Below are 72089 nucleotides of genomic sequence, written 5' to 3' on the forward strand. Positions count from 1 at the left end.
GACTTAAATGGCAATCAACTGTGGCGGCGGCCATTTACAAATCATAATAATCCTCAACCAGAATCAAAGTTTTCAATTTTTTAGAAGTTTTTAATTTTCCAAAAAACGTCGGAAGGTATTTTCCCCTATATTTTTGATTTGGAGGACCTCCTATATCCGTACATACCCATTTTAACCACGAAATCGGGGGATGCTATTTTAAAATTTACCGAAGGTATACATCTAGAAAGTCTCATAACAATGCACGGCAAAGACGTTGGACAAAGGTCATAGAATTTTCGCACTTTTTTCTGCAAGGAGCCTAAAATTATTCTTGGCCAAATCCACACCTACTCTATTCGATTGGGGTAGGTACTTGGAGTTGAAATGTTTGTTCTGGGCATTGCAGGGGTCGAATCGTTACATCCGTGAATGTATCACTCGTCACGTAAAAGTCTGTGTATTTCGTATTATGAAATAAATGATCGTAGCGCTTATATACGTGATTGTAACGCTTCTATCGTAATCTGGCATGATGACATCCGTGAACGAGTATATAAACGTATCCGTTCGTTCGAATCGTCATTCGAACGCAAATTACCAATCGTAATAGACAAATTTATGGAAATGTGAGCAAATTTTTTTAAATTTTATGTTTTTTATCATTTTTAGTAATAAAGAACACAAATAAGAAACCAATGAATGGAATATCTCATTAAAAATTAAAAAAAAAAAATTATTTATATGAACAAAATTTTTGTATTTTAGTTGACATTAAAAATAAAATTATTTACAAGGTAAAGGACATATACATATTTGAATTAAATTTACTAAAGTATACATTATTTGGTCTCTTATCGTTTGGTCGATTGCGGTGAGGCGGTTCGCTACCCCGGTGCCCATTTCTTGTGTGTGATAAGAATCGCAATTTTGAGGGTCGTAACTTATTGTAAATTTTATGCAGATTTTATGTAATGTCTCACAAACGTTAGTAAATCTTCCACTTTTTCGGGGTGATACCTTTCTCTCTTGCCATATCCTAAACTTCTTCACCCAAGAATGATAGAGAAAGAGATTACGCAATGCGCATGTTTGCTTTCAGTCAGCTGTTGTTGCTGACGTTACGGTTGACTTATTATTCGCCCGCGCTATTGAAAGTGAATTCGAATTGTGTTTTCAAGTGTTATATTATTTGTTAAATTCTATATTTTTAAAATGCGTTGTGCAGTGTTCGGTTGTAATAATAACAATGGTAAAAATACTGCTACGAAGTGGAGATTTTTTCATTTCCCTAAGGATAAAGCCGCATTAAAACAATGGATTCAAATAATGTACTGGAACAGATGACGGAGCTGGTTTCATCAATGAGAGTCATTGGTAAAAATGGTTTGCTTCCATTCCAAAAAGGTAATACTCAAGCTACATATATATTTAGATAAGTTGATTTTCTACAGTTTTTGATTTTACTTATGATTTACAGGTATACTCCAAAGCAATAATGCTTTGAAATTGCTGCTGGATGACTTAAGACAGCAGCACAAAATTGATTACGTTTTGACTTATCGATTGAACCAGGACGTTTTGGAAATTTTTTTTGGCGTAATCAGGTCAAAAGGTGGTCTTCACGATCACCCTGACAGGCAAAAGTTCAAATATAGGCTGCGTTCCTATATACTTGGTCACAACGAAGGAGCGATCACAGAAGAAGGCAATGTTGAAGTCGACAACATACCAGATTTGGAAGGAAATTACTTATCTCTAACCGGTAATTATCAAAATATTACACGTACATAGTATTATAAACCTAAAACTACAGAAAACATTATTATATAAAATTGTATTGATGTTAACAAATGCAAATATGTACTTACATACAATCTAAGTTTTTGCATACTAACCACTGTTTTTTATCCTAATTATACTAATAATAATAACTAACAATTTATTCCATTTATTGATACGCATGTACATATGTATGTTTTTTATATTTTTGCAGGTAATATTTTTCAACGTGTGTCAGTTGATCTGAAGTCCACTGACCCAATCGAAAAAAATGATGACTTGGAGATTCTCAACAACGACGGACTTGAGAATTTGGCAGGGTACATCTGCCACAAACTCGGTAAAGACAACCCCGAAATTTGTGCCAATTCCGAAAATTGTTCGTCCCATACTTGGGTGGATCACCTTTCTGAAGGAGGACTCTCAAAACCAACAGATATGTTGATGGAGCATTTGAGAGCCTTGCAAGCAATATTTGACGACGTCAATGGTAATGATTTGCATATACATAGTTCTTAAAACCAGATGTTTGTAGTTTTCTTTTCATTGTGCTAATGGAAACATCCAAACCAAAACTTTTAATCAACTCCCATGATAAAATTTCAGGGGTTTCAGGAGCTTTTCTCGTACAAGTCGCTCAGCGTGTATAGAAATTTTGGTCTTTGGACCTCCACCGTATTGAGTCTTGCTTCTTCTTTCTACTCTTGGATTATTCAAAAATCTTTCTTCTTCCCTCTCTGTTCGAAATGGAATATTTTTCATAAATTTGTTTGATACGTTTCACCCCTCTTCCCATCTTCTACAATTAAGATCCGATTCTCTTAAATTTTTTTATATTTTTTCTAAGAACAGAACAAAAAAATTTCACCATGACATAAATTCCCTTAATAAATACAAATGAATTAAATATTTAGTAAAATTCAGTTTTACCTTGAAAAAAATGGACCAAAACTAAAATTATACTTTCATTTGACGCGCACTCATGGGCTCACCAGCGAAGACTAATCACTCCCGATACAGTAAATATTTTTTTCGTCTAAATAATAAGTGTAAATATTACTCCATCTATTTATTTACATAACGGTGCTTCTACATAAAATGCTTTATGAATTTATTCTTAAGCAAAAATGTAGGAAGTAAATTAATGATCTGAGGTTGCCAGTATATACTACATTTATACTTTCATTTGACGCCTAGTGTATGTACAAATTATGTCCAGAAACACATAGATTTAAGTGATTTTGTAAATTGTAGCTCGAAAATAAAAGAATTATTTTTCAGAGCTAGAATGTATTTTAGGATTCGTTCCTTAAATAAAAACATAATTGAACATATGTTTAGTAAAAAAAGAAAATTAAATAAAACAATAAATTGATACTTGGTTACAAAATATTCAATCTTTTTATTTACATAAATGTATATGGTTGAAACAAACACAGCAAAGATTGTCTCTTTTTAAATAATACAATGAAAATTCAATTAAATGAATATGTAGGTAAATGTCCACTATAAAATATTCACTTATATTGATATCTTTTATTAATATTCACTTATATTGATGTTAAATTTGATGATATTCATGATTTTGTATGCCTGCAACGTCTTGGGGCGGCAAAATGGTATTTAAAAACTCCAATTTGGGCAAAAATTTCTGCAAATTGTGTCAAAAGCGTACAAGATATAGGACAAAAATGAGTTTTTTCTATGGCTTTTAATAAAATGTCTTGTAAATTTACTATAAATTTCCTCAAAATCCGTATTGTGAGAATTTTTGAACTTCAGAATTTGCGTGGCTTCTAGTTGCTATCAATTTCTTCAAAATCCGTATTGTTAGAATTTTGGAACTTCAGAATTTGCGTGGCTTCTAGTTCCTAAATTTTATATACTTATTATCGAAGGTATTGGCACGATTCCGATTACTTTGGCGGAGGGTACAAATGGGATATGAGCGGATAGGGGAGCTTCTCCAGAGAAGAAATATCCAAAAATAATATAAAAATAACTTTTATTTTTTAAATTATTCAAGATTAAAAGTTCAAAAATTTGCACTCTAATACACATGGTATTTCTGTATGTTTCACTAAATTTTTTCACGTTTTTCACTCTGTATATTTAAATATACACTCTAAACATTGAAATAAGTTCACATTTCACTTTTATTTTGGTATATTTTACCTAAATTTATTAATTTAAAAATCACTTAGCACACTCATCGTTGAAAAGGTAAGATTGTTTACAATTATGAGGAAAACAAGCCTTGCCACATTTTAAACAGCAAATATGTAGGATTTTTAACATTTTTTCTTTGTTTGCTTTTTCGCGTGATTCTTTTTTCTATATTAACTATAATTCCACATATGTATATGTGATTTATGTGACTGAAGTACTTTCGCGTTGTACTCCTTTATGCGTAGGCGGCCTTCGGCCGCGCTTCAAAAAAAAATAACCCTGGTCGAGCGAATACCCGGGGTGACTGTAGTACTTTCGCGTAGTACTCCTTTCTGCGTTGGCGGCCTTCGGCCGCGCTTAAAAAAAATAACCCGGTCGAGCGAATACCTAGGGTGACTGAAGTACTTTCGCGTAGTACTCCTTTCTGCGTTAAAATAAAAAAACATATTGAGATTCGTTATAAAGTGGTTGTATTTTTTCGGTTATCTTGCACTGATATTGAAACAAAATATGAGGTTTCGTTATAAAATGGTTAAATTTTGGTTATTATATCTGTCAGCGGTTTCCATTCATTTTTGATAATACGTTTTTTTTTGTATATTAGGTGACAATATATATATTATTATTATATAATATTACTTATTTCTTTATTAAATTAAATAAAGAACTTATCCACATGAATGGATAGAGGAATTTTTGGCAAAAAAGGCTTTTCAGCGAATTTCCTTATCATCACATGGCAGCGCTCCATTTCGTCGTAATTTTGGCACGATTCCGATTACTTTGGCGGAGGGGTAAAAAAAACGAATTTCCGTATAAATGGGGTATCTACGGATAGGGGAGCTCCTCCAGAGGAGGAATATCCAAAAATAATTTAAAAATTACGAATATTTTTTAAAATATTCACGATTAAAAGTTCAAAAATTTGCACTAAGAAAACATAATATTTCTCTATGTTTCACTAAATTGTTTCACATTTTTTACTTTGTATATTTAAATACACACTCTTAGCTTTGAAATAAGCTCACATTTCACATTTATTTTTCAATTTTGAAGCTAAATTTTGTTATTTAAAAATCACTTAGCACACTCATTGTTGAAAAGGTCAGATTGTTTACAATTATGAGGAAAACGAGCCTTGCCACATCTTAAACAGTAAATATGTAGGATTTTTAACAATTTTTCTTTGTTTGTTTTATCGCGTGATTCTTTTTTCTATATTAACCATAAAAAAAATACTTTCTACCTATGTATATGTGTAATACGTAATTTATGTGACTGAAGTACTTTCGCGAAGTACTCCTTTATGCATTGGCGGCCTTCGGCCGCGCTTTTAAAAAATAACCCTGGTCGAGCGAATACCCGGGGTGACTGAAGTACTTTCACGTAGTACTCCTTTCTGCGTTGGCGGCCTTCGGCCGCGGTCTAAAAAAATAACCCTGGCCGAGCGAATACCCGGGGTGACTGAAGTACTTTCGCGTAGTACTCCTTTCTGTGTTGGCGGCCTTCGGCCGCGCTCTAAAAAAATAACCCTGGCCGAGCGAATACCCGGGGTGACTGAAGTACTATCGCGTAGCACTCCTTTCTGCGTTGGCGGCCTTCGGCCGCGCTCTAAAAAAATAACCCTGGCCGAGCGAATACCCGGGGTGACTGAAGTACTTTCGCGTAGTACTCCTTTCTGCGTTGGCGGCCTTCGGCCGCGCTCTAAAAAAATAACCCTGGCCGAGCGAATACCCGGGGTGACTGAAGTACTATCGCGTAGCACTCCTTTCTGCGTTGGAGGCCTTCGGCCGCGCTCTAAAAAAATAACCCATGCCGAGCGAATACCCGGGATGACTGAAGTACTATCGCGTAGTACTCCTTTCTGCGTTGGCGGCCTTCGGCCGCGCTCTAAAAAAATAACCCTGGCCGAGCGAATACCCGGGGTGACTGTAGTACTTTCGCGTAGTATATCTTTCTGCGTTAAAAATAAAAAACATATTAACTTTTTGCTGACAGATATAATAACCAAAAAATATAACCACTTTATATCCGAAACTCATATTTTAAATATAATAATATGTATATCGTCACCTAAAATACAAACCAATGTATCATAAAAAATAAATGGAAATCGCTGACAGATATAATAAAATAAATGTATATAATATTATTAATACGTGTATATAATATTACTTATTTGCTTAATAAATTTAAAAAAGAAAATATCCATAAGCATGAATGGAGGAATTTTTGCGAAAAAGAGGAATTTCAGCGAATTGCCTTGTCATCACATGGCAGCGCTCCATTTCTTCGTAATTTTTGGTAAACAAATGAGGTTCAAAAGAATGTAAAATGTAATTTTTAAAATAAAGATTTTTTATATAAAAAACCTGCTAGAAGTGTAAAATGTGGATTTATTTAAAAGATTATAGTGTAATTTAATTAATTTGAAGAGAAAAATGTGAGTAAAGTGTGTTTAATGTGGTAAAATAGCTTGTTGAAATGTTCAAATTTTGGGAATTTTCGAACTTTAAGGTCGAATATCTCGTAAACTAGGCGTTTGCGGTACCTATAACCCCATATATTTTTTAATCAGGATGACTTCCTCTTTCCAACGGTACCTTCAAATCGCGGCGCCAAAGAAATCGGAATTGTGCCAAGGTATTTTGTAAAAATTCACTTCGTTCGAACCACCTCATGAAACTTGTAGGTAGGTAGATAAAGGAGGGCGGCAGAACATCCCTGCCCCGGGCGCCCGAAGTTGTAGCTACGCCACTGATCCAAAACAATGTGGAATTTAAAAACTATTGTGAATTGAAAATACATTACGATCCGTTTGCTATCGCATGTGATAATGCCAATCACTGCATACGATTGACGTATCACGTAATTTTCTTTCGTATGTTTGCCGATCCGTGCACGGATGTAACGATTCGACCCCAGGTCAAACTCTCATCTGTTCAGAATAGATCTTGACATACAAAATCTATGTCCTACATACCCAATGAAACCGCCTCACTTAACCATCGGCCGAAACAGCTCGTTTAGTGATTTCGACGACAGCTAAACTCATTACGTTTCCCAAACAGGGTACAAATAATCGCTCCAACGTGTCTCTGAAACACATTTTTGCAATCAATACCCTCTTCCCTATCGCAAGACCATGTCGAAACAGCACGTTCCATTGGTTTTGCGTTAAATGAGTTTGATGTCTTCATCACATGCATATCAAATAATGCGATACGATTTACTTTTAATTTGATTTCTCTTATTCATGTAAGAACTCACACATGCAAGAGTTGTAAACCAAGATTCCTGTATTACCCACAGAAAAATTTGACAAAGTCCAATTTCTTGTATATTGTTTGAACAAACTTGATAGAAATGTTTATTTATCTTCTGGTTTAGAAAATACGAATGTTAATTGGCATTTTCCGCAGTAATGACGATCTTCATGAGCTGCCATGAAAACACCAGCTCCACAGTTCTCACCCGGGCATTCTCGACGTAGGCGATGTATTTTTCCGTTTTCATCGACCTAAATTATTAAGATAGGGTTTAGCTCTTAAAATATATTTCAACGAATTTCACTCATACCTTGTAATATTTTAAAACTGCTAACTTAACCTTCTTTCTTTTGTGTTTAATTTTTTTCGGAGTCGAGTAGTTCTTCTTCTTACGTTTCTTTGCGCCACCTCTAAGACGAAGTACTAAATGCAATGTAGACTCTTTCTGAATATTATAGTCAGCCAATGTGCGACCATCTTCCAATTGCTTTCCGGCAAAAATTAGACGCTGTTGATCAGGCGGAATTCCTTCCTTATCTTGAATTTTGGCCTTAACATGTTCAATAGTATCCGAAGGCTCAACCTCAAGAGTGATGGTCTTACCCGTAAGGGTTTTTACGAATATTTGCATTGCTGAACAATCTTACAAACCTAATAAAAATAAAATAAAAGTAATGATCTAAAGAAAATATTTAACTTCTAAAATAAAATGTGCATTAAATTTAATGAAATCAATTTATCCTCTTGTTTATTAAATTATTGACACAATATAGATATTTTCGACAATTAAATTTATACGAGTAATACGGCATTGATAACACCATCGTTTTCTGGATTGTTTGTCACTTGTGCATATTTTCCCCAAACAACTTTTCCGGTTTGAGTAACAAGTCCTAAATCTGAAATATTTACTTCGATCACGGTTCCTTTTGTAATAACTCCCAATGATGTTAACATAGGTGAGCTAGGATTTTTCTTAACGCCAATTATAGGAAGATAAAATGTGGTCTTGAGTTCTGGATGTGTTACATGAGCTTTATTCATTCTTAAACCCATTGGCCTGATAAATCTTTCAAATTTTGGAGGTTTCCTTGTAAAATTTTCACCAACAAATGTTACTTTTGTTACCATACGTTTCCACGATTTTCTTTTCGTTTTGCCAGTTTTCAACTCTTTAAAAACTTCCGCATCCGATTGGGCCCGAACTTTCGGAAGCGGTACGTCCCATTTACCAGCTTTTTCTTTTCTCTTCTGCTTGATCATATTGGACAGTATTTTGGCATTGGCCTGTTGGCCTCTGTCCAATAAATAATGTGGAAGGGCACCTCCTTCAATCTTTTCATTTTCTTTTTTACTCTTCTTTTCCTGATGCGCTTTTATATTCTTGGAAATTTGAATTTTCTCATTTCGACGTTCTTTATTGAACAGTTTAGCTTTTATTCCACGCAACTTCTGTGCTTTTCGTGCTCTTTCCTTAGGTAGCCGAGCTTCTTTCTTTCTCTTCCGTTCTTCATAATCTAATCGCCTACCATAGAGTTTAAGATGACGTTCCATATATTCATTTTGAGGCATGATGAATTATTTTTGAACCTAAAAATTGAGAATCCGATTTCAAAAGGATGTATCTTTTTTCAGTTTACAGCACGTATATCGTATCGACGTATGCTACGAAAATATACCAAAATTAGTTTTAAGCGCTCCCTTCAAATTTAACGATATTTTTACACAGAATTATAATTCCATATTACACAGATATATACACTACAGCTCAAACACCATAATGTCTTTTTGAAAACTTCCCACCATATTTTTCTAAGGAGTAACTCACCCATATACGCAAAGCCCACGATACAAAAAGGAAGTTTTTGGTTATTAAACAGGAAATGTAAAATTATCTTACAATATTTTATAAACGCATTAATGTTGCGTTCAAGAAAGCGTGTTATACTGTTTTAAACTTAATTGCATTTCATTATCGGATTAAGGCCCATTTACAATCTGGTTAGCATTATTTTAAATCGCATGCTCTTAAACTTGAAGATGTCTTTCACAATCGAAAAGGGGCAATAGAGGAATTATTAGCTGGTACGATGTAAACAGAGACACTGCTAAGAGGAGCAATTGGAAAAATATCAAGGAGTGTCAGAGGTTGAGTTTCTATTGATTTCTAAGACGGCCGCTTTTTGCGCGGAAAATGGTTGCATTTTGTTATTTTCTTAAAATAGATGGACAAGTTGTCCAAAAAAATTTATGGTTATGTGTTAAACCTTGAAGTTTGCTTAAAATAAAAACTCTTGATATTATTATATATTCAGAGAGGAGCGGGAATTTTTCGCAGATACAAGTACTAATTAATTTTCACATTTTCGCTTTTCAAACTGTGGTAAGTTACTAAATATTCACCAAAGAAGAATTTTAAGGGCATATAAGAACCATGTAAGAAACGAGATTGAAAAAATGCAAATGCAAATACAAGTTTTATAGTTCTCGAAATTGAATTTTATAAAAAGTGATCAATATCGAGTAGTTTTGTAAAAAGAAAATTTCGGTCACATAATAATCATCACCATTATCCACATTGAAGATCCTCTAAGTCTAATTTAAGAATATTTAAGTATTTTGCCAGGGCGTAGTAGGGTTGTGTAAGATAATTTCAACTTATTTTTAGTAAAAAATATTACTACCGTATTTTATAATAAGATTTTGCCAATACAAAAAATAATTTATTTAAGAAGTATATATACTATATAGAAAAATTAAGTCATGAACTATATAAAAAATGGTAATTTTTTTATGTAAACAATTGTTAAAAAAATATTCAACACATTTTTATCGTTAAATGCCGAAATACATTGACAGCCATCGTATAAATCGGTTAGCACTCCATTTGGAACGGGTAGGATCTCCAACGTTCAATTTATGTACACTATCGGAATGCTCCAACAGTCATATACATATTTGCATATGTGCGTATGTATAATAGAAAGATCGGTTCTACATATAACTATCTCTTAAAACTTATTGTTCAAACTAATTATGACATATAATACCAAATTTCGTTACAATAATTATATCAGAGAATGTATATGATAGAGAAGGTTCCTAACGCAGTGAACGTGAAAATATTTCTGGCCAACTCGGATAAAATGGTAGAGATTTGCCGCAGCCAACTCAGAAGGTGAAATTTTAACAGTGGCGCTTGAACAGAGCTGAGCATTGAATAAAAATTATTATTAAAGATGTATGTTAGCTTTTTACTTATATTTTTATACGTTTATATATAATCATATGCATTCATATATGTATATTATATTCGTTTTGTGAATATTTTTGAATGCAGGTGCAATGGAATACATTTTAATTTATTATACTTTTTCAATGCAATATTTGTCCAAATAACGTGAAAATAAGGCCTATTTTTTTTAGTTATTTCCTATGGTTGATATATACATACATATATGTATATGTGTATATCCTCTGTGTATATAGTACTTCATTCCATATGCATATAACACATTTTCATAATATACTACCCTACATGTAGGGTGGAGTCTTGCAAGACGTAGGTAACAGATAGCACAAACACATTGAAACATTTCCAGCTGTTCACCAACACTGTTACATTTCGTGCAATTTTCGATTGAATGGAAGAAAGCGTAAGCAGAGAACTTGTATTATAGAGAAGGTCCAACTACAGACAAGCTTGTGAACGGTCAAGAGCCATGAATTTTCTATTAGTGGATTTCACCACTTTTGGCTCGGCAGGAGAAATTTTAACAGAAATGAGCGAACAGAGCTGAGCAGTCAATGAAAATTATGCTCAGAAATATACATTGCTTTTACAGACGCATGTTGGCCTTTTGGCTTATATGTTTATACGTTTATATGCTATCATATCAACTGATATCAATACAATTTTGCGAATTTTTGTGAACTCATGCAAAATTGATAACATTATTATTAAATTATGCAATTCTCTAAGCAATATTTGTAGTTAATGAGCAAATGAGCTACTTTTTAAATATTTCTTATCTTTGAGAATGTAATATAATTTCATATGTATGGATATATAGTATATGCTATATACATATATCTAGTATTATCATAATATTCTAAAAAACTTAATATATTACAACAATAATATATGTATATAAATCACACCTTTTATCGTTTAAAACTTTCATATGCATCTATCCTGCAGATATGTATGTAAGTACAAATCAATCAAATCAAGATATTATCATTTATCAGTAATATAATATGCACACGCTGCTCTATATGTACATACATGCGTATGACATTCCCACACAAATAATGCACATACAAACCTTCATATATATATCTGTATCCGTTGGAAGGTCTTGGCCCGTTGGTAGGTCTTGGATCTTACGGGATCAGGCATCCCAGTTGAGCTCTAAGCTACCGGGGGGGTCGGCAGGTCGCGGATAGCCGGACGGCCTGTAGTAGCAGGTTAGTTGCGAAATAAGTTACAACGAATAAGGGATAAGAGGATGCGGTATAAAAGCCAGCCAATCCGCCGTGTAGAGAGGGTAATATGAATCACTCTGCCGAAGTGTCAGTCACGATGTGAATTAGTAACCAGCCCCTTCGGGCCCTGGTCAGGAAGTGTACACTGGGCGCAAAATTAGTAGACTGCTCCGAGCGAGCGCCGGTTCGTCCGAGTTTTCCGGAACAGATAAAGCATAGGACAGGCCTCAGGGAACTGGGGTAGGGGCATAGTTAAACTGATAAATGGAGACAATTAATGAAAAAACACACAACAACAACAATAGCAGCAACAAATTTAGCGGTGTCACCAGTCAATTTACGATTTCAGGAGTAGACCCCTTTAAAAAACCTTCACGTTTGGCTAGATTGCCAGTGAAGGTGCTCTTCGCACAAAGACCAGTGAGGTCGAAATCGTCACCTCCAACGCTTCAGGAGAACACACCGATATTGAAAGAAGCACAGTCACAACGTGATTATATGTATAAACATGGAGATATGATACAAAAGCTTACGGATATGATGCGTCCGTCACAGCGCTCTATCAACTGCTTAGCGAAATATCGAAGCTCTACACTCGTGCACAAGATGACCATAATAGACAATGGGAAGCTAACATAAGTAGAAGCGTAGCTATGGAACAGATGACTGCTGAAGTCACACCAAAAATACCACGTGATGACAAGCAGATAAAACGACGAACCCCTCCAAAAAGGGCTAAAACAACCCATGACGAACTAATTGTGAAAACAGGAGAAAGCAGAAATCTCGGGGGAGGAGAAAAGGGAAGATACCTGGATCACGATACCAAGCAAAGCTCAAAAAAATAAAAGCAAGAAGAAGGAAAACACCGTACCACGCCTCCGACCAGAAGCAATTGTTATCGCAAAAACCGGAGACATGTCTTACGCAGACATACTTCGGGCAGTTAAACAGAATGAAAATCTGCAAGTGCTTGGCGAAAATGTCCTAAGAATTAAAAAACAGCTAAAGGAGAGATACTGTTAGAGCTAAAGAAAGCGCAGACAGGAAGTACTAAAGAATATAGAGAGGAGATAGTGAAGATACTAGGAGATCAGGCGAAAATAAGATCTCATAAGAAACTACAGTTGAAGTGCGTGACTTGGACGATATAACGACGAAAGAGGATATAGCACAAGCAATTCGTTGAGAATTTGAAGAGCTTCGTCTATTTAGTGAAGAGTGTATTAAAAGCATTAGACCAGCATATGCAGGCACTCAAAAAGCAATTATAAGCCTTCATGCGCAGGAAGCAAAGCACCTACTGGCAGCACAAAAGATTAAAATCGGCTGGACAATCTGCAGAATCCGGGAAAAAGCGCAACTGAAACAAAGTTTCAGATGTCTAGAGTATGGACATGTGGCGAAAGCATGCAGCAATCCAGAAGACAGGAGCAAATGCTGTATTAAATGCGGAGAGGAGGGTCATTTCGCCAAAGATTGTGTTAACAACCCTTCCTGCAAGGCATGTAAACACAGTGGAAGTACAAACATAGACCATCAGACAGGAAGCCGGAAATGGCCCATATATACAGCAGCACTCAAAAAAACCTAGAAGGTGAAAATACTACAAATAAACCTGAACCACTGCGAAGCGGCCCAGGATCTCTTGACGCAAAACATATACGAAAATAAAATAGACGTTGCATTAATCTGTGAACAGTATAAAAATAAAGACTCTGACAAGTGGATTTCCGACACCACAAAAAAGGTTGCAATATGGGCTTGCGGAGATAAGATGATGCAAGACAAACCATTAATTGACAAGGAATACTACACAAGAGCCAAAATATGGGGAATTTATTTCCACAGCTGCTACATACCGCCAAGTATACCACATGCTGAATATGAAAAAATAGTTGACGACTTGGTAAAGGATGCGATGACAACTACACCTAATGTAATTGCAGGTGACTTTAATGCCTGGGCGCTAGAAAGGGGCAGCAAAAATACAAATTTGAGAGGTAGCGCATTACTTAAAGCATTTGCTGTTCTAGACGTAGTACTGCTAAATACAGGGAGACAAAACACCTTCGAGAAGAATGGGCGTGGCTCCATTATCGATATAGCTGGCAAAATATAGACTGGCGGATATGCGACATATATACCCAAAGTGACCATTTGGCTATAATGTTAAGTATCAGCAAGAGTATGCAACAGCGAAATGCTTGCCACCAAAAGGTGCAGTCCAAGGGGTGGAGAATAGAATCTCTAGATGAGGAGCTCTTTAAGTTAATGCTGGATGAAAACATAAACGGAAGTGATGACATTGACCAACAGGCTAAATTGTTGGTACAACACATTAGCAAAGCCTGTGATGCCGCTATGAATAAAAAGAGGACAGCCGCACAGAGAAAGCCTGCTTATTGGTGGAATCGAGAAATCGAATCTCTGAGAAGTGATAGTCACAAAGCGAGGCGTCGTTTCCAACGAAGCATTGTCAGCTTAGATTATGACAGCCTGCGAGAAGCATTCAAAAAGAAACGCAACCACCTAAAAAAGCAATTAAAAAGAGCAAAATGACATGTTTCAAAGAATTATGCGAAAAAGTGGACGAAAATCCATGGGGAGCAGCGTATAGAATTGTAATGTCAAGATTTAAAGGTGGCAAATGTCAAGTGCCTACATGCCCTTCATTACTCAAAAATGTTGTGGAAACCCTTTTCCACAACAAAACCAAGAAGAAGGAAATTTGTATCGCGAAGAAGTCGTAGCTGCGCCAGAAATCACTGAACAGGAAGTTGTTCAAGCTGCTGACCGCTTTGAAAATAGCAAAGCATCAGAAACAGATGGTATTCCGAATAGGGCTCTTAAAATTCCGATCAGCTATCATTCACAGCCATTTTCGGATTTGTACACACGTTGCCTTCGTGAACGAGTGTTTCCAAAAATTTGGAAAGTACAACGGCTGGTACTCCTACAGAAGCCAAAGAGCTCTGTATGATCGATACGATGGGCAAAATCCTGGAGCGAATAATCTGTACCCGTCTAGAAAATCATTTAGAAGGAAATGGTGGTCTCTCTGATAACCAATATGGTTTTCGTAGAAAGCGTTCAACTCTTGATGCAATCACGAAAGTTACAGGTATAGCAGAAGAGGCTACTGTAGGAGACAGGTGGATGTATGGGAAAAAAGAATGCTGTGCGGTAGTCACATTTGATATGAGAAACGCCTTTAACTCGGCCCATTGGCCCCATTTAATGCGTGCATTAGGACTCAAAAAAACACCGAGCTATTTGTTGTACGTCATACAAAGTTATTTGGCCGATAGGATCCTGCTCCACGACACTGACGAAGGACCAAAAAAGTATAGGGTAACGGGTGGTGTGCCACAAGGATCTGTGCTAGGCCCACTCTTTTGAAATACACTATATGATGGAATATTGCGCCTCCCTCTACCGAAAGAGGTGCAAATAATTGGATACGCAGATGATATTGCTGTAACAATATTAGCTAAGGAGCTCCATCAAATAAAAAGTATTTGTAGTGATACTGTACTGAAGATAAAGCAGTGGCTAACGAGTGCAAAACTCGAACTTGCCGGCCACAAAACGGAAGCAGTGCTCATAACTATCAGGAAAAAACTGGAAACCATTTCGCTTGACATAGACGGGCACATCATTACAACACAATCCGCTGTGAAAGACCGTGGTGCAACGATTGATGCGAGGCTCAACTACAAAATGCATGTTGAAAAAGCGTGCGGAAAAGCGGCGCATGTAAACATGGCCTTATCAAGAATAATGGCAAACATAGGAGGGCCGAAACAGAGCAGGAGAGCTCTTCTGGCCAAGGTCAGCCAGTCAATTGTAATATATGCGGCGCCTGTATAGGGATCAGCATTAATACATAAGTGGCACAATTGGTGTTCCGGTTGAGCGCTATCAGAATAATCAGTGCACGGTTTCAAATGAAGCTGTCGGAGTTCTAGCAGGAATTATGCCTCCAGACTCTCGAACTTAAGCGAATATATGATAAAAGTAAAAGCGCTTGCCGGAAACTAACTGTGGCAGAGCGTAGAGTAGAAAGACAAGCCCGTTTAAACGAATGGCAAACACGCTGGTCGGAAATATACAAATCAGTGACTATCTTTGGAAAAGCAAGTATCCAACCGAATAATAACGCCAGAGAATATAGTGACCTATATGTTGCACTCGAGGAATGTGTGGAATTTAGGGGAGAAGATGGCAGCCATGGTACTCCATGACTTGAGAAGAGCAGAACAGCACAGAAGAAGTGAATCACAGGATAAGCTTGCCCTGCGATGAAATGCCTAACGGCGGTCGCACAGGGCCTCAGTAAAGCTACAGGAGACGGAGTTAGGGTTTAGTACGTAGGCGTACCGTTTCGCAAGTCCAGAACAGTAGGTAATACTAACTGGGCGTGGTCCCGAATGAGGTGCACCTATAGCGGGCAGTACGAATCGTGCATATTGCTACAGAAAAGTAGCAGTATCTATGTAAGATTCCCCCTCCGGCACAAAAAAAAAAAAAAATACATGTCTGTATACAAATGTAAATATTGTTTAACAAAAACAACAATCGTCTAAAACAGGCCTGTCCAACATACGGCCCCCGGGCCACCATCCGGCCCGCATAGGCCCTTCATCCGGCCCGCCATCTCTTATAGCCTTTGGGCATCCCAGTTGTATAGGCCTGAAACACGTGATGGATAAAGTAGTGCAGACAGTTAATTTTATACGCGCAAGAGGGCTTAACCACAGACAGTTCCAGGCTTTTCTGGCTGATGTCGGTTCAGATCACGAAGACATTGTATATTTCAGTCGCGTTCGCTGGCTCAGCAGAGCAGCCACACTAAAACGATTCTATTCCCTGCTGGACGACTTAAAGATTTTTCTTGGAAACAAAGACCAAGAAATTACTTTCCTTACTGATGAGGAGTGGTTGGCTGATCTGGCTTTCCTGGTTGATATAACTAAACAAAAGCAGTTGATTCATTGGGAGACCTTATCTACAAAAAAGCAAGATACCCTGGATTTTGACAAGTACGTGTTGATGTTACAAAGAATAAGGAACGTGTTTGACGACAGATTCGCAGACTTCAAATCACAAACTCCCTGCATGAAAGTACATATTTCAAAATCCTTTTGATGTTGAAATTGAAGGCGCTGCGCAGAGTTTACAGCTGGAGTTAATAGAATTGCAAAGCAGCTCTCATCTAAAAACAGCATATAATAATTGTCCTCCAAACTTAATTGAATTTTACAAAAAGTATATTACACCCAGTCAATACCCAAACCTTACTAAGCTAACTATTCAACATATTTCTTTATTTGGTTGTACATATGTTTGCGAGCAGCTGTTTTCTCGCATGAAATTTAACAAATCAAAAACCAGATCATCTTTATTAGATAGTTATCTTAAAGGCATTTTGCGCATAGCCACTTCTAAAACTCCAGCTCACATAGATGCGCTGAGCAAACAGAAAAAATGTCAGACATCTCATTAATTAGATTTTAAGAATAAGAATATCTTTATATGCTAAGGCCATAGTTACATTAATAATAATATATTAAGATTTATGTGATGTTGCTTATTATAAATAAATATACCAAAACTGAAGGTCATTTTATTTTTTTTTTTGGCCCGCTACGGTTATGAAAATGCTAAACCTGGCCCTTCACAAAATTATGTTGGACGGGCCTGGTCTAAAACATCATCACACATAGTTATATACATACGCACACATGTAAATATGTGCGTATGACATTCCCACACAAACAATGCATACACAACATACATACTTATATGCGTTCACATGTAGATATGTCACCCGCAAAAATTACAAATATTGTTTTACAAAAACAACAATCGTCTCAAATAGCATCAGAAATCAATATGGCCGACGTCAAAATTTATAGTAAATTATACAACAACAAAATTTTCATTCATGAACGCAAACGTACTTTCAAAAAGCATATTCGATTCATTCATAAAAGCAGACGCCATTACATCTCCCCGAGCATGCCTTGCCTACAAGCGTCTTTCCGTGACGATTTCAAAAGCTAAAAATCATACGTATATTTAAATATATTAGAATAAAATTGACAACATAGTTTATTTATCGAATTTCAAGTCAAGAAGTTTTTCAAAGAAAATATTAAATATTCTCTGATTTTTGTGTACAGTCAATCCCGTTAATTAGTACTCCGCTTAAATGAAAATCATCCCTCTTAACTGCTTATGTCTTGCTGCATCTCAGGCTTTGTATTTTTAAATACATAGAAATTATTGTTTTAAGTACGACTCGCTTAAGTATCCACACTCGCTTATGTACCATATTATATTTTTATTTTTAACAAACCACAAACATCTGTATCTTTGATTGTGGCACATAACCGGGATTGACTGTATTTGTCAAGGAATGTAAAAAATATTTTGTAAGTTATGTATGCAAGCTCACACACAAACATACATATGTAAGCGATGGCAACTCTGTTGCCCAACAAGTGTCAGATGAAATGAAGCAAGTGGCAGCAACCAAAGGACACAGTCAAAAAGCAACCGTCAGCGAGTGAACAACGTAAAATAGCGAGTACGCAGTGTAGAGAACGTTTCATAAAAAATCCATGAACTGTCATATTTTCATATATTTTAATAAAGTTCTATATTTTAATTGTTCGTCTGTCAGCTAAAACGAGTGTACGCGGTTACGGTGTTCTTATAGTTCAGAAGTGGGATGATAAACTCCTACACGTCTACATATATATGTAAGTACATGTGCGTTGGTGAAGGGCTATAGGCACCTGCAGATATACATATATAAACGATACGATACGATGGCGAAAATTAGTGATTTGAAGGTGGAACAACTAAAGAGGTTGCTACGGGAAAGGCAATTAGCGACGACTGGCACGCGAGATCAGTTGTTGCAACGTCTTAGCGCATATGAGGAGTCCGACTAGGTGGACATCCAAGAAATCAACGTTACGGCGGATCATCTGAGATATCAACGGTGGCACAACTGCAGCAGGAGTTACGCGAAATAATGGTACAGCTACTACAAGCACAAAATAACGGCACTGGTACAGCCAGCACGCAAGAGGTACAAACGGTACAATACGCAGCTAGCAACGATAGCGCAGTTGCAATCAACGGCGGCGCAGCCGTTCTAAGTCACGCCACTGACGCTATTTCAACGATAGACGACAGCACGGTGGCAACTAACAACAACGTTGCAACGCATTCAAAGCAACGGAATTATTTCTGCGAACGGGAATATGCGACACGCAATGCAGCATCATTCGTAGGTCAGTAGCCAGGTTTGCGTACGTTCACGGAGGCTATTACGAGCAGACGACGGTAATAACTGAGAGCAATTTTTCCAATCTAATGTCCAATTTCAGCAATGAAGGAGAACGAAATAAGATGCAAGGTCTTCTGGCAAGCTATGCCGATGTTTTCTCCAGTGGTCTGAAAGATATTGGCAAAACTGACGTAGTTCAAGCTAGCATCGAACTTGAGAGCAATCGCACCATATTTCAAGCGCCTTATCGTACCCCAGCACCGAAGCGTGATATTGTCAACAAGATAATTGAAGAATTACTTGAGCGTGATATTATCACGAAAACGACATCCGAATACGCAAGTCCCGTGGTCTTAGTCAAGAAGCAGAATGGAAGTGATCGGTTATGTATCGATTGCCGACGAATTAATAAGATGACAAAGAAATAAAATTTTCCAGTCCCGAATATTGAAGAACGGCTACATGAAGCAAAACGTTTCCGATACTTTTCGTCACTCGATTTGAATAGTGACTACTATCAGATCGAAATGACACCCGATAGTCGGAAATACACTGCTTTTATCACAACGGATGGCCTATGAGTATGAGTTCAAACGCGTGCCGTTTGGTCTAAAGAATGCACCAGCTGTGTTTAATAGACTTATGGCAGAAATCCAAAGACGAGTGGAGACGGGCGACATGCTGCATTATATGGATGACATCCTAATTGGCAGCAATTCTTTCGACGAAATGTATACAAAGCTTTATCGTATACTCCAAGTACTACGCACCTGTGGATTCACATTGAACGTTAACAAATGTGAGTTGTTCACACAAACAATAAACCAACGCTATCGTAAATTTTCCACAGCCGACAAATGTCACTGAAGTACGCAAATTCTTAGGTCTCAGTGGCTACTTCCGAAAATTCGTCGCTGGTTATTCCATTGTTTCTGAGCCGTTACGCAAATTGCTACGCAACGACACCGCATTCGCATGGGGACAACAGCAAGAGTCAGCATTCAACGAACTCAAAACCGTATTATCATCGAAACCAACCATGGTCAGCTACCGCATCGAAGCCGAACACGCACTACATACAGACGCAAGCTCAATCGGCCTTTCAATCGTTTTGTAGCAAGTCGAAAATGGACAACTGCGTCCGATCTCATACTTTAGTCGCTCTACTACAGACAACGAAAAACGTCTCCATAGCTATGAACTCGAAGCATTAGCGATTGTGGAATCATTGGAAAGATTCAAATACTACGTATACGGAAAGAAGATCAAAGTTATCACTGATCGCAAAGCTTTACGAAGAACAATGGAGAAACGAGAGCTCATACCACGCATTTCCCGATGGTGGTTGAGAATCCAAGAACTCGACATTGAAATTCAACATCGACCAGGAGCTCGTATGGCCCATGTCGATGCGTTGAGCCGTGCACCTTACGAAGAGGCACACGAAGTAGATACCGCTGATCTCAAAATCTCCAAGATAATTATCGACAGGGCAGATTGGTTGTTTAGTGTTCAGCTAAAGACGAGAAAATAAGAAACATCGTTAACGAAATACAGAATGAGGTGAAACCAGAATATCCCGACTACGTTGTTGAACTGGAATGCTTATATCGAAAATACGACAACAGACTATTATGGGTTGTTCCGACAGTTAAGGTTAAAAATACTCCACGAATGCCACGATAAAGCAGGTCATATGGGTGTTGACAAAACAATAAAACGAATTCTTAATCTCTTCTGGTTTCCTCGAATGCGCAATTATGTAAAGAGCTACATCAACTCATGTGTGGGTTGTGCTTTAAATAAAACCCCTGGCGGCCGACATGAGGGTCGATATCACTACGACAACGCTAAACCAATACCGTTTACGACAATACACATTAATCGTTTGGGTCCGTTCCCAAAAAGTTCAAAACGCAACGAGCATGTGTTGGCAATTGTAGATTCATTCGCCAAATTCACAATCCTACGAGCTGCCAAGAGTACTGCAATAAACCATGTAATCCCGGTATTGTTAGAGATCACGAGCTATCTGGGAATGCCTGAACGTATCATATCCGACCGAGGAACGGCCTTCACTTCAAAAGCGTTCCAAAAGTTTTGGAATGAAAACAACGTCAAACATATTCTCAACGCAGTGCAGACGCCACGCGCTAACCGCGTCATCTTATCCATATATATACAATGGAGCATTAATACCATCCCGAATAAAACCACAGGTTGTACACCATTCCGACTACTTTATGGGTACGTGTCACGAGACATCCTGCAGAATCAACTTATCCAGGCACTTCAAGAAGATGATGGTGACCTGATAAACGACACCGACCTGCAACTATTACGAGTCGACACCGCTCAACCAATAAACGACGTAAGAGCACAAGCCAAAAAGCTATAGGACGCAAAGCATAATCAACCGAAGACGTACAACGAAGGTGATCTCGTATTGACTACAAACGAACCAATAAGCTCTGGTACATCACGTAAATTAGAACCACGATTCAGGGGACTGTTTATCATCACCAAAGTCCTGCCAAATGATCGTTATGTAATTGAAGACTTACCTCATGCCGAACGAACACAACGTCAATACAAAGCCGTATTTGCATCAGATCAACTTAAAACTTGGTGCATGTTACCACCAGATGATCCAGACGACATAGACGACAAAGATGAGAGCACCATGGGCGAGGGCGCCACATTGGGTCAGGAAAGCCGACTGTAAGCGATGGCAACTCTGTTGCCCAACAAGTGTCAGATGAAATGAAGCAAGTGGCAGCAACCAAAAGGACACAGTCAAAAAGCAACCGTCAGCGAGTGAACAACGTAAAATAGCGAGTACCCAGTGTAGAGAACGTTTTATAAAAAATCCGTAAACTGTCATATTTTCATATATTTTCATAAAGTTCTATATTTTAATTGTTTGACTGTCAACAATAACGAGTGTACGCGAGTACGGAGCTCTTACACATATTTACGCTGGTTTGTCAGCGAAGCTGTACAGCGGCAAGGGAAGCGGTGACAATCGTTTGATGTTTTTCGGCACAGCTCGAATTTTCTACCAACAACACAATGCTGTGACGCTTTGTCGTCGCGTCAGTCCTTCGACACATTGACTTTTTGACAAAACTTGAAGTTCGGCCATTGGGTGTTCATGACAACGTAGTTTTGTATGAAACAATGGGTGTATGTATTTACACATAAAGTTGTGTGTAGACAAATTTACAAATATTATGCGAATGATTGTTTCAAATTTGTTTACGTGCACACAAAATTACATACATATGTGAATAAGTGAACACTATGCGTATGGTTTTTTTTTAATATTTTTACATGTACACATAATTACATGCATACTTATGTGAATCTATGCGACGACCTTGTCTTTTGAGATGTTATCAAAACTTCTAACGCTCAAAGCAAATAATTATATAAAGAGATAACTTACCAAACCTATGTATATAAATTAAATATTTAGGCAATAATAAATGACATTATTATATATGTATTTCAATAGATTTTAGAGAATTCATCAAAATATAAGTTAAATTGCACACATATGTAGTATATGTACTTATATGCTTTGATATAAAATATATTGAGAATATCTAGAAATTATATACATATGTAATAGTCGTTTGCGCATTGTAAATATGCAAATCTGTAAGCGTACATTTCTAAACATTGAAATTAGCATTACTTTTCTCATTTCATACTGAAAATGCTCAATTCTGCTATTTTCGACCCCCTCATGTTAAATATTGGTCAAATCCGTTAATAATACTTTGTGGTGAAATCCACTAATAGAAAACTGAGCCCCTCCAAGCAAGGGAAAAAACACCGACTTTCAAGCTTATCGAAATATTAATATTGAAAAATCTTAAGCTTTTTTAAGATTGAAGTTAAAAACGTTGGACTCACTGAGATGCGCAACTAAACGCTAATCGCCTGTGCCTTGGTCGTATTTAAGAATTCCGATTAAAAAAGAAGAACGTCCGTTCGCGGGTATAGTCTTTATACAATTCTTTATTACAGTAGTTCATTAATTAGCCTAAACCTTAACGTAACGGCTTAGACTAGTGGTAAGTACTATATGTAAACAGAAACAGGGGTAAGTATATGTAGTTATAATTCAATTCAGCAATCTCATAATTCATGGTAATAGAGTATTCTAATACATTGGTAGTAGATTATGTTTATGTTAATATACTATAAAAATTGTGAGTATTTTACTGTTGCTTGATACAGCAAACAAGTTGCCATCTCTCGTAATAGCGAATTGGGTCCGTTGACACTTGTGCCGGTGGTAAAGCGCGGAGGGAGCACCCTATTAGTAAGTGTGCTGGAGTCAATGCTTCGCCGTCGTTGGGATCCTGGCTCAACCGTGCGAGGGGCCGCGAATTGAGGATGGCCTCCATTTCGGCCAGCAGTGTTCCCAGTTCTTCGGCGGTGAGCAGCACGTTGCCCATTACGCGCAGGGTGAGGTGTTTGGCGGACTTCACTCCGCCTCCCATAATCCGCCGAAGTGCGGCGCCCTCGGTGGTATAAAGGCGAATCCCATTAATTCCGGAGACTGGGACAGAAACGCCTCTTTGAGTTCGCGCAACTTGCGATCGGCGCCGACGAAGTTGGTTGCATTGGCGCTGTATATCGACTGTGGCTTTTCTCGGCGACCAATGAACCTTTTTATGGCAAGAATAAAGGAATAAGTTGATAAGTCAGAAACTAATTCTAAGTGTACTGCTTTTGACCTGAAACAAACGAAAACTGCGATATAAGTTTTTACGGGTGGTCGACCGCGTATTTTTAATGTAGTATAAATTGGACCACAAAAATCTACGCCACATATAAGAAAGGGTCGTAGCGCTCGAAGTCTTTCAACTGGCAAGTTTCGCATTATTTGGGTTTGCTACTTCGGCTTATAATGAAAGCAGTGTGTACAGTTTCTTACGGTTCTACTGCATGCTTCTCTTGCATTAATCAGCCATATGTGTTCTCGAAAAAGCGCAACCAACGCTTTTGCCCCTGCGTGGTGATTTCGAAAGTACAGGAACCGTAAATAATTGCTAACAAAGTGCGAATTTTTATTTAGTAATAGTGGGAATTTGGCATCGTATGGGAGAGGTGCATGTAAAAGGCGACATCCTACTCGGGTTAATTTGAATGAAAGCGACATATCCGAGTACTCATGCAAGAACGGATTGAGTTTTTGCAATTTTGCGGGGTGCACCTGAACAATTTTCAAAAAACTCAAGTGTAATTCGTCAGATGTCAGGTCCCTTCCACCGTAATAGATAGGCAACCACACGAAGCAATTTTTGATGGTTATATAATTTATTCTTTTTCACATGTATAGCTAGTGTGAAAGTATTTTTCTTCTTCTCTAATGCTTCATCGTCTGGGGAGAGCTGGAAGTGAGTGTTAATTGGCCATAAAGCGGGGTCTTCTAGAAGGAACTGTTGATCGCCAAACCATATTAAATTATTCAATTCATCCACGTTGCAACCCCGAGACACTTGATCCGCAGGATTTTGTTTTGTTGGCACATGTCGCCAATTTATATTGTCAAACAATTCTTGGATTTCCGACACTATATTTGCAACAAAGATTTGTAATGAAGGTGGATGCGTTTTCACCCAATGCAATACGTTTTCAGAGTCTGTCCAAAATGTAATTTTTTCAAATTGCCGATTAAACATTGGCGCAATTCGTGACCATAATTTGGCAAGAAGATGTGCTGCCGAGAACTCGAGACGCGGAAGAGACTTGATCTTCAGCGGAGCCACACTAGACTTTGTAATAAGCAGCGTACATTTGCCACCACTAGCAGATTAGCTTCGTATGTATATGCAGCATCCGTACGCTCTTATTGAAGCGTTGGAGAAGCCATGTATTTGACAGATAGCACTCGACTGCTAAGTGGTGACAGCTGCAGTAGGTTGGCTTTGAAATTCTGCCAGCTAGTATCAAGGAGCAATGGAATCGACTCATCCCAATCAAGTTTTTGGATCCAAAGCTCTTGCAATAAGAATTTTGCTTTGGTAACTAGTGGGGCTAATAATCCAAGAGGATCCAAAAGGCGAGCAGAGACTGATAGTATGTTTCGTTTAGTAGCTCGCAGCTCATGAAAATTGGCATCCAAAACAAATCGAAACAAATCCTCTTTCGGCAACCAATGGATTCCTAGTGTTTTAGTTGAGTTTTTGTCATTGAAGCTTAATGACTTTTCAGTACAATTACTGTCGAAAAATTTAGGGTGGTTCGAAAACCACTTCATTAAGGTGAATCCGGCCGAGTTTAATATTTTAATTACTTCACTTCTTATAAGATCTAGAGACTCAAAATTTTCAGATTCTGTTAATAAGTCATCAACATAAAAGTCTCTTTTAATGGCCACTGAACCGAGTGGGTATTTAGTTGTATTAGCATCGCTGAGCATTTGTAAACACCGAGTTGCAAGAAATGGTGCGGGCGCAGTGCCGTAAGTGACGGTGTTAAGTCGAAAAATCTGAATTTGCTTTGAGGTATGCTCTCTCCACACAATGAGCTGACAGTTTCTGTCTTCTTCTATTTTTAGTAATGTCTGCCGTTAAAGCGTACTTATGTAAACGAAAACGAAGAAGAGTTGAGTACAATTCTTCTTGGATGGTTGGGCCTACCATCAAAAATTCATTAAATGAAATTTGAGAAGAAGTACGACTCGACGCATCAAAGACAACTCGTAATTTTGTTGTTGTGCTTTCGGGCCTCAAAACGCGGAATGAAATAGTGTGGTTCACTCGGGATCTTATTATTTGTTTGACCCAGCGCTTTATACTCATTCATGAAGTCCAGATACAATTTACGAAGTTCTGGATCTTTCAATGTTTTCTTCTACAGGGCCTGAAACCGCCGAACTGCGATTTCATAGGAGTGACCGAGTAACTTACGGTCAGCCTTAAAGGGCATTCTGACTTGAATCCTTCCTGAAGGTAATACTTCAGTTGTATTGACGAAAAATTGTTCACACTCATTTTGTTCAGGTGTGAATTTGTTGCCAATTATTTTTGAAGAAAGTTCCCCCAGAGCCCAGAATTTTTGGATTACTATCTAATCTATTGACGTTAAATCTTCTTTACTTTGGCATGATGTACTAGTTACTTCGGGAAGAGGACTAAGACTGCTGACATATTTGCCAGACACAATCCATCCCAAAAGAATTTTCTGTAGCTTAGGGCCACCAACCGCTAACAAATCGAAAAAGGTTTCTGCTCCTAATAACATATCGATCTTTTGAGATTTTTGGAATTCTGGATCCACCAATTTAATATTGTGCGGAATTTTCCAACCATTAATATTAATGGTATGGTCTGGATGATTAGCCGAAAAACATCGCATAATCCAGAATTCCACCGAAAATTCATAATTATTTACGCGCGATTTAAAAAATGCGCTTAATTTGGCCCCGACTTTTGTACTTGAATTTCGAATCCCTATAATATTTAAAGTCCTGTTTTGTCGTCGAATCCGCAGTTTTTGGGCCAAATCCTCCATCATGAAGTTGACTTGACTACCTGTGTCCAGAAAGGCTCTTGCGGGTAGGTACTCTCCACAGCATGATTTCACAAGAATAACTGCTGTTGCCAACATTACCCGGTCAGGCGCACTTGTTGTATGCATTGCGTGTGTAGTTGTTGTTGGTTGCGGATGAGGTTAAGCAGCGAAGGATACAGGATACTGATGCAGTAATGTGTGGTGGGACCGATTCTGCATTTGGATACCATATGCCCCTTACGAAAACAATTTATGCAAAGGGGCACTGAGTTGACAAACTCAAATCTCTGTTGAACAGAGAGAGTTTTAAAAGTGGGGCAAGCTGTTAAATAGCGGTCCTTCGATTTACACTGCTGGCATATCGGCTGCTTTGTATTCCCTGCAACTAAAGCGGACTTCGGTCCATTAATGTGAGGCTGCTTCACGTGGTTCGCGATGGCAGCTGCTATGGGTCTCGTCTTCGAAGATGATGCGCCTTCAGCTGATAGGTGCTGGTACCGTCTATTTAAGGTAGCTTCATTTAAGGTATCCTTCCGTAATCCAGCTGTTCTTCCCACTTTGATCGGGTGGCAGAGTCAACTTTTATCATGACTATGTGAATAATTATCGCATTTTGATTTGTTTCTCATCGCCCAGCGATAGCAATGAGTCATATCCAGCCGACACTTCATCAATCATCGCGCGCAATGAAGGGGCTGATGGCTTAGGGAGAGTTGGCAGCTCAAAAAGTTTTGAAATCGTATTAAAGAAAATCAAACATTTATTGTCGTAAGCCTTTCTGAGACTTGCCAACGCCTTCGGATAATTTTCATCCGACATTTGAAACGCCTTTACCGTGCCCAGAACCTCTCCAGATAGACAATTAACCAAATTGTTAAATTTTTCAATATCTGGGATATTTGGATCATTGTGAACTCTCAAACAAACTCATGAAACTTTTAAATTCCGAATATTCTCCCTTGAATTTCGGCAAATTCATTTTGGGAGCCTTGAGCTGTGCGACGTTACGAATGATGTTTCAGCAATAGATGTTCTATTTTTGGTCAAAATTGTTTTAATTATAGATTTTGTTTATACAATTATGTCCTCTAACTCCCCTCTGACCATGTCGTCTTCATGAATCTTTTCAATTTTAGATTGACATTTCATCAATTTCTCACTATGTGAGTTTATACTAAACTCAAGACGACATTCCAGTTGAAGTTAAAAAAAATTCGATTGGATCTAATGACATAGTCTTTTCTAGAAGACCCGTTTTTATGCACAAATGCTACTTTTCGCCACCATCCTTTGACGCTTTAATGACTTTAAGTCGATCAACTGCTTACTTGGAGAGAGGTTGGCGATAGTTGGCTTTGGCTTGCTCAGTTTTGCTTGTTTAAATTAAATTTCCGAAAAAAAGACTATAAAGGTTGGCAACAGATATATTAAGAATCGAAAACGAAAACGAAAATATATATATATCGATTCCCAAATATACGAAAGCTAAACCAATACCGTATGAGAAATGAACAATAGAAATAAAGGTTGGCAACAAATATGTTTGGAATCGGTTATGAAAACGAGAAAAAATAATATCGATTCCCAAGTATACGAAAGCCAAACCGATGAGGTATGCAAAATGAGCAATAGCACAGTTGAATGTTCTTGAAAATGTTTTTTTTTAACGAGAAAATTTTCCAAAGATCCGGATTGTAAAATTTTATTTCCTTAAAAATTTTTTGTCTGTAATATATAAAAATACGCACCTCAATGTCAAATTAAGAATGCTACCGCAATTGTATGTATATATACGTAAGTGAATATTAAGATATGATAAATATATGCAATAATATAAATATATACATATGTGAAAAATTGTGAAAAGAGGGAGAGCACAGGATCTGGCGTCGACGTTAGCAGCGACGGTGTTGACGTTGACTTGGCAGCGGCGAGAAAGTCGGCGTTGACGCAGCAGCAGTGGGACGATGGTGTTGACGCAAGCCCGTTCGGTACCGATGTGGTGTTACCCCAAAATCGCGTTATCGCTAGCTGTTTGACGGTGTGTTAACGGCCGAAGTTGTCGGTTTTTGTCTTTACGGCTCTTTTTTTTCAACGGGTTTGTACCTCTTTTCCGGACTTTTTAGCGGCACTCCCGACACTTTTATTTTTGTTTTGCAACGGCACTTTATGTTTTGGCGGTAATTTTTAATAAATCTGCTTTACCGCAATAAATCTCATGCACTAACATTGAAACCACCTTTATCAGAAAAAATACAAATGCTTTTGTTTCAACACTGCTTTTATTTTAACAGTTCACTGTATGCCGTTTTGGTTTCTCTATTTCTTTTTGTTTGCGCACTATTAGATTGGTGAATTTTACCGTACGTATGTCATGTATTATTTTTTCACCACACACTTCACAAAACTTTCCTTCAATTTTTTAAATTTTTAGTTTGGGTTAGTTTATATTTTATTTTCTTTATGTTTGATTTTACCACTTCGTTTCGTTTTTATTCACTTGAGTGTACATATGCGTGTATGCACTTCGCAATTATTTTATATATGTATATACAAAGTGCTATATTTTTCACAAGCCACTGCCACTATTCGAATGTATTTTTTTTTTTTTTGAATTTTTTATATATATATTTTTTATGGCTTTGTCCAGACATTTATTTTCAGTATTTGTCACTTTAATCACTTGCACTCGACCGAAACCGGAAGAAATGGAAAATGCACAGTTAGAAATTAAATTAATACGCTAAGTATTACTTTTTTCGAAAATTAAGTACACTTTTATAGCCACGCACTGAGTCCCTGCTCGGGCGTCATGAAAACATCTTAAGCTTTTTTTAAGATTGAAGTTAAAAACTTTTGACTCACTGAGATGCGCAACTAAAAGCTAATTGCCTGTGCCTTGGTCGAATTTAAGAATTCCGATTAAAAAAGAAGAACATCCGTTCGCGGCTATAGTCTTTATACAATATAATTCTTTATTACAGTAGGTTTATTAGTTAGCCTAAACCTTAACCTAACGGTTTAGACTAGTGGTAAGTACTACATATATGTATACAAAAAAAGGGGTAAGTATACATAGGTATGTAGTTATAATTCAATTCAGAAATCTCATAATTCATGGTAATAGAGTATTCTAATACATTGGTAGTAGATGATGGTTATGTTAATATACAATAAAAATTGTGAGTATTTCACATGATATAAAACATTTTATAATGTTCAAATATTATTCAATTAATTTGACAAATTTATTTCTTTAAAAATATTTTTAGATTTATAAAGTCGCTTGACGCAACAAATATGTTTAAAGAGAAAAGGCGATACGCAATTTTTCAAGAAGAATAATTAAAAACAGAAGCTGGGAAATGCGCAATAGTTTGATTCATTTTGGCGTTTCAACAACTAAGCTCTTATTTGATAAATATTTGAATTACGAATAATATTAGTCAAACTTCCCAGTGAATTTGTACCGCATATATCGGTTATCTCAATGAAAATGAGCTAGCGTGTTTTACTCATAACAGTGTATCTTTGTGCCTAAAATAGATAAATAATAATAACTAATATTAGGATTTTTGAACATCCGGCTGACTTTACTCTGAATGATGAGTTTTTAGTATGTGGTATTAGGAAAAAAAAAATAAAATCGGGTCGATACTACGTAAACTCACGAATACTACAACACAGAATGATTTTCGTTTCTCTTACAAACCTTGTGTGTCTGCCAGTATAGGAGTTATATATAGCATATGTATCTCGTAAATGACAGGAGCTATAGAAAAAATGTACACGACAAATTTGTAGGAAATTTTATTTGCTATAAAAACGGTTCGAGGTCAAAATCGCATTCATTAATACTTCTCGAGATATTCGGCTTTTTGTATGTGCATATGTGCGACCGCTTGGTCTTTTAACATGACATCAAAATTTTTGACCAAAGCAAATAAATATATAAATATATGTGGGCATCTGCTGAACGTTTATCCACACCCACGTTGGATATTGAAATAAAATTACAATATCTCTGATCGCAAATGATCTTTAAAAGGTTTATTTATAAATGTAAAATAGTTAATATAAGTTGATATAAAAGTACATTGAAAATTGATTACATGTCGCACCAAAACACAAGTTCGGAAAAATTACACGTATTTCGTCGTCGCGAGTTCGTCTTTAACTGTAACTTATAACACGTCTTTCGTCGTCATGAGTTCGTCTTTTACTGCAACTTATTAGACGTCTTTCGTCGTCATGAGTTTGTTTAAGACCGCTACCAAATTGCGTGTGTTTGATTGCAACCAAGTCCTCGATTTTATACTGCTATGCTTGTTTGCGTCTGAGGTAGTACGTCTTCTTGTTCGCTGTGGATTTTAAGTATTTGTAATTATGCGTCCTTGTGTTGTTCAGAGCGTTCGATGTTGAATAATTCTGTAACTTCCTGCTAGATGAGATCATCTTTTGTTTGCATTTCTTCACCGATCAATAATTCAAAAGACTTTGTGTTTATACTTCTTGAATACGTTGAATTAACTGCTTGTTGAACTCTGTCCACGTTACCATATTGTTGGGTCATCTAAGCTGAGTTTCGATAAAACTGAAATAATGACAGCGTTTAGCCTCTCTACTTGTCCCTCTCACGCGGGGTAGTCCTGTTGTTATCTGGAATAACTTTATATTTTCACTGTCACAACATTTTTTGAAGTCGTTTGAGGAAAAAGCAGCTCCTCTGTCGCCGAAAATATTTGCTAGATTTCCGAAACCATGCTTTAATTTTGTAGATCCGATATTACTTCTAATGTAGTTGTCGACTTAGAGGGATACAACCAGCAAAATTTGGTGAATGAGTCAACCACGGCTAAACTATGTATGCTTACAATTTTTACTTGTTGACTCTAGCGGGACCAGAAAATCTATATGAAATGTACGTAGTGGTGTTTCTTTTCTGTTCAGCGGATGTAGTAAGCCTTCTTTTACGATTGCTTAACATATACCGTATACAACAACTAATGTATTTCTTAATTTTATCGTCGATGTTTTGTATGAAATAATCTTGAATAATAAGTTCTTTTGTCTTCTTAACGGCGAAATGACCTCTGTCATGAGTACGTCTAATAATTTGATTTTGCATACACTCCGGAACTACTATTAATTCGTTGTCATTCTAGATTTTGTATAAAATATTCGATTTGAGAAAATAGTTATCATAAGAACTTTTATTATTATTGACTACTCCTCGAGTTGCTATTATCATCTGGTAGTTGTGCGTGGAGGATGGAGCCATGTGTAGAAGTTGACGAAAGTGAGGAAAGTTCTCAGATTTCCATTCACTTGGGAGTGGTCAGAAACGATTATTTTACATATGGCTTAAGCAGCTCTCGACATCCGGTCTTTGACAAAGTATCCTCTGGATAGTCAGAAAACGTCCGTTTAACCCTGCATAACCCATCATATGTTTTATGCGTTATATCCAATGTTAGTCGATTCGACTAATGTACCCTAAAAATCGATTCTATAGAACCGGTTCTTCATTAAATATTATAAAAGATATCAAAAGAAGAAAATAATACAGTTTTTTGTTTTTAAAAATAAAAAATCTTTCATATTTAGTTTATTTTTGATAAATTTTGGTATACAATTACTTGCTACTCTTATTCAGTCTTAGTAGTATCATATGGTACTAACAAAAAAAAAAAAAATAGAACATAACTTAAAAACATAAAAGGCTTTCTGCCGTTATAAAATTAAAGCATTACTTTAAGTAACTAAACTAGAAAAAAACTTTTAAATCATTATTTTGCACAGAAGGCACAAAGCTCAACTTTGTACTTTTGGCGCATTTTGTGCATACTGTCTTCGTCATGCGGTGTTTTTTATATGGGCAGAAGGCGCAAATTTTTCTTTTGGTGTTTGTTTTTGGAGCAGCATTCTCTGTGTTAGTCTCCTCGACTTGCGTCGATAAAATACTTTGTATGTTTTCGCGTACACATGACTTAAGAGTAGGAGTCCTCAAGCGTTCTTCCATGAATGGTGTGACTAGAGATGAATGAAGTTGTTTCATGAAACCACGACGAGAAAGAGGTTTTTTCTTTCCGCTTATCATATTGTGCGTGTAGATCACATAACTGTTAACAAATGCAATATTTAATATGCCAAAAAATAGGCACATTGGCCATCTCTTTGTTTTTCGTGAGCACGACATAACACTACACATCTGGTCATGAGTGTCAACGCCACCCTTTGTTTTATTATAAAACTCGACCAAATTTGGCTTATCACTTAGTGGATTAATTGCCCCTTCTTCATCACAAGAAGACAGCAAGTACACAATCTTATTAGGTTTTGTCATGTACGAAAGCAGTGTTAGCTTGTTATCGTAGCAGAACATAGCGGTGCCAGTTTTTCTTCCTTTTTGCAGTTTCATTTCCTGCGGAATTTCTGCTTTGTTTGCACGCAATGTACCAACTAATGTGAGCTTGTACGGCTCTTGCAACAGCGACTTTGCGAGCGGAACTGACGTGAACCAATTGTCCATCGTAATATTTCGATTGGAGCCGTGAACAGTTTTCGTAATTTCTTTTACGCAATACTCACTAAGAGGAATATTACTACAGTACAGTACCCTTTCCTAAATAAGGCATTGCATCCACTACATAATATGTTCCACTATCGCAGAGAACTATGATCTTTAGCCCATATTTAGCTGGTTTGTTTGGGATGTACATTCGGAACAGGCTGCTGCTCATCAATCGTGAGATAGAGCCCGGGGTTATAGTTCTCCCGCCATTTTTGCATAAACATTTCCCAAACATCTCTGATCGGAGCCAATCTGTCATTAAGCTGTAAAGTTCTTTAAGACCTATCGTCAAAACGCAAACACGCCATCAAGAACGCAAATCGGGAGCGGCTCATTGTTGCTATGTATCTAGTGCCAGAATATTCTGAGTTAAATAGTTCATGAGAAGTCAAATAGTTATCTTTTATAACAGCGCTTAAGGTCAAAATTCCAATAAGAGCCTCAATCTCTTTTTTATCAACTGGCTTTTCAGTGGCATACTCTGCATTAGCGCTCTGTTTCCTTTCTTCAATTTCAGTATTGGTATAGCGAACCACCGTGTCTATAATTTCATCAGTAAAGAAAAGCTTGAACACTTCTAAAGGTTCAGAAATACCCTTAGCCTGTCTTTTTGGGTACCTAGCCTGATGTACTATATTTCCCGCTGAACGATGCCGCCTTCCTTTGTTTGTCGTCCCTTTGTGTTTATTCTTCCCACGTAAAATGTTTTTTGAAAAAGGTATAATATTTTTGTGAGTCGGTTGAGTAGGACTATTACTGCTTTCTTCATCGCTGCCTTCCAGATTGTGATCACTGCCTTCATAACCATCACTATCTACTGCTTCATCTGACGAACTTCCCTGCATCATTTCTTCGGATGGACTTGGTGCGTACTCGCTTTCGGAAGCACTGAAATCTTCTTCTTCATCATCGGAAAGATCCAAAATTCTCTCAATTTCATCGCCATATATTCTATGTGCAAACATATTACTCGCTAAACAAAAGTTGGACTAAGCCCAATGTTAGTCGTAACGACTACCTTACTTTTACAAACACATATACCCTTCAGCTAATCCACACAACGTGACTGTGTTCATCGGCAGTAGCTTTGCAACTGAATCAACTGTCACATTATTAAATGAGAGGACGATAGATAAAAAGAAAAAAAAAAAAATTGCGAGAGCAAAAAGAAACAATGTTAGTCGAAACGAGTAGGTCCTTGTGGCATTTACTACAGTGGCCATATAAAGGAGCGCAAGTTTGGTGTGGGATTCGTGGTGGGAGAGAGATTCCGTCGCTATCATTCACTCCGGTGAATGAACGTCTAGCCACAATCCGCATTAAAGCGAGGTTCTTCAACATATCGCTGATTTGCGCCCACGCCCCGACGGAAGAGAAGGACGATGTGACCAAAGACACCTTTTATGAGTGCTTGGAGCGCACTTATGAGAGCTGCCCCCGCCACGATGTCAAATGCCATGGTCGTCATCAAAAGGGGGGTCTCTCATCCGAGGCTGTGTTTTCCTTTTCATTGGTATTGTTTTTTACGTGGCGGGTCCCAAGCCCAGCGCACAACCCTATGTAGGGAATGTTTCGCCTTCTCACATTAGCTCACCTTCGAACGGATGTTCTTAGGCTACCCAGAGGATACTTGGTCAAAGACCGGAAGTAGTGAGCTGCTTGAGCCATGTGTAAAAGAATCGTTTCTGGCCACTCCCAAGTGAATGGCGATCAGAGAACTTTCCTCACTTGCGTGAACTTCTACACATGACTCCATCCTCCTGGCTTTAGACCTGGCAAATCAACAACCGACCAGATATTCACCAATTAGCGTCACGTAGCGAAAAGACGAAACGACTGGCGCGCTGTTGTTAACTTGGCTATAATCGCGCAAGCGGTGTCAACGCCAATTAAGAAGAAAAAGTTTACAAAAATATAAATATTGTAAGCACAAGATATTAGGTATCTTCTAACGCTAAAAGTAACAATCAACATCCGAGCCCCATAGTGTTGGAATTCACTTCGTTTCTACGTTTGTGGTATTTTTTATACAGTCATAGTCTTAGCTAACTGTTACGTCTCCGTACGATATGTAATCAGAGCTTGATTAGAAATCAGTACAGCAACATCAATAACTGAATAATTTCTAATAACTTTGTACGCCTGCGTAGATTTGAACACCATACATCGGGCATCACATGTGTTTTAGGTTTCAGGAATTTGGGACTTTTATTTGTTAAAACAAAAAATAAGTCTTGGTAAATAGATAATTAATTTTAATCGTCTACCTTATAATTCATTCTTGTGTTCCAATTCCGTTCGTTAAGTTTAAAGCTGTATTACTCATTATCTTAGTTTACAACTGCTTATTTATACCTCAATTGATCTTTACACGGCAGCACTCTAATAGCAGAAACAGTGAACAACGTAAACCCGCAGCAGAAGGCGAAACCGATTATCTAATCGATGACGATGTAGGAGACGGTCCATTGCCCGACCATGAAGAAGCTCGAAATGAAGAACTGATAAGGGGCATGCATCAGCTTCTTTGCAAAATATGGTCGGACGAAAGCATGTTCGACGATTGGAATTTAAGATGTTAAGCTGATAAGAACACCAATTAAGCAATACCCACGACAGCCGGTTCTACGCACCGGAACTGACCCGCATTTTATCCGACCAGGGACTATTTTTTCGGCGATCTAACCCTGTTTATATTGGTGAGTATTAATTTAAGTTTTTCGTCACTAGAGCAACGCCTTGCAGCAGGGTTTCTCCGTAACCTGACTCGTGCTAGCATTGAGTCCAACCTGGGCGTGGAGGAATTTTTCTGCTACGTTTGCACCAAAAGCTCCATCCAAACTCCACTGTAGAGAGTGAACCACGAGTTACGTGGTCCCATGTTGTCAACGCACTACTGCGACAGTAGCCTCTGCGGCAGTGTAATCTGCACCAAGTTCACGTACTGCGCCGCCACTCACCCCGAGTGACTAATAGAGTACCTCTACGGTCCACAGAAGCTCAAACCGTCAACATAATACCCATTCTGACTTGTCCTCCCCCCATCCTTCATCCCGCTCCAATCCTCGTGCGAGAACCCTTCAGCAACTCCTGGATACTCGCACAGTCTGTTCCGTGTGTCAGACCGTCGCAGGTCGGAATGTCACATTAATCAAGTTCAATTCCTGCACTGGCCGGTGTCACTTCCCGGCATGTTCCGGCCTACGCACACGCGTGAGTGGAGTGTGCCGTACATTGCCCCATGCTGCAGAAGTCTGCCTCCGCAACACTCAACAGTGGCGTCGCCAAACAACACCACAGTGCGACAACCGCCACTACGGGTTCTACAGCTGCAACGAACGTCTTAAGTAAGAATCGCCAGCGAGATAATGGTGGTGGAGTAACCTTCATATTGCACATCACCCTGCAATATCGTCTAATCGATGAAGACATCGACAGCAGGGATACTACCCTAGAATGTCAGGGTAAAGCTATCCGGTCAGGCGATGTCGAGCTCGAAATATTTAATATATACTATACATCATCCCAGTTACGTGTTGCCCTACAGGATATCACCCGAATACAACTGCGCTACTTCGTGTTGGAAACCGGTTGGTACTAGGGGTCTTTGGCATTCCTGCCTGTCAAACGATCGTAGGGGATGGACCTGGCGGAACAGATTAACGATTCGACATACCTGTAATAGCTCGCCCGATATTACCATTGCTAAAGGTGGTCTGATAAATAGCATAACCTGGCGAAATATGCTAACTCTCGCCTCAGACCACCTGCCCATAATTATCTCGATCGAAAAACCTCCCGATTTTGTTTCTGTGCACAACCGCACCTTCGTTAACTTTAACAAAGCTAACTGGGTCGGCTTCACAGAATTTACTGAAAATACCTTCAACGCTTTACCCATTCCTACAGACGTATCGTTGGCGTGATACGATTCCGCAAGATGATCGAAGCAGCTACCACTCGCTGCATCCCGACTGGACGAATTGCGGAACTCCGCCCTAATTTCCCAGCCGAAGCAGCCGTTTTAGCTAATGTGCGCGACACCTTACGCCATGCCGATCCCGAAAGTCCCCGAATAAATGATGTCAATTTGGAGATTTGGCGATTGGTAAATCAATATAAACGGATGAAATAGAAAGAGCACAAGAAGTTCTGTAACCTCTCCACCGGTGTGAGTAAGCTTTGGTCTTCGGTCAAGGCTTTGTCTAACCCGAAGAGACATGATGACCGACTTGAAGTTCAATGCAATGGCCGTGCCTCTTCGGACCCGCGCACTTCTCCCCCAGTAATGAAGACACTTGAGGCCTTCCTACTCCCGACTTTCACTCACCACCTGAGCCTAGCCAACCACCAGCATGGATTCTGAAAAGTGCACAGCACTAAATGTCATAAACGGGCAGATAGTCCATGGCCTTAACCAGAAACCACTCTGTGAAAGAACGATCCTCGTAGCGTTGGACTTGTTGGACTTGTCAAAAGCTTTCGACACAGTCAATCACACAACGCTACTGCGGGACATCGAAGCGTTGGACTTGTTGGACTTGTCAAAAGCTTTCGACACAGTCAATCACACAACGCTACTGCGGGACATCGAAGAAGCTACGCTCCTTGAGCGGTCGTCAATCATCCGTACTGTTTCAAAGAGAAAAATGTAAACTGAGAAGAATTAAACGGGAGGTCCCGCAGTGGTGTCCTCTCCCTGCTACTGTTTAACTTCTACATCTCAAAACTCCCACAGCCACCAGAGGGAGTTCCCATAACCTCGTACGCTGATGATTGCACGATATTGACGTCGGGCAATGGAATCGATGACATGTGTTCAAAGGAAAACGGCTATCTCTCCGACCTTTCTCGCTTCTTCTCTGCACGGAACCTAACACTCCAAATTCACAGCGACCATATATTTACGAACTGGACGAAGGAGTACAGACTTGAGCTTAATATTGCAGTCGACGTCTTTGTTTGTCCTTCACTCCTCATACGACCGCGATGATCACCAAGGTACAGAGCAGCAACAAAATCCTCAAGTCGCTAGCCGGCAGCACATGGAGAAAAGGCAAAGAAACGTTGTTGGCAACTTACTAGGGAATCGGCCGGCCGGCCCTCAACTACCCCGCACTAATATGTTTCCCTAGATGCAGTGGAACACAGATGAGAAAGCTACAGACTTATAAGAACACTGCACTCCAGACTACGACAGGATGCCTTTTAATGTCTCCAATCGAACATCTACATAGTGAGACGCTTATGCTCCCAGTTAAGGAGCACAATTAACTCCACTCCAATAAGTTCCTGTTGAAATGTTTTCTCAGAAATCACCTCTGCAGCTACCTGCTTGGAATGGAACCGCCTCCTAGAAACATCAAGAGGTCCTTCTTCAATTACGTCGACGACATCGAACAATACGCCGACCGGACTTCGGACACAACTAACTTCCGATAAGCACTGACCGCCATTCACAGTATAGCTATCAATACCTTCACCGACTCCCTTCCAGAGAAGCGTTCTTGGAGTCAAATCACCCCCCATTGCAGACGAAGAGCTCGAGTTGCCGCGAGAATCGAGAGTGATCCTTGCGCAGCTTCTTTCTGGATATTGTAGCAGGCTAAACTCCTACTTATCCAGAATAGACTCCGACATATCCAACATATGTCCTGCGTGCAATGAGTCTCCACATGATACTGGCATTTCTTTGCATGCCCCGCCAAACCCACACCCTTTTCCCTTTGGTCCGACCCCGTCGAAACAGCACGTTACTTGGGCCTCCTGTTAGATGAAGTCGACGACAATTTAGATAATCCTTTCAAGTAACCGTTAAAACAACAACAACATTAGAATTAAAGTGTGCTCTGTCCAATTCACAAAAAGGGAGTCTCCACAATCTGTGCCAACTACCGTGGGATAAGTCTCCAAATAGGCGTCGCACTCGCGACTACGGGTACTACTTTGGACTGAGTAGGTAATTGAGAAATAAAGTCCTCTCTCGACGAACAAAAACCAACCTCTGTAAGTCACTCATTATTCGCATCCTGCTATATGGTGCAGAGGTATGGACGATGAGTGAGTAGCTGTAACTTGAGTAAAAATTGAGATATCATGATGAAACTTGGTACACGTATTTCCTGGCTCCATAAGAAGGTTAATTTCGAAGATGGGCGAAATCGGCCCTCTGCCACGCCCACAAAATGGCGAAAACCGAAAACCCCTAAAGTGTCATAAATAAGCCATAAAGTGAAATTCGGCACAAAGGATCGCATTAGGAGGGGCATATTTGGACGTAATTTTTTTGGAAAAGTGGGCGTGGCCCCCCCCCCCCCCCTACTAAGTTTTTTGTACATATCTCGGAAACTACTATAGCTATGTCAACCAAACTCTGTAGAGTCGTTTCCGTCAGGCATTTCCATATACAGTTCAAAAATGGAAGAAATCGGATAATAACCACGCCCACCTCCCATACAAAGGTTATGTTGAAAATCACTAAAAGTGCGTTAACCGACTAAAAAAACACGTCAGAAACACTAAAATTTACGGAAGAAGTGGCAGAAGGAAGCTGCACCCAGGCTTTTTTTAAAAATTGAAAATGAGCGTGGCGCCGCCCACTTATGGACCAAAAACCATATCTCAGGAACTACTCGACCGATTTCAATGAAATTCGGTATATACTATTTTCTTAACACCCTGATGACATGTACGCAATATGGGTGAAATCGGTTCACAACCACGCCTTCTTCCAATATAACGCTATTCTGAATTCCATCTGATGCCTTCTCTGTATAATATATACATTAGGAAATGAAAATACAATCCAATACTCAAAGTACACAAATTGATCTAATCTAATTAATTTTACAGCAAAATAAAAAAATATGTAAATTATTATCACTTAACGCAATAACTTTTCGTGTTAAATTTCTAAAACCCGCGTTATATTCCTCTGAAAATCGATATAATTGGTTGTTTATAAGCGGAAGTGGGAATCGATCTTTAATAATTACTTTGTTAATTTGACGAAAGTCTACGCAAATCTATGTGACCCGTCTTTTTTTTAATTAAGTCAAGTGGACTTATAAAATCTGAATTTGACTCTTCTATTACACCGTCTTCATGCCATTCGTCGATATGATTATTAACGAAAGCTACTTGTGAGAAAGGTACCCGGCGTGGTCTACAAAATATTGGCGATTCATCACTAAGTACAGTTCGCTTTTCTACATCGGTTGTAGCAATATTTTTAGGTTCTTAATTGAGTATTTAGGGGTTTCACATAGTCTCATAAAGTTATAAGTTATAACGATCCGAAAACATGGCGTTCAGAGTTGTATTTGCGTACACTTATTTTAGTATGCAATCCAACAACAAATTTTTTAAACTAGTATAAAACTTTATGATTTTATGATTTTACGATGCTTTATGACACGTTGTGAGCATCCCAATTGTTATTTCTGCCTGTTCACATGAGCTATGGACTGCAACATCCCACATCGCATCACCTCCCGTCACGTCACATCACGTCACGTCACAACACCTCATCACACAACAGTTCACAGCTTAGTTTAGTTTAGTTTTCATTTTTTAACCGCAATCATCACCGCAATTTATTTTTTATTAAAACCGCCAAGTGACGGGAGTGAAGTGAATCACCAAGTTCGCCAACTGTGTGCAGCAGTGGGTTCATAGAGTAAATATAAATACATAATGTAATTAAATAAATTTTATAACGAGTGTGAAAATCAGTGCTTTTTATTTTCGATCTCATACGTATACTATACCACGTAAGTAAATATACTGGCACGCGTCAACAAATGGTCCTTCGAGCCTATCAGAAAGGCACCTAAGAAAAAAATAAAATAAAATAGAATAAAATAAAATAAAAATTTTAATAACTTCCTGGCAAGTGCGCAAGTGCAGTGTTTGAAGCACAAAATTCACCAAAAAAAAAACCTTAAAGTGAACAAAGTTAAAGTGAACATATGTATGAAGCACAATGTTACAGTGAAAAAAAAGAAACAAATCCCAGAACTACGGGAAATAAAAGGTGAAAAAATATAGATACATAAAAAAATTGAAACATAAAGTGAGTGAAAAAAGAACATAAAACGTACTAATATCAAAAACGGGCGCGAAATAATCTGAAAACCAAAGCCGAACCCTACTAACATCAAAAACGGGCGCGGTAAAAGTACAAAGTTCAACAAACATACAAACATTAAAACTGAAACAGCAAACAGGCGATAATCACAATTAGCATAAATAGTCACGGGAGACTACATCAAAAAAACAACAAAGAGAAAGACAGCAAATCATCAGGGACAGCGCTGGACGTACATAAGGAAACCAAGTAAGGAAGGGCTAAGTTCGGGTGTCACCGAACATTTTATACACTCGCATGATAAAGTGATAATCGAGATTTCGCTATCGGTCATTTACATATTTTTCAAATACCGTATTTGTGTAAGGTTTTATTCTGCTATCATCATTGGTTCCTAATGTATATATTATACAGAGAAGGCATCAGATGGAATTCAAAATAGCGTTATATTGGAAGAAGGCGTGGTTGTGAACCGATTTCAGCCATATTTCGTACATGTCATCAAGGTGTTAAGAAAATATTATATACCGAATTTCATTGGAATCGGTAAAGTAGTTCCTGAGATATGGTTTTTGGTCCGTAAGTGGGCGACGCCACGCCCATTTTCAATTTTTAAATAAAGCCTGGGTGCAGCTTCCTTTTGCCATTTCTTCCGTAAAATTTAGTGTTTCTGACGTCCAAGGAATACGTGTACCAAGTTTCATCATGATATCTCAATTTTTACTCAAGTTACAGCTTGCACGGACGGACGGACGGACAGACGGACGGACGGACAGACAGACATCCGGATTTCGACTCTACTCGTCACCCTGATCACTTCGGTATATATAACCCTATATCTGACTCTTTTAGTTTTAGGACTTACAAACAACCGTTATGTGAACAAAACTATAATACTCTCCTTAGCAACATTGTTGCGAGAGTATAAAAACTGAATAAGGGACTGAAGGAAACAAAAAAAAAAAAGAGTAACGGTTCAATGACCCAAAACCCTTGGCGGAAATAAAAGCGAGTCCATTCCATATTTACTTTGATATATAAAAATATATAAATTAAATTTTTATGCACATATATATGTATGTATGTTAAGGTACAGTTTTGACGGTATTTCGGGACACCGTTAACTGTACTTAACAGTTCGAATATGTATATCTATCAAAAAAATAATAACTGCAAAAAAGTACAGTACCCGCCTTTTGCTTAGCTTGTGTCGTTAGGCACCCCATTATAATTTCAACAAGTAAGGAAGAGCTAAGTTCGGGTGTCACCGAACATTTTATACTCTCGCATGATAAAGTGATAATCGAGATTTCATTATACGTCATTTACATATTTTTCAAATACCGTATTTTTGTAAAGTTTTATTCCGCTATCATCATTGGTTCCTAATGTATATTACTCGTATTATACAGAAAAGGCATCCGATGGAATTCAAAATAGCGTTATATTGGAAGAAGGCGTGCCTGTGAACCGATTTCACCCATATTTCGTACATGTCATCAGGGTGTTAAGAAAATAGTATATACCGAATTTCATTGAAATCGGTCGAGTAGTTCCTGAGATATGGTTTTTGGTCCATAAGTGGGCGAGGCCACGCCCATTTTCAATTTTTAAAAAAAGCCTGGGTGCAGCTTCCTTCTGCAATTTCTTCCGTAAAATTTAGTGTTTCTGACGTGTTTTGTTAGTCGGTTAACGCACTTTTAGTGATTTTCAACATAACCTTTGTATGGGAGGTGGGCGTGGTTATTATCCGATTTCTTCCATTTTTGAACTGTACATGGAAATGCCTGAAGAAAACGACTGTGTAGAGTTTGGTTGACATAGCTATAGTAGTTTCCGAGATATGTACAAAAAACTTAGTAGGGGGCGGGGCCACGCCCACTTTTCCAAATCAATTGCGTGCAAATATGCCCCTCCCTAATGCGGTCCTTTGTGCCAAATTTCACTTTAATATCTTTATTTATGGCTTATTTATGACACTTTAGGGGTTTTCGGTTTCCGCCATTTTGTGGGCGTGGCAGAGGGCCGATTTTGCCCATCTTCGAACTTAACCTTCTTATGGAGCCAAGGAATACGTGTACCAAGTTTCATCATGATATCTCAATTTTCACTCAAGTTGCAGCTTGCACGGACGGACGGACGGACAGACAGACATCCGGATTTCGACTCTACTCGTCACCCTGAACACTTTGGTATATATAACCCTATATCTGACTCTTTTAGTTTTAGGACTTACAAACAACCGTTATGTGAACAAAACTATAATACTCTCTTTGGCAACTTTGTTGCGAGAGTATAAAAAAAATAAAAATAAATCAAGTATAACTTGCGATAATTTTTGCGATACCCCTTGGGCTATAAGCAAAAGCGGAAGATACGAAAAGAAAACGAAATATATACATACATATCTAAAAAAGAAAACATACATATATACATATAAGCATATTCCCCTAAAAATTGCAATTCTTCCATTTAATATACATATGTACATATATATATGGTACATACATACATAACATAATTTAGCATAAAGCAATAACTCATAATAATACTAAACTGCCTGCTTGGATGTTCAAATCGCTTAGAACATTCAAGCAAAGCTAGGTAATAAAAAAAAATAGAAAAAAAGGCATTACATTTATGTATGTATTTACCAATGTGCCGGTAAACTTATGCATCTCCCGTGCGACATACATACATACATATGTACATTTATACATACATACTACTATTCAACTCATATACATAATTACACAAATATATAAACATATATAAGTATTATTTCCTTCTATTTTTTCCACGCGTTTATACATTTATGTGCGATTAGCAAATTGGAATATGTTATATTTTTATAACATATATACATACACATATACATACATATATATCAATTACATACCTAAAAGCTAAAAGGGTACGAGCAAAGTTAAACAAAAGAAAACATATAAAGCATGTGCATATGCAAACATATGATAATACATAGATGCATACAAACAATTTTACGTTTTGTATTTTTCTTTCGCGTTCTTGATTCGTTTACAGATATAAATATACAAATAAGCGCGAGTGAACTGAAGATACTTTGATACACTTCAAAAAATTTTCAGTCACATTAAAAAAAAAAATAAAAATTTTATCGAACTTTTTTAAAAAAATAAAAATAAATTATCTTTGCGGTAGCGAATCGAAAATTTGAACACCTAATATATTTTACAAAAAATATATATATTTTTTTTGCAAAACAAATCTTGTGCTAACAAAACTTTTAATTTATACTCTTTCTATTTGACTACATTGCTTTGGCAATTTTAATTTTGAATCAATTATTTATTAGACAAAACTTTAAGCTAAAAGCTTTAAACTCTATTCAAATTAATGCAATCTGACAAATCAAACAAGCCAAAAACACCTCTATCATTAGAAATTCCGAAAATGGCTGATGAAGATAAACCACAAGGCACACGTGCAAACAAAACAAAAAAGATCAAAAGATCAGACAATATCTAGATTCATCACTGAAAGTGACAGTTTTATAAGATATTGTACAAGATTTAAGCTTCCCCTATTACTGACATAACAGAATCAGTTTTAAATATAAAACAAGTAAGGAAGGGCTAAGTTCGGGTGTCACCGAACATTTTATACTCTCGCATGATAAAGTGATAATCGAGATTTCATTATACGTCATTTACATATTTTTCAAATACCGTATTTTTGTAAAGTTTTATTCCGCTATCATCATTGGTTCCTAACATATGTATATATTATACAGAAAAGGCATCCGATGGAATTCAAAATAGCGTTATATTGGAAGAAGGCGTGCCTGTGAACCGATTTCACCCATATTTCGTACATGTCATCAGGGTGTTAAGAAAATAGTATATACCGAATTTCATTGAAATCGGTCGAGTAGTTCCTGAGATATGGTTTTTGGTCCATAAGTGGGCGAGGCCACGCCCATTTTCAATTTTTAAAAAAAGCCTGGATGCAGCTTCCTGCTGCAATTTCTTCCGTAAAATTTAGTGTTTCTGACGTGTTTTGTTAGTCGGTTAACGCACTTTTAGTGATTTTCAACATAACCTTTGTATGGGAGGTGGGCGTGGTTATTATCCGATTTCTTCCATTTTTGAACTGTACATGGAAATGCCTGAAGAAAACGACTGTGTAGAGTTTGGTTGACATAGCTATAGTAGTTTCCGAGATATGTACAAAAAACTTAGTAGGGGGCGGGGCCACGCCCACTTTTCCAAAAAAATTGCGTCCAAACATGCCCCTCCCTAATGCGATCCTTTGTTTCAAATTTCGCTTTAATATCTTTGTTTATGGCTTATTTATGACACTTTAGGGGTTTTCGGTTTCCGCCATTTTGTGGGCGTGGCAGAGGGCCGATTTTGCCCATCTTCGAACTTAACCTTCTTATGGAGCCAAGGAATACGTGTACCAAGTTTCATCAAGATATCTCAATTTTTACTCAAGTTACAGCTTGCACGGACGGACGGACAGACAGACATCCGGATTTCGACTCTACTCGTCACCCTGATCACTTTGGTATATATAACCCTATATCTGACTCTTTTAGTTTTAGGACTTACAAACAACCGTTATGTGAACAAAACTATAATACTCTCTTTGGCAACATTGTTGCGAGAGTATAATTAGAAAGTGTTAACAATCTATGGGCACGCCTTATGGCAGCGTACGATACAGTACTAGATACTGACGACGCAGAACTGCCAGAAAACGCAAAAGCTTCGGCAACAGCCAAGTGTGATAACTGCCGCGATCAGTATGAGTTGACAAAGGGAATGATAACTGAACAAATAAGTTTAGTAAGGCCAAGTAGAGCCACTACTTCCCCTCCCAGAGTAGTTACAACACCAAAAGAAGACCTAGATAAGGGTATGTATCTCAAAGTACCAGCTTGTGATACTGAAGTTTTTAATGGATGTTATGATTAATGGCCGTCCTTCCGGGACATGTTCACTGCCGTTTATATAAACCATCCTAAACTCTCACAAGCACAAAAGTTATACCATCTAAGGTACAAAACAAAAGGGGAAGCAGGCAGTATCGTCAAGCGATTCGCTTTAAATGACGAAAATTTTAAGCTGGCTTGGGAAGCATTGGTCGAAAGATACGAAAATGGAAGGGTTATGATAGAAAACCCAATAAAAACATTATTACATCTACCAAAAATTCAGAAAGAAACCAGCCAGGAATTTCAAAATTTATACTCGACAGTGACTAATTGCATTTTAGTGTTAAAAACACAAAATATCTCCACAGAATCGTGGGACCCCATCATAGTAGTTGTGCAGAAACACTCCCTGATGCTGCGTTACTACGATGGGAACAATCACTTGTGGAAAGAAAAAAAATGCCCACATGGGAGCAAATGAAAGCATTCCTCACTGCTCAATATGAGATAGCTGAGCGAATTTACAGCAAAAATATAAATCTAAAAAGTCATCAAAATGACTCAAGTAAAAACTTGTTCAAACCTCAAGCCAGCAATAATATAGTTAAGTGTGTTAAGCGAGTTCTTTATTTCGGCAATTCAAAAATCGAACTGAACTTGTTCTAGTTTCATTGAAAGGCACATAGCCTACTTAAAGCGAATAGCGGGTGGAGTGGACGAGATGAAAATTATTGCAATAGGAGATGGGAGACGAGGAGAAATAGATATTAAGTGTTGGGAAGCGTACGGAATATGGTGTGTAGGGCGAGGGGAATATCTGGATACATAACACCTCCACCCTTAGGAAATTTTCGTCTCTGCAAATTATTTATATTACATAAATTTCTTTAATTGATTTATAATTCATTCATTTAGTTTTAAACATATTTTTTTTTTCTTCATTTGTCATAAATACATAACACCTCCACCCTTAGGAAATTTGCGTCTCCGCAAATTATTCATATTACATAAATTTCTTTAATTGATTTATAATTCATACATTTAGTTTTAAACATTTTTTTTTTCATTTGTCATAAATTTTCTCTTCATTCATTTTGGAATTTATATTTGCGTTTCAATTGTGTTTTATAGTATTTCGTTCTTCTTTTATTTGATATGTCTATTACATGATTACCATGACGCTCATATTTATCCAATTTTTTGTATTTAGGTGTATTCTTTGCAATTTGTCTATTAACTACTACGTTATCCAACTGAGTTGACTCATGGTGCCTCTTTTTGTTAAGCTGATCGCTTCTATCAATTTTTTCTTCTTCGTATTTTCTAGATAAGTTCTGAATCGATTCTTTGTCAAAATTTTTAATTATAAAATCAATCCTCATTTTTGTTGTTGAATGTATTGTGTTATTGTACGAGTTAAATATTTTGAAAAGTTTGTCACTTAACTCTACTGTCTTATTGCTTTTATCTGCTTCTATTATTCTCAAATGTTCATTTAGAGTACCGTGTAAACGTTAGATGTCAGAGTTACCTGTTTTGTGCCCTGGGGTAGTTACATGTGTCGCAATGTTTTCCTCTTCCAAAAACAATCTTACTGCGCTGTGCAATATACAGCGTTCGTTATCAAATACTAGTTTCCGCATTTTGCCTAAAAATTGTATACGTTGCTTCAAAGCTGCCAAGATCGCAATCGAATTCCTGTCGTTAAGTTTATGGAACGTTGCGTATTTTGAAAATTTATCTATTGTTGTGAGATACATTACATTTCTGTATGGAAACCAAATATCTACGTGGACTAGGTCGTTGAAATACTTTGGAGTTTCTGTTATTTGATAAGGATGTTTAACTGGATTTCTGTCGTGTTTTGCTATTTTACAAATTGAACAATTATTAATGACTTTGGTTATTATTTTAAATAATTTAGGGCAAAAAACTTTATTCTTCAATTCAAGAAATATTTCTTGTATGCCTCTGTGATTGTTACGAAGGTGTTCGTTTTCTATTATAGCTAGTATTTCATTTTTGTCCGTAATTTCCATTAGTTTTGTCTTTGATCTATACAATGTTAGATTTTAAATTTGAAAATTCTGAGTATAAATGTTTTGAAATTTAAGGAAAAGTTCGCCGTTCTTACAAAAAATGCACATTAACCCCTTCTCTAACAATACCTTTCGCATTATTTCTTTTAAATTTGACTTTTCTGTTACAACAATATGTGATTGACACTTATTGTGTACAATTTTTATAAAAAACTTTTCGTTTTCGCCATATCGAAGATAGATTTGATTTTTGAAATAATTAATGGATTTCTCTGTAAAAAAATGTATTTTAAATTATCTTCCTGCGCACTGTGAACCGTTCCGTCCGTGGACCATGTCTCTAATTGTTCTTCACTATTATTGTTTTGAATAGTTTCGTTATTAAACACCGTGTTGTCTTTACCTTTTATATACATAGGTTATGTCAAAATCGTACTCGTTAAGAAGAATTTTCCATCTTTGTAACTTCATGTTAGGCTCTTTGAGATTGTTTAACCACGTCAAAGGTTTGTGATCGGTTTGAATTGTAAACTTGCGACCGTATAGATAGGTTCGAAAATGTTTTACAGACCACACAACAGCAAGCATTTCTTTTTCTATAGTCGAATAGCGTATCTCATGGTCTGATAAAGTACGTGATGCAAAGGAAATTGGATGGCCACTTTGGCTAAGCACAGACCCGATGGCAAACTGAGATGCATCGGTTGTTAATGTAAATTTTTTATTAAAATCCGGTGGTTGTAAAACTGGTTCACTTGTAACTAACTTCTTCAATGTTTCGAAAGAGTTTAAAAATTCACTGTCTTTAGTGTCAACAACGCAATCCTTTTTTAAATATCGAACCATTGGATAGGCAACCTTTGCATAATCACGTATAAATTTCCGATAATACCCTGTGATACCCAAAAATTGTTTAATTTCTTTCGCGTTGGATGGTGGTGGCATCGCTGCGATTGCTATAATTTTTGATGTATCCGGTCTGATGCCGTCAACTGAAACAACATGGCTTAAAAATTTCGTTGTAAATGCTGCAAAGTGACACTTTTCGCCTTGAATTCTCAAATTTGATTCTCTTAGTTTCTTAAAAATTTTCGTTATATAGTCAATATGTTCTGTAAAGCTAGTAGAAAAAATTAGAATATCGTCCAAGTAAACGACGCAAATTTTATTGACATAATCTCGTAAAACATGATTTATTAGTCTTTGGAAAGTCGCGGGAACTGTTTTTAGCCCAAAGGGCATACGATTAAACTCGTAATGGCCACTTGCTGTCGAAAATGCCGTCTTGGATCTGTCGTCTGGATGTACTTCGATCTGGTGGAAGCCTTTAGCAAGGTCGATTGTGCTAGAATAGCTACACTTTCCCAATTTGTCGAATATGTTTTGCATATTCGGAATTGGAAACTTGTCGTCCATCGTCTGTTCGTTTAGCTTCTTGTAGTCTATTACAATTCGCCACTTTTGTTCGCTACCGTTGTCGATTTTCTTTGGTACGACCCATAGAGGCGAATTATAAGGACTGTTGCTCGGAACAATTATTTTCTGCATTTATTTGTCTGTCTACTTCGGCACGATGCACAACCGGGTACCTATAAAGTTTGGTATAAATTGGCGAATCTGTCTTAGTTCTAATCCTATGTTGTATAACACTAGTAAACGGTAGATTGCTTCCTTCCTCGTAAAATATGTCTGGGTAATTGTTCAGCAACTTTTTTAATGTCGATTCGTCCCTTGAATTTAAATGTTTTGCAAATGTGCTATTAAGTACACTGTCGCGTACTTTGTTTTGACAACTAAATACTTGCAAATTTTCATTTTTTAAATATTTTTCTACTTCGTACTCCTCATCTTCACAAAAATAAATCGGTAGTGTCGCATTTTCTGTAACAAGCTTCCGAGTTTTATAATTGACTATGCAGTTTAGGCTAAGCAATATATTGTTTCCCAATATACCGTCGAAGTAATCGTGAAATGGTAGTTCAATAAAATCGACAAACTGATTTTCTTTCCGAAATTCTTTAAAAAGTGGTGCGCTATACCGTATGTTTGTTGAGGCATTTCCATTTAGGAGTTTAATATTGAAGGTGGGCGACATTGTTCTCCATTTCGGATTGCAAAGCTTTGGGTTTATTATGCTAAATTCGGCGCCAGTATCAATAATAAATTTTAGTTTTTTCACCTTCGTATTTATGACTATATAGGGTAATTTCCTAGAGCGCCAAATTGAAAATTCTGATTGCTTTCATTCATTCCTATATCCATTGGCTCAAGTGCAGGTTCGTTATGAGAAGGATTGTGATATTGGTTGTTATGAAGATGTTGGTTACGTCCAGTTAAATGGTTGTATTGTGTAATATGGTTTGCCTGTTGGTTGTGATTTTGTGTTCTGTGTGACTGGTGGCTAATGTTGTGCGCTTGTCACGATTGTGTAGAAAAATTTGGCTGTCGAGTGTTATAACTGTGTTGTTGTCTATGTTGATTTTGGAATCTTTCGTTATTATTGTTGTATCTTCCCGTATTTCTGTAATTTAATGTCTGTTCGAAATTTCCTCCATTTCTATTGTAATTTTGTTGTAATCTACTATTGAAATTATTGGAATTCGAGGTTTTATAATTTAAATAGCCGTTTGATTTTATGATTTCGAAAGCGTTCTTTAGACTTGTTGGGTCTCGACTTACGATTATGCTTTTGACAGGTTCCGGTAACTAGTATTTAAAAGAATTTAGGGCAATTCTGGCATTGCTTTCGCTGTTAACTTCAGGGAATCTGTTTTCACTGAAATAAAGCGCATTGTTCAACCGACATAAAAGTGTTGCTAATTTATTATAGAAGTTCTCAATTGAAGAGTCACGTCGACATGCTCTAATCTTGGCGATTAATTCATCAACTGAATTTTTCCCCCATGATAATCGATCAAAACCTGTTTAATTGATGGCCAAGTATCTAATACTATGTTCGGACCGACATTGAAAACATTTTGAAAACACATTTGTATGTTGTGGAACGTAAGTTGTTCGGACGACAATTTGTGTTTTCGCTGAGTTTTCACTGACAGCTCACAAATTTATTTGTTTGTTTACATTTGAGCAACGAGAATGGTAAGTTTTGAAATCCTTAATATTTGCTTATATTTATTACTAAAGATCGTGTTTTTTTAGAATTCTGAGAAAAAGATGTTTATTGCGAAAGCATTGGCTTTGAGAAGCCAAATAAATACCCTGCTCATCACCCATGTCTTACTACTCAGCACCATGCCTTGGCAAAAAAGATAGCCGAGTTAAAGAAACAACATCTAATCGTATTAGATTTAATAAAGGACCTTGGGATGCCGATTAATTCATGTTGGACAAAAGTGTGTATATGTTCCTATTGATGCAAAAGTTTTCAATTATATATTATTAATTCCAGCAACGTAAGAATCAGTTTTGAGAACACGATTGCCAACGAAACGGATCTGCTTTTTTTAAAGAGAACTTTCGCATGAACCGAAGTTCCTTTGATAAATTATGTGACATCCTCCGCCCGTTACAAAAAATGGATACAAATTACAGAAAAGCTATTCCTATCGAGAAAAGAGTGGCTATAACATTATTTGCTTTAGGGTCATCTGCAGAGTATCGTAGTATCGCCAACATGTTCGGTGTAGGAAAATCTACGGTTTGCGAAATTTTACTGGAATTTTGCACCGAAATCTGGAGATTACTGCAGCCATCCTGTTTTAAAATGTTGCCTCTAAACAGAGAAAATATAACCGAATTGGTGACTGGTTTCGAGGTAATTGGATTCCCACAATGCTTAGGAGCAATTGGTAATATTGGTTATAAAATCTTAAATTTGCGCTATTGTTCTAATAATTGTTTACAGACGGATGCCACTCTGAGATTCATCCATCATCTGACGAAGTTGTTGATTATTATAATTATAAAGGATGGTATTCCACCGTTTTAATGGCATTAGTTGATGCTAAGTAAAGTCTAAAAACTCAATATATGTACATATGTATATGTATATATGTAAGTAATGATTACAATGTATTTTCAGATACCGTTTTCCTTACATAAACGTAGGAAGTCCCGGGCGATGTAATGACTCTCAAATTTATGAGACGTCATCACTTAAAAAAGAAATGGATAGTTGTCCTTTACTAAGCGAAATGTCTAGAGAAATTTCAGGCGTAAATGTGCCAGTATTCATTATTGGGGATTCGGCTCTTCAATTTAGCAAACAACTTATGAAACCGTATCCATTTAGCGTAAATCAAAATAATGGTGAGAAGTTATTCAACTATGCTCTTTCGAAAACACGTAGAGTTGTCGAAAATGCTTTTGGACACCTCAAGGCCCGCTTTCGACGCATCGGAAAAGGAATTGACAACTCTGTACGGAATGCCAACTCCATAATAAAAGCATGTTGCGTCCTTCACAATTTTTAAATGATAACAACGACACGCTAAACGCTAAATGGTTACGCGCTTTGGAAGAGTTGGAGACTAGACGCCAGAATCCGTGTGATATTTCATATGCATCTGACGACCCAATTAATGGAGAAATGATTCGGATAGCACTTTGTACATATTTTGGTAAGTACATGTGCATATTGTATCATAATATCTACATTTTACACAATTGCATATACATTAAATCAAAGATAAAGTTGTACACACCAAACAAAATTCAATTTTATTTTCCATATAAAAACTAATGCATATCAACGTTAAAAATATATTATTAAACAGAAAATACTTATATTCATTAATTTTTTTATTTATTTAGAAATTGAAGTAATCGTTCATTTGTTTCTTTAGAATCTTTAATATATTGTTCCATCATTTCGGTTTTTTTATTATCATTTTCAACCATTTTTTTTGTCAAGTCCTTAATTTCTTTGCTGGTTTCAATGGATTGCTGACTTGCTTTTTCGAGCTGTTTTTCTATTTGTTCAAATTTTTTTAAGATTATGCTTTGAAAATTATTCCTTTTTTTATTAATAGCATCACTCGGCTCGGGAGACGGTACTGGTACCGAAGAAGTATCGCTTGGCGACATCGGCATAGCTGAGGGCGATGGTAGGCAAACCGTTGATGACAATGGCGATGCAGCAACGAATGTAGAAGACGCAGCCGTTTCCACCGAAATTTGGAGTGGTTCGGAGTTAGTAGAACCTTTTTAAAAATGTATATAGGCATGTAAATATAAATAATATATTGAATTACAAAACAAATGTTTCTTACTTTGAAAACTTTCCTCCACTAAGCTCTCGGCATTGTAGCTGACGTACGGCAACAGTACGGCTCTCATTTTATCGTAAAGTGGCCACTGCGAGGGAGAACCGCCAGTTGACTCGACTGCTGTCTTCTCTTTCCTGTAAAACATGATATATATGTAAAAGCTCTATTTTTTCTTAATTTTATTTAATTACATACCTATATCTTTGTGAAAGATTGTGTATTTTCGATTTTATTTCACTCGCCGTGAAATGCACACCTTGTTGCTGCAACTCCATTGCCATTTCCTCCACTATGTGGCTGTTTTTCTTAGGACCGCGAAAAGCACTTATTTTGTTCTGCCACAATTCAATTAGTAGGGCTTCTGCCCTATCACTCCAACAACTTCTTTTTTTATATTTTTGTTTTTCCATTTTCGAAATGTATATCAATTGACAGCTGTATTTTATATGGAATGTAAACAAATATCAAGTGACAATTTGGGCCGGCAAAATATGTCTTCCAAAAAAATCGATTAAACTAGAGCAGGCACCGATTATAATGAGTGGAATGTAAGTTTTCAAGAAGTTTTCAGCGAAAACTGTGTTTTCGTTTGACAGATTTTACATGGACGAAAACACAAGTTTTCGTGCGAAAACCAGTTTTTTCCACGAAAACATGTTTTCGTTGTCGGTCCGAACATAGTATAAGTTTCCATTCATTAACAGGGTCCTTCTTGCACTACCCGTAATTTTGTCTTTAATGTTGCCCATTAACAATACTTTATATTCGGATGGGAGAGGCTCCAAAATAGGCACCATTAAGTCAATTCTTTCGATAAAATTAAGTAGTGCGTCTCTATTACCATCATAATGCGGAATCGCATTTAGATTACTCGAAATGAGCTTAAATCTGCTACTTATGTCCAACTGATCCATGTTTATAACTTATTACGCAATTTAATTATAATTATTATAACAATAATTTTGAACTTAAACAACAATACTTCTAATTCGCTTTTGCGTTACAAACTCGTATTTATCAGTATTATACTTCTCAAGAAGGAAGGAAAAAAATGAATTCTTAAGCTATCGATACTATTCGTAATATTAACTTCTATTATACATACATACATTTCATTTTGTAGAATTGAATAATGATTTAAATTGAAGAAAATTATGTTCTTGTTGTTGATGCTGCAATTGGTTCTGTTAAGCTTCCAATTCGACGTTTGCAAGTGTTTGCTGCCTGTAGCTGCTGAAGCTGTTGCTGTTTTTATAGGTGTCACTGTTGCCGCTGTTGTTGCTCGTGTATGTGATTTTTTTTTCTCTTTTAAGTATGTTGGTTTTATGCAACTGTACCCACAATTGTACGTTTTTCCACTTTTTTCTTCACTGGTCTAACTGTTAAGCTTTTGTTTTTTTTTTTCTCTTATTTTAAATTTCAGTTATTATTGGTTTTGCATGTAATTTTTTCTTGTTCTTTTCGCTTTCGACTTTACGCAACTGTACCCACAATTGTACGTTTTTCTACTTTTTTTTTCTTCACTGGTCTAACTGTTAAGTTTTTTTTTTCTTATTTAAATTATTATTGGTTTTGCATGTAATTTTTTTCTTGTTCTTTTCGCTTTCGACTTTACGCAACTGTACCCACAATTGTACGTTTTTTTACTTTTTTTTCTTCACTGGTCTAACTGTTAAGTTTTTTTTTTATTTAAATTTCAGTTATTATTGGTTTTGCATGTAATTTTTTTGTTCTTTTCGCTTTAGACTTTTCGCAACTGTACCCACAATTGTACGTTTTTCTACTTTTTTTTTCTTCACTGGTCTAACTGTTTTGTCCAATAAATACCTTCAATATTACACTTATATTAAATTCGAACGTAATGCACGTTTGACTTATGCGCGCCGAAATTTACTCTCGCGCCTTTTATTAACAATAGTTTTATTTTTCTTTTAAATCCCGAAATTTTCTTTTAGGTTTTTCTTTGCACACGCTCTTAAATTTCTTTTCCAGAAAAAACTACGCGTGGTTCGCTTCCGACTGCGCCAGTTAAGTGTGTTAAGCGAGTTCTTTATTTCGGCAATTCAAAAATCGAACTGAACTTGTTCTAGTTACATTGAAATGCACATAGCCTACTTAAAGCGAATAGCGGGTGGAGTGGACGAGATGATAATTATTGCAATAGGAGATGGGAGACAAGGAGAAATAGAGATTAAGTGCTGGGAAGCGTACGGAATATGGTGTGTAGGGTGAGGGGAATATCTGGATACATAACAATATGCAATACAATAGACCCATTAATAAAAGTCACACTTTCGTGTCAAACCAAACTAATAAATGGCAACCATTATGTGAAATTTGTAAAGGAGGTCATAACATAAGATCTTGCGAGAAATTTAAAAAACTTTCCGTTTCTGAGAGGAACAATCTTGTCAGACAACATAAACTTTGCATCAAATGTCTGTCGAATGCTCATATGACAAAAGACTTTGAAAGCAAATTAAATTGTGTGTACTGTCAACGAAGACATTACTCACTGCTTCATATTACCAACTTTCAAAATATGAAGCAAAATCAAGTTCAGAAAACCACGGGGTTAGTCGCTACAACTACATCAAGTAGTCCCGAAACCTCAAATCCCGAAAAAAGGGAAGAACAACCATATTGCTCTAAAGCAGCAAAAATTCAAGCGCTTCATTCAAAAAATGAAAGCAAAATTCTTTTACCCACTGCGGTAATCACCATAGAACATAAGGGTGATTTATTCAAATTAAGAGCACTAATAGATCAAGGATCTCAAAGATCTTTCATATCATCAAAGGCTCAAAATCGGCTCAAATTGCCAATAAAACATTCAAATTTCCAAATTTCGGGAATGGGCGGAAGAATTTTCCAAAATTCGAACAAAATATGCCCAATTACCTTAGTATCTCCAAATGCGGATATTAGAATAGATGCACAAGCCATCGTTCTACCGCAACTTACAAATTTGCTTCCAAGCTATGAAGTAAATAAAATACACTGGGAAAAATGCTCACATCTCAAATTAGCAGATCCCAGTTGTTATACCCCATCACAAATCGACATATTATTAGGCAGTGACTTAATACCTCAAATAATTCTTGAAGGTATTGAGAAAATCTCCAATAAATTGTTAACCCAAAATACAATCTTTGGGTGGATTATAAGTGGCCAAGTCCCTGAAAAAATCAATTCTTTCACCACACAAGAGGAAAATTTGTCAAACGAATTTTTAAATAATCAACTTTAAAAATTTTGGGAATTAGAAGAATTACCCCAAATTACCCAGCTTCTAGGCATGTGAAGCCTATTACAAGTCCACAACAGCAAGAAACGAACATGGTCGTTATGGTGTGCGATTACCATTCAAACCAACTTTCCCTGAAACCATAGCAATTTCTAAGCCTGGAAAAAAGCCTGATAAAGAAAAGTGAGCTTAAATCGGCATGCGATAATGTGATGGACGAATATCTTGACCTCAATCATATGGAGAAGCTGTACCATATGAAAAAGTGTCTAAAGGTAGATATTTATCTTTTTATCTACCACATCATGGGGTAATAAGACCTGATAAAATTACAACAAAAGTACGAGTGGTTTTCAATGCCTCAAAGTGTACGAGCTCAGGCAAATCACTCAATGCTGTACTATACACAGGGCCAACATTACAACCTGATCTCATGTTGCTAATTCTAAATTGGCGCATGTTTAAATACGTTTTCAATGGGGATGTAGAAAAAATGTACAGGCAAATTCTAGTACATGAAGATGACCAAGATTACCAACGTACAGTCTTCCGCAAATCAAGTAATAGTCCAATCAGCGACTATAAAGTTAAAACCGTCACCTTTGGCATCAATCGTGCACCCTATTTGGCCATTAGAACATTACATGAAGTGGCACAAACAAATGCAACAAATTTGCCTTTAGTATCTTCTGTGTTGCAAACACAAACATACGTGGACGACATACTATCAGGTAGCCACAGTATCGCATTAGCATGCGAATCACTTGCGATAGATCAAAGCATTAAATTCTGCAGGTTTCTCCCTAAAGAAAATTACTTCAAACCACCCTGAAATTATAAAAGACATTAAGAAAGAAGACTTATTAGATACAGACTTCCTTAAATTTGAAAAGACTAGTACAACCAAAACTCTAGGGATTCAATGGAATGCGATAACAGATCAATTCTCTTATACAATTGAGTCAATATCTGCTTTGTCCTCCATTACAAAACGTCAAATACTTTTCTCGGTGGCAAAACTTTTTGACCCCACAGGATGGCCTTCGCCAATAATGATTCAAGCAAAAATCCTCATTCAAGAATTGCGGCAAGATGGCACTGAATGGGATGAACAGGTAAAACCTGTACGTTTAACAAAATGGGTACAATTTGCTAACAATTTGCATACTATCTCAGAAATTCGAATCCCTCGATGGGTAAATTTCACCCCTAACAATAACACAGAATTACACGGTTTCTGTGATGCCTCTGAAAAGGCTTATTGCGCAACAGTTATAATCAACAACAAAATATCTTCACACCTCTTGGTAGCCAAAGCCAAAGTTGCACCTTTGAAGACACTCAGTCTGCCACGGCTTGAACTGAATGGTGCTCTTCTGTTAGCAAAATTAATTTCAAAAGTCCAAACCCATCTCAAATTAAACGATCATAAAATGTATCTTTGGTCAGACTCAGAGATAGTTTTAGCATGGTTAGAAAAACCACCCTATACCTGGAAGACCTATGTATCCAACCGAATATCTCAAATCTTAGACTTAGTTGGCCCAGCAAAATGGCAACATGTTGCAAGTGCAGATAACCCAGCAGATCTTGAGACAAGAGGCTGCAAGCCGCTTCACCTCACCAGCACTACACTCTGGTGGAACGGTCCCACATGGCTAACAGAATCCCCAGAATTCTGGCCTACATCTTCTGCTCGGAATATCATACCTCCGGAAAGTCGGAAAATAGAAAAATTTCATGTCACTCCAGAAGAGGATGATATTCTCCGCAGATTTTCATCATTTCCTAGAGCACTAAGGGTAGTCGCTTATATGAACCAATTCATTCAAGGACTCAAACAAAAAATGAAAGGAGCACCAAATGATCCTTGCGTACAACTAACGCATTCCGACTTGCAACATGCCGAGGTCAGTCTAATACGATATACACAAACTCGCTATTTCAGCAAAGAGATATCAAAGTTGCTTGAAAAGCGACTTCTCGAAAAGGGAAGCTCTCTTCTCGTCCTAAATCCATTATTGGACTCTAAGGGATTAATAAGGGCAAATGGAAGATTAGCGAACTCCAGCCTTAGTTATAACGAACGACATCCCATCCTTATTCCAGAGAAATCCCGTTTTACTTACCTATTTCTATCATATCTGCACCAGCTTACACTGCATGGTGAGCATCGCTTAATGCAACAAATGGTCCGTCAAGAATTTTATATACCGCGACTAAAGCCACAAATCAAAAGGACGATTTTCATGTGTAAACCATGTACCATGTACAAACACAAAATGCGTACGCAGATCAATGCAGCTTTACCACCTGAACGCTGCAACTATGCTCTACCCTTTACCATCACTGGGGTTGATTTTGCTGGACCTTTCCAGATAAAGGCCTCCATGTTAAGGTCTTCTTCATTTAGAAAAGGGTTTTTTTTTTTTTTTTTTATAGTAGGAGGAAGCATCGAAAGCCGAAGTGCGGGACTTTAATCCGCTAAACCTAACCTACTCCCACCTCATGTCTCTCCCACGGGACCACTAGACAAAGTATTACTTCATGGGAGAGAAGAAGACTTTTAAGTCTCCTCTATTGCACGGACTGACTGACGCCTAATCTGTTCTAAATGTCTCAATTTTGTCATTATTTGATTTGCCGCTTCGCTGACAGCATTCCACTTTACAGAGGACTCGCACATAAGTGCTGTCAAATTTTCCACCGTGATACTACCTCCAGTGGTGGTTTTCAGCTTTTCCCTTATACTAGAAAACCGAGGGCAATGAAAGAACACGTGTTCAGAGTCTTCTATACACTCTGTACACGTCGGACAGTATTGACTAAAGTCATGACGATATTTGAATAGATAGCTTCTGAAGAAACCATGCCCACTGAGTATTTGGGTAAGGTGGAAATCCAGGTCTCCATGTTGCCTACCTATCCACGAGTGTATGTCCGGAATCAGTCGGTAGGTCCACCGTCCTTTGCATGAAGTTTGCCACCGCTGCTGCCACATTGCAATGCTTTTTATTCTCTCTTCTCTTTTTGCTGTGGTAGACGTCTCTGATAAGTTATATATTCGTGCGAATTCGTCTCCCTGGATGTCAATCGGTGCCATACTGGCTAATACCTCAGCAGCGTCATTTGAAATGGTTCGGAAAGCACTTATCACTCGTATTGCTGAAAGCCTATGCACTGTGTTAATTGGTCTAGCATATGATTTTGTTTCTAGCGCCTGTATCCATATTGGAGCCGCATACAGGATCACTGAACTTATTGCCTTAGCTATTAAACATCGTCGGCTGGAACGCACCTTTATTTGCCATCATTCTAGATAACGCATTAAATATTTTATTAGCTTTACTTGTCGCATTTTCTAAGTGTTCTTTGAACTTGAGTCTTGAGTCCACTATTACCCCAAGATACTTCAACTGCGGATTTAGAAAAGGGTATGTGGCTGTCTTTGTATGTTTTACGACAAAGGCAGTACACCTCGAGCTTTGTTCAGATCTGACTACTGCGGCTTTTCTCGCGGCATTTGCAGGCTTTGTCGGACGACGCGGATTTCCTTCAAAAATAATGAGCGATAATGGGAAAAATTTGGGGGAGTCCAAAGAGCAACAGAGAATAAGTTTATAAACTTCATGAAAGAAGTCTCCCCTGAAATAGTAACAAATATGCACCCCAAGGGATCGATTGGCAGTTTATACCTCCATGTTCTCCACACATGGGCGGACTTTGGGAATCAGCAGTAAAAAGCTTTAAGTCCCATTTAAAGAAAACGGCTGATAATCATAAATTTAATTATGAGGAGCTTACTACACTACTCACTCGTATCGAAGCCGTTTAAATTCAAGACCCATTTCACCCCTCTCGCAAGATCCCTCCGATTCCACAGCTCTTACACCAGGCCATTACCTCAGAGGAGCTCCTCTTCTCGCCATACCTGAGACAGAAGGAGACTCACTCACTTTAATAAGTCGATGGGAAAGAATCAAGATTCTCCATCACGAATTCAGCCACAGATGGAAGAAAGACTATCTCAAAGATCTCCATAAGAGATATCGATGGAAAACGGCCCAGAAGGAGGCCAATGCAGGAGAATGCGTCATCATACAGGACGAATGCCTTCCTCCAACAGACTAGCGGCTAGGCCGCATTGAAAAGGTTCATCGAAGGTCAGATGGTCACATAAGAGTAGTCGATGTTCGAACACAAACCGGCATATTAACTCGACCAGTCACCAAACTGTGTTTTCTTCCAAACAGCGAGGAACACCTTCAACATTAAAACTTTAACAATGTTTGATATCACTACAACTAGTTTCAAAAACTAACGAGCAGTTTGATTTGAATAACTTAAAAACAAATTACATAGAAATTAATAGTATTATTCATACATATACGGTATATAGTATAATTAATTTCTTTATATTTTAGCTTCCAACTAAGCTATGTGGTTTTTTGCGACATAATCGATTAGAGAGGCATGTGTATAAAAGAAGATTTCTCGCCTCCTCGTTCACATGTGCATTAAGCCTTTTGTAGTGGGCATCTGCCTGACTCCTTATTTCTTCGGCGACTGTATTCATCCTTAGGTCTCGATGAATATCAGCATTTCTGCAGTACCAAGGAGCATTTACAATACCTCTTAGCACCTTGTTTTGAAAACGTTGTATAATATTAATACTGCCATCATTGGCACATCCCCACAGTTCCGCACCATATGACCATATCGGCTTGATTATTTGTTTATAAAGAAGTAATTTGTTGTGTATGGACAGGTTTGACCTTCGCCCAATTAGCCATTTCATTTTCGACAATTTGAGATTAAGTTCAATCCTTTTTATTTTGATATGCTCCTTCCAACGTAATCTAGCATCGAGCGTGATGCCAAGATATTTAGCTGTATTTGCGTATGGTATGCAGACATCTAGAATACTTATAGGTTGATAAGTGATTCTTTTGTTTGTAAAATTTACATGAACCGATTTCCCACCGTTTAGTTTTGTTCTCCATTTTTTGGTCCAGCTTACTACAGAGTTGATTGCATGTTGCAGGTTTATCGCAGCTTTTTCTGCTGTTTTTTCGACGCATAGTATTGCGGTGTCATCAGCAAAAGTGGCAGTCATACTGTTTGGTGCTAACGGTAAGTCTCTTGTATACAAAATATATAAAAGTGGACCTAAGATACTTCCCTGAGGAACTCCTGCTTCAATTTCTTTTAGTTTAGAGAATTCATTTCCTTGTTTTACTCGGAAAAATCTCATGGTGATGTACGATTCTAAAAGAGCACAATACTCAACCGGAAGACATGATTTTAGTTTTTGCATAAGGCCTTCGTGCCATACCTTGTCAAACGCTTGTGCAACGTCAAGGAATACAGCTGAGCATACGTTTCCCTCCTCCAGGGATTTTTCTATTTCTGATGTTATTCTGTGAATTTGTTCTATTGTTGAATGCTTATTTCTAAAACCGAACTGATGCGATGGGATTAACTGCTTTTCGTCGATTATAGATTTTAATCTTGGATAAATTAATTTTTCAAAAAGTTTTGAGATTTGTGGAAGTAGCGAAATTGGTCTATATGACGAGACTACGTGAGGATCCCTACCTGGCTTTGGAACCATAACAACTTCGGCAACTTTCCAAAGGCTTGGAAAATATGTCAGACGGATTGCTGTATTGAAAAGATAGGCGAGCTTCCGTAAACATATGTATGGTAACTGCCTTAACACTTCAGCTGTAATTAAATCGAAGCCAGCTGCTTTCTTAACTTTGAGCTTTTTAATTTCACATTTAAGTTCACAAATGGTGATTGCTGGGATTGTTGCATGATCCTGTTGAATGCTACCGAGGAACGCGATTTCACTATCCTCGTTTGGACGAACGGTTTCAGCTAGGTGTTTTGCAAATGCATTAGCTTTGAAGCCTTAAAGATCAACGTATTATATATATACATATGTATAGATATGTAGCTACAACAACTACATTCTAGTATTATAAACAAAATCAATTTAATACAATTTTATATTCCCATAGAAATGGACGTAGAGGAGACCCAAATCACCTCCAACACCATAAGGTCCGAAATCGCTATACCCAAAGCGTCGGCTACACCCGTTGCCGCTCCAAGGACCAGGGTTATGCGACTACCGCCATCCACCGAAGCAATCAGGGAGATGAGGGAAGAGCAGCTATTGGAGCCACAGGGGCCTCCATGTTGCAGCCTGTGCCATCACCCACACGCGCTGAAACGATGCACCATTTTTAAGAGCATGAAGCCCGCTCAACGACAACAGGTTGCAAGAGCCCATGGGCATTGCATGACCTGCCTGGCAGATGACCACGCCACCATAGAGTGCCAGAGGCCCCATCACACTCTATTTCATCGTTTTCCCGCCGAGCCAATCCGTCGGAAAGTAGCACCAACACCCGTACCAGACCACGCAGCGATGCTATCCTAGCCGATTAACTCGCCTAGGGGGGCCGGGATGTTCACATGAGCTGTGAACTGCAATATCTCACATCGCATCACCTCCCGTCACATCACATCACATCACGACACGTCACAACACCTCATCATACAACAGTTCACAGCATACACCAATACACACACACGCATCAAACACAGTACTTAACACCGATCATTACTAGAACACTACAACACAACAACCACACGATTATCAACGAGACGACTCGTAATCAGCAACTATTCACCACCCAAACCTTCAAAAGGGATTGATCCGACCGGGATCGCTCTCTTACCGTTTTCATCCGTGAAGCAAAGCAGTCGTCCGTGATATTTAGTTTTAACTTTTTAACCGCAATCATCACCGCAATTTATTTTTTATTAAAACCGCCAAGTGACGGGAGTGAAGTGAATCACCAAGTTCGCCAACCGTGTGCAGCAGTGATAAAAATATACACATAGAGTATATATAAATACACAAATTTTGTAATTAAATAAATTTTATAACGAGTGTGAAAATCAGTGCTTTTTATTTTCGATCTCATACGTATACTATACCACGTAAGTATACTGGTGGCACGCGTCAACACTGCCTTTAGACATAAGTATTCGCCAAAATCCACTTCGACATCCATCCAGTTGGTTGGCACAACGTAAAAGTTAAATGAAATATTTGACCGTCTATTTGTATATCGTGCTCGAGGTAAACGTCCGGTTTTATTTTATTTTCACTAATGTTTGCACCAAACCCTATTAACGATATATTAAATGCACTTAATTTCGGTTTATTTAAATTGTTATAAACCGCTTTTGTTACGATATTAAATTTGTTTCCAGTGTCGAACAATGCTACGTAGTTACGATTTGGCGACGATTCGTATTCCTTTCTTTTTTGTTTTGTTCACAATTTACCGAAATATGTCAGTATCCATTACACTTAAAACACTTTGTACCTCTTTCTTTGTTTATGCAGTTTGTTAACAAATGTGCTTTTTCACCACAGTTGTAGTAGTTGATTTCTCTTTTCTCTTTACTTTGTATACTCTTTATCACTGTGGTTATACCATGCTTATTCGTATTATGTTTGCGCGTGATTTCGTAGAACCTTAATTTTTCTTTGAAATCTTATAAATTTTTGTCACAGGATAGCATTACTTTGTTTACACTTAAGTCAGTAATGCCATCAATTATATACTTTATTGCATTAACGCATCATTTTCTATATTACTTTGCGAGGCAATTCCTTTCTTAGTATAAAAATATTCTTGAATACTTTCGTTTTCTCGTATTTTACATTCACATAGTCGCTTGTTTAAAACTGCACTATTTGTTGTCGATTTAAATTCACTTATCAGAGCATCTTTTAATGTTTGCCACGAGTTTAGGCCTCTTTCACTTAATACAAATGTATCGATTTTTCGCGAACTCCAACCAGTTTTTGTAAATTGTCCCATTGCATCACTTTTGCTTGTTCTTCTACCCATAGTTCAATTGGAATCTTATCAGAAACATCGAAAATTCTAATTGAGTCTTCTAAGTCGCGGATTGTTATTGCGAATTTTGGTGTATGCTTTGCAACTCCTTTACTCATGCGTATATCGTTGTATAGCGTTTGTGTGGTTCATGTCTTCTTCATCCTTCATCTTTAATCAATGAAATTTTTTACCTCACTCGTTTAATATATGCGTTATAAAATAAAAATAAGTAGGGTTTTCTTTCCTGACGCTATAACTCCAGAACGAATGAACCGATTTCCACGGTTTTGCATTCGTTGGAAAGGTCTCGGACTCCGTGAGGCTTATAGCAAAGAAAATTCAGGAAAAACTTCAACATAGAAGCGGGAAAATCTTTTTTTACATACAGAATATTTGTTTGTTAGTAACGCTAAGAGAACGGCTGCACCAATCTTGATGAAATTTTCAGAGGTTGTTCGTTGTAGATCGGCGAAGGTTTAGAAATAAAAATATCTTATACTTTTTATGGGGAAAAGTCGGAAAATTGGATAATTCCAAAAAGTAACTTTTTTCCATACAAATTTTTTTTAATTTTTGTTTGTTTTGTTTTTCAATATTTTGATTTGTAAATTATTTGAATCGTTCAATTTCGGTCACATGCTTTCTTATTCCAGCTTTAAAAAGAAAAATTATTCACTGAAAACTTTACGTGTGTTTCACAAAAAGTGATAAATTACAGATTGAAATTTATTACGAAGCCACAAAGAGGTCGCCCTAGATACATAGCATGTACTACAAACAAATATATTAAGAAGATGGCTCCGGTGCGTGATACATTGTGTTCACTGTGAAATTGTGAAAAAAATAAAAAAAATAGTTATTCGTTGAAGTGATAGTCATTTGGAAAAAATCAAATTGAGAAAATTTTCATTTAATTTCTACAGCAGGCATTTCTCCTTAAGGAGGTAAGTTGAACTGTGTAAATTATGTGGATTGTGCATTTGAGGTTAAATTCACCAATCTGTCCATATTATAAAATGCTTAAAGGACGACGTGCGAACATCGGCCGCCGCACAAGATATGCAAGCCAGCAACAAGTTTATTCACAGAACTTAAGCGAAGAAAGACAAATGACGACTATATGCCGATATTGCAATACGTTGAAGTTCAAAAGAGAAACGGCTGGATTGTGCAGCGCAAGTGGAAAAGTCAAACCATCCGGATCCATTATTTACACCACCACAGCCACTGAAACTATTGTTTGATGGAAGTGATCCCGTTTCTAGCCATTTTCTTCAACACATCCTTGAATACAACAACTGCTTTCGCATGACTTCCTTTGGAGCTAATATCATTCGAGAAGACGGATTCATGCCGACTTGCAAGGTTAGTGATCACTCACACCAACAAAATGAATTGCAACACATAACACTACACCATCACACGATCAGCAGTTACACTTCAACAAATGATTGTTTGCAATTACAGATACAAGGACAAATATATCATTTGCATGGTTCAATGGTGCCAAGACCAGATGAACCGCATCAATTTCTGCAAATATATTTCATTTCGTAGATGGTGGATCAGCTGAATGTGCGGTGCAATATACAGGGAGCACAACAGTTAAAGAGACGAATTATTGAACAGTTACAAGCATTTTTTCACACTAATAATGCTGTGGTTAATATGTTTAAAACAGCATTGGAACGAATGCCACCGGATACGCACAAATTTGTCATAAGAGCGGATTGTACCCCAACAGGTGAACATGTGCGAAGATTCAATGCACCAACCGTTAATGATGTTGCTGCAATTATTGTTGGCGATCCAACTAAAGTACGAGACATTGTCGTTCAGCGAAGAAGCAATATCATGCATCGTGTAAACGAGACACATCGTTTGTACGATGCGTTACAATATCCAATCATTTATTGGCAGGGGCAGGACTTATACGACATCACGTTGAAGATGGTCGATCCAATTACAGGTACAATATTAACACACTTATTATTGCTATTATTGGTTTCCATTAACAATTCATTTAATTTTGGATTTTCAGGCGTATCAACGAATAAAAATCTAAGCGCAATGAATTACTATGCATATCGTATGATGATTCGTACAAATGAGGAAAATGTCATTCTGCAGTGCCGTCGGCTATTAAAGCAATTCATGTCGAGTATGTCAAAGTCGAGACCGAACGTTTAGCATTCATCCGATTCAATCAGGCAAAGCTACGATCTGAGGACTATATACACTTGAGTGATGCTATTCATTCAGATGGTGATGGTCAGAATATTGGACTTATGACGATTCTCCCATCATCTTATGTCGGAAGCCCACGCCACATGCAGGAATACACTCAAGACGCTATGACGTACGTGCGAAATTATGGAACTCCGGATTTATTTATTACGTTAACATGCAATCCGAAGTGGACGGAAATTGAACGTGAGTTGGAACCGGGCCAAAAACCGCAAGATCGCCATGACATAATCGCCAGAGTATTTCTTGTAAAATCAAAAGGTTATGATGGATGTGCTGAAATGTAATTTTTCCTTTTCAAATATAAAACAAAAAAAATATTCTATATCTTTTAATCACCAAACGAAATGTTACATAAAATGATGCAATTTGGTGGCGAAACGGAGTTCGCCGTGTTTTTTTCATTAACGGTTGGTGCATTGAATCTTCGCACATGTTAACCTGTTGGGGTACAATCCGCTCTTATGACAAATTTGTGCGTAACCGGTGGCATTCCTTTCAATGTTGTTTTGAACATATTAACCACAGCATTATTAGTGTGAAAAAATGCTTGTAACTGTTCAACAATTCGTTTCTTTAACTGTTGTGCTCTCTGTATATTGCACCGCACATTCAGCTGATCCACCATAGACGAAATGAAATATATTTGCAGAAATTGATGCGGTTCATCTGGTCTTGGCACCATTGAACCATGCAAATGAGATATTTGTCCTTGTATCTGTAATTGCAAACAATCATTTGTTGAAGAATACGGTTTAACTTCTGATCGTGTGACTGTCCAACGAATGTAAAACCGAGGAAATCGGTTCATTCGTTCTGGAGTTATAGCGTAAGGGAGGAAAACCCTACTTATTTTTATATATTAGAAGATAATCCAGATGTCGCATCAACTGGGACTTTTCCATTTCCAACAGCTAGCAATGGTTTTGAAAATTGTGCAGCACTTTAAACATTTTAAAGTTGAACTCTCATATTAGTGGAATTACTGGCAACGTCTGCCTGAAATCGTCTGCCAACAATATCATCAAGCCGCCAAAGATGATGTTATTTCGCCGAAGATCCTTCAGTGTGAAGTTAAGTGCTTGAAGTGATTTCCTATGTGCCATTATGCACTCATCCCAAACAATGAGCTTGCATTGCATAAACAATTTTCCCATTGCACTGGATCGGGAAATATTGCATGTTGGAGTATCAATTGTGTTTAAATTGAGTGGCAACTTAAGCGCAGGATGAGCAGTATGACCGCCATCTAGAAGAGTCGCCGCAATTCCAGATGATGCTAACGCCAAAGCTATGTCAAATCTTGATAGAATAGTGACCAAAATCAATGAAATGACAAATGTTTTTCCTGTTCCTCCAGGTGCATCCAGGAAGAATAGACCACCGTTATTATTGTCAACCGCTTGCATTAATGTCTCGTATACTTGTGTTTGCTGTTCATTCAGCAACGGCACATTATTTCGAACGAATTCCTGCAAAGTATCAACATTGTATTGCAGCTCTAGATTTAATTCTTGCATCATGCATCGATCGATTTGGCGCAATCATTGCTACTTCAATCAGTAGCTTGTTTGCAATAGTCAAGCATTGATCCTCAATCAGAATCAATCCTTCATTGTAGATTTCATCGGTTATTTGGATGTCAGGATTATTCGTTTGAATGCGCAAGCGATGCATGATATCTTCACATATGTCGTCTTTGTATTTGTTCCATAACTGAATTGGTTGAGAAGGAAAACATGTGGTGATGATAATTGCGAACAGCATTCGTATTTGGTACGCATTTGATGAAACAACTGAATCCGAAAGTGTTAAATCCCAATGAGAATCGTTCTCCAGAAAACCTAATATTTGACATGCTTCTCGATATGTTTGGCATTGGTGGCCATACACAGTTTTCAAATGGGCAAATGATTTTGGTCCACGTTCATTTCACAGTGAACACAATACCGGTTTGTCACATGAAATTAACCGAGCAGAGAACAATGAGTAGCTGATAAACAATGTATCACGCACCGGCGTCATATTCTTAAAATATTTGTTTGCAGTACATGCTATGTATCTAGGGCAACCTCTTTGTGGCTTCGTAATAAATTTCAATCTGTAATTGATCACTTTGTGTGAAACACACGTAAAGTTTTCAGTGAATAATTTTTCTTTTTAAAGCTGGAATAAAAAAGCATGTGACCGAAATTGAACGATTCAAATAATTTACAAATCAAAATATTGAAAAACAAAACAAACGAAAATTGAAAAAAAATTGTATGGCAAAAAGTTACTTTTTGGAACTATCCAATTTTCCGACTTTTCCTCATAAAAAGTATAAGGTATTTTTATTTCTAAACCTTCGCCGATCCACAACGAACAACCTCTGAAAATTTCATCTTAACGTTACTAACAAACAAATATTCTGTATGTAAAAAAAGATTTCCCCGCTTTATGTTGAAATATAAACCTCACGGAGTCCGAGACCTTTCCAATAAATGCGAAACCGTGGAAATCGGTTCATTCGTTCTGGAGTTATAGCGTCAGGAAGGAAAACCCTACTTATTTTTATACTATATTGCATTAACGCATCATTTTCTATATTACTTTGCGAGGCAATTTCTTTCTTAGTATAAAAATATTCTTGAATACTTTCATTTTCTCGTATTTTACATTCACATAGTCACTTGTGTAAAACTGCACTATTTGTTGTCGATTTAAATTCACTTATCAGAGCATCTTTTAACGTTTGCCACGAGTTTAGGCCTCTTTCACTTAATACAAATGTATCGATTTTTCGCGAACACCAACCAGTTTTTGTAAATTGTCCCATTGCATCACTTTTGCTTGTTCCTCTACCCATAGTTCAATTGAAATCTTATCAGAAACATCGAAAATTCTAATTGAGTCTTCTACGTCGCGCATTGTTATTGCGAATTTTGGTGTATGCTTTGCAACTCCTTTACTCATGCGTATATCGCTGTTTACCGCGTTTGTTTGGTTCATGTCTTCTTCATCTTTCATCAATGAAATTTTTTACCTCACTCGTTTAATATATGCGTTATAAAATAAAAATAAATTAATTCAAAAAAGTATTATAGTTTAATTTTTATAATGGACGGCACTTGTAACAGAATTTATGGCAGGACTAAGTACGTTTCTGACTAAAATCTGAAAGTTATTCGCTGACGAGTACTTTAAAAGAAATATTGAGTTCTGGCAATTATATTATCAATAGAAAAAAAGTATTTATTAAAAAAATATCAAAATATTTTTCCCCAAAATTGTTCTACTCATTTTCACTAACATTTTGTGCTATCATTGAGAAATAGGAATATTTCACCTTTTTAGATGAGCGTGTTTCAAAACAGGGGTCTCGAAAATAGCAGAATTAAGAATTTTCAGTGTTAAATGAGAATCATAATGCCAATTCCGATGTTAACAAATTATTTGTGGATAATCTGTATACATTTGGTATCAAAGGACATACGGATATATGTTCAGATGTTGATAATTTCAATAAAATCTTTTGAGATATATAATAATGTAAGGTGTATATTATTCTCTATATCTATTCCTGGATTTCAATGTGTGGCATACTGCCAAATACTTAAGCAGCGTGGGTTGATATAGTCCGAAAAGCACTTATTATTCGAGTTGCAAAAAGCATGTTTAGCATACCGTTTTATATCCAAAGCAACTCATTGCTTTTGGAGTCCAATATCTCTCCCAGGTACTTCAGCGGCGGCTGCGAATATGTGTGCCCATTTCGCCATGTTGAACGCATTCTTGACATCCAGGGTAATCAGTGCGCAGTACCTTTTTGTGCCATCTTTCCATCTTTTGGCACTTACTTCACATTTCGCAATATTGACGATTTCTTGTAGTGCGTCGATAGTGGATTTATTTTTTTATAAAGCTGTATTATCTCTCTGAGGATCCGCCGGCTTCCTGGATTACTACCTCCAAGCGGTTTATTATTGTATTTTCGAACACTTTATCCATTGTGTCAAGCATTAACAGAGGTTAGTACGATGAACATTCTTCTGGTAACCAAATGCTGTACTTTCCACGAGTCGGGGAACATCTCTTCCTTTATACAAGCGGTATACGTTTTAGCAACCACTTGAGGTCTTGAGTTTATAGCTTCCTTCAGGGCTCTGTTGGGTATTGCATCGAATCCAGGTGCTTTGGTGATTTTTAATTTCTTTGCTATGGCCAAAAGTGCTTCTTCCGTGATTAACGGGGTGACTCTGCAGTTTCGTTTTGGCACTTGGCATATGAAATTCGATCGTGTTTCGCGAATAATGTTTCGACGACATTTACCATAAAAGATACACCTTTAGGTTGATGTTGCTTATTTTTAAATCACGACATTGATTTTGTAACCAGTTCTCCAAGCTTCAAGGTTTGCTTCTTCACAGAGCTTCTCAAAACATGATTTTTTGCTACAGCCAATTACCGACTTCGGAGCGTTTCGTGGCTTTTAAATTCTTCTCTGAGGCGATTTTCGTTCGTTACCCTGTGGTTACGCTGTAAACAACGTCTAGTTGAATGACAAAGCTTTCACAGCTAGGGAGTTTCCTAGTTTCACCAATATACAGCCCGCCGCTTGTTATGATGAACCAAACTAGCTGTGGTAACACAAGCTCATCGTATTTTGTTAGCTAATGACAGTTCACACGCTTGTCCGTAGTTGGACCTTTTCTATTCTTTACGTTCTCTGCGGATATAGTGCTTACATAAAAGCCATACACGGCATACATGTGTGTGCGCATACCAATCCATGTTGGCGAAAATGTTTCATACAGAGCGAACACACTTGACAGAAAATTTGAAATAGCTAAAATCTGAATTTCTAACAATATTGCCAAGGGAATTAATTAATTTAATTGATATATAAACATTATGGAAGAATATTATTTTTTTTTAATACATTTGTTTAAAAAGTATAATATATTTATACTTTTTACTTTCTGCATAAATTTTGTCATCCTCATAAAAATTTTAGAAGTCCAAGAGCTCAAAAAATGCGCTAAGACCGCTCGAACCTACCTACAACGCCATTTCGAGAATGATACCAAACGTCCACAAAAGAACATTGTCAAACTTAAGCGGGTACTCTCATGTGAACGTATACATTTTACCACTTTTTAGGAAAATTTTTTTTATGTGACAGCAAACTTCAATCATTTTAATTTTTTAATATACTTTTATTTGTATTTTGAAATGTACAAAAAAAAATTTTTTTGTTTTTTACATTTTCAATATTGATAATTCGGTGGTGGAGCACGGTGTGGCTCTT

General features: G+C 37.4%; 4 protein-coding genes, 1 long non-coding RNA gene and 1 pseudogene across 8 annotated transcripts; 3 read left to right on the forward strand and 3 right to left on the reverse strand.

Moving 5' to 3' along the window:
- Positions 1 to 7262: 7262 nt before the first annotated feature.
- LOC126765100 (ubiquitin-40S ribosomal protein S27a) lies at positions 7263 to 9127 on the reverse strand. The gene is made up of 3 exons (XM_050482716.1): positions 9028 to 9127; positions 7510 to 7850; positions 7263 to 7450 (listed from the first exon to the last, which is right to left on the reverse strand). The coding sequence occupies exons 2-3, from the start codon at positions 7828 to 7830 to the stop codon at positions 7301 to 7303; spliced, it is 471 nt and encodes a 156-aa protein (XP_050338673.1). The 5' UTR covers positions 7831 to 7850; positions 9028 to 9127; the 3' UTR covers positions 7263 to 7300.
- LOC126765083 (ribosome biogenesis protein NSA2 homolog) lies at positions 7921 to 9077 on the reverse strand. 4 transcript variants are annotated; one of them, XM_050482696.1, is made up of 2 exons: positions 9028 to 9077; positions 7921 to 8864 (listed from the first exon to the last, which is right to left on the reverse strand). In XM_050482696.1, exon 2 carries the CDS (start codon positions 8769 to 8771, stop codon positions 7992 to 7994), a length of 780 nt encoding a protein of 259 aa, XP_050338653.1. In that variant the 5' UTR covers positions 8772 to 8864; positions 9028 to 9077; the 3' UTR covers positions 7921 to 7991. The 4 variants fall into 4 exon arrangements, with proteins under 4 accessions (XP_050338653.1, XP_050338655.1, XP_050338654.1 ...); XM_050482698.1 differs by having other exon boundaries at positions 7921 to 8789; positions 9028 to 9057; XM_050482697.1 differs by lacking the exon at positions 9028 to 9077 and adding an exon at positions 8925 to 9021.
- Positions 9128 to 19563: 10436 nt separating the features above from the next.
- LOC126765161 (uncharacterized) lies at positions 19564 to 21718 on the forward strand. Its single transcript, XM_050482742.1, has 5 exons — positions 19564 to 19782; positions 19844 to 20035; positions 20111 to 20440; positions 20762 to 21364; positions 21416 to 21718. Exons 1-5 carry the CDS (start codon positions 19564 to 19566, stop codon positions 21716 to 21718), a joined length of 1647 nt encoding a protein of 548 aa, XP_050338699.1.
- A 14623-nt stretch (positions 21719 to 36341) lies between these two features.
- Positions 36342 to 37813, forward strand: LOC126765162 (uncharacterized; annotated as a pseudogene).
- A 13555-nt stretch (positions 37814 to 51368) lies between these two features.
- Positions 51369 to 52118, forward strand: LOC126765130 (uncharacterized). The gene is made up of 3 exons (XR_007668279.1): positions 51369 to 51499; positions 51556 to 51955; positions 52012 to 52118. It is a non-coding gene; the product is annotated as an uncharacterized LOC126765130 (long non-coding RNA).
- Positions 52119 to 52907: 789 nt separating this feature from the next.
- LOC126765163 (uncharacterized) lies at positions 52908 to 53576 on the reverse strand. The gene is made up of 2 exons (XM_050482744.1): positions 53378 to 53576; positions 52908 to 53308 (listed from the first exon to the last, which is right to left on the reverse strand). Exons 1-2 carry the CDS (start codon positions 53517 to 53519, stop codon positions 52908 to 52910), a joined length of 543 nt encoding a protein of 180 aa, XP_050338701.1. The 5' UTR covers positions 53520 to 53576.
- Positions 53577 to 72089: the final 18513 nt, after the last annotated feature.

This window comes from Bactrocera neohumeralis, unplaced genomic scaffold (assembly GCF_024586455.1).
Source record: "Bactrocera neohumeralis isolate Rockhampton unplaced genomic scaffold, APGP_CSIRO_Bneo_wtdbg2-racon-allhic-juicebox.fasta_v2 cluster10, whole genome shotgun sequence".
Lineage (NCBI taxonomy): Eukaryota > Metazoa > Arthropoda > Insecta > Diptera > Tephritidae > Bactrocera > Bactrocera neohumeralis.

Excerpts from the sequence above, each read along its gene's own strand:
- LOC126765161 (XM_050482742.1), top strand. The coding sequence starts at position 19,564 with ATGGCCTATGAGTATGAGTTCAAACGCGTGCCGTTTGGTCTAAAGAAT. Across the intron at positions 20,036-20,110 it reads TATCATCGAAACCAACCATG|CAAGTCGAAAATGGACAACT; the intron begins GTCAGCTACCGC and ends ATCGTTTTGTAG. Across the intron at positions 21,365-21,415 it reads CCGCTCAACCAATAAACGAC|ACGTACAACGAAGGTGATCT; the intron begins GTAAGAGCACAA and ends AATCAACCGAAG.
- LOC126765083 (XM_050482696.1), bottom strand. The coding sequence starts at position 8,771 with ATGCCTCAAAATGAATATATGGAACGTCATCTTAAACTCTATGGTAGG.
- LOC126765100 (XM_050482716.1), bottom strand. The coding sequence starts at position 7,830 with ATGCAAATATTCGTAAAAACCCTTACGGGTAAGACCATCACTCTTGAG. Across the intron at positions 7,451-7,509 it reads CAGTTTTAAAATATTACAAG|GTCGATGAAAACGGAAAAAT; the intron begins GTATGAGTGAAA and ends TTAATAATTTAG.
- LOC126765163 (XM_050482744.1), bottom strand. The coding sequence starts at position 53,519 with ATGTTTTACAGGAAAGAGAAGACAGCAGTCGAGTCAACTGGCGGTTCT. Across the intron at positions 53,309-53,377 it reads AGTGGAGGAAAGTTTTCAAA|GTTCTACTAACTCCGAACCA; the intron begins GTAAGAAACATT and ends ATTTTTAAAAAG.